At 48.7% G+C, this 67,880-nt stretch overlaps 8 protein-coding genes across 19 annotated transcripts in view; 6 read left to right on the top strand and 2 right to left on the bottom strand.

The window, feature by feature from the left end:
* fyb1b (FYN binding protein 1 b) overlaps positions 1–3,847 on the top strand; it is an 8,696-nt gene extending 4,849 nt beyond the window's left edge. For 2 of the 8 annotated variants that reach the window (XM_067250154.1, XM_067250157.1), the window contains exons 4-18: positions 30–67; positions 161–177; positions 298–474; positions 581–740; positions 936–1,029; positions 1,115–1,131; positions 1,266–1,338; positions 1,445–1,549; positions 2,002–2,045; positions 2,345–2,423; positions 2,556–2,640; positions 2,775–2,937; positions 3,182–3,215; positions 3,337–3,365; positions 3,478–3,847. In XM_067250154.1, coding sequence (XP_067106255.1) covers positions 30–67; positions 161–177; positions 298–474; positions 581–740; positions 936–1,029; positions 1,115–1,131; positions 1,266–1,338; positions 1,445–1,549; positions 2,002–2,045; positions 2,345–2,423; positions 2,556–2,640; positions 2,775–2,937; positions 3,182–3,215; positions 3,337–3,365; positions 3,478–3,500 — 1,138 coding nt within the window. In that variant the 3' untranslated portion in view covers positions 3,501–3,847. Of the gene's footprint in view, positions 1–29; positions 68–160; positions 178–297; positions 475–580; positions 741–935; positions 1,030–1,114; positions 1,132–1,265; positions 1,339–1,444; positions 1,565–2,001; positions 2,046–2,344; positions 2,424–2,555; positions 2,641–2,774; positions 2,938–3,181; positions 3,216–3,336; positions 3,366–3,477 lie in introns of those variants that run through there. The other 6 variants (XM_067250155.1, XM_067250156.1, XM_067250159.1 and 3 more) reach the window with 6 other exon arrangements.
* A 114-nt stretch (positions 3,848–3,961) lies between these two features.
* Positions 3,962–5,145, top strand: atp5mea (ATP synthase membrane subunit ea). The gene is made up of 4 exons (XM_067250897.1): positions 3,962–4,071; positions 4,505–4,559; positions 4,678–4,776; positions 5,060–5,145. The coding sequence occupies exons 1-4, from the start codon at positions 4,036–4,038 to the stop codon at positions 5,083–5,085; spliced, it is 216 nt and encodes a 71-aa protein (XP_067106998.1). The 5' UTR covers positions 3,962–4,035; the 3' UTR covers positions 5,086–5,145.
* A 2,951-nt stretch (positions 5,146–8,096) lies between these two features.
* On the bottom strand, positions 8,097–16,053 carry pde6b (phosphodiesterase 6B, cGMP-specific, rod, beta). Its single transcript, XM_067250137.1, has 22 exons — positions 15,583–16,053; positions 14,473–14,625; positions 14,150–14,239; positions 13,632–13,772; positions 13,426–13,500; positions 13,140–13,204; positions 12,946–13,012; positions 12,683–12,730; positions 12,413–12,562; positions 12,135–12,278; positions 11,984–12,049; positions 11,654–11,800; positions 11,420–11,527; positions 11,209–11,318; positions 10,762–10,849; positions 10,484–10,584; positions 9,975–10,082; positions 9,779–9,842; positions 9,406–9,480; positions 9,140–9,223; positions 8,554–8,707; positions 8,097–8,152 (listed from the first exon to the last, which is right to left on the bottom strand). Exons 1-22 carry the CDS (start codon positions 16,051–16,053, stop codon positions 8,097–8,099), a joined length of 2,565 nt encoding a protein of 854 aa, XP_067106238.1.
* Positions 16,054–19,948: 3,895 nt separating this feature from the next.
* On the top strand, positions 19,949–22,053 carry rbp4l (retinol binding protein 4, like). The gene is made up of 5 exons (XM_067250607.1): positions 19,949–20,066; positions 20,704–20,821; positions 20,979–21,115; positions 21,510–21,622; positions 21,732–22,053. The coding sequence occupies exons 2-5, from the start codon at positions 20,705–20,707 to the stop codon at positions 21,953–21,955; spliced, it is 591 nt and encodes a 196-aa protein (XP_067106708.1). The 5' UTR covers positions 19,949–20,066; position 20,704; the 3' UTR covers positions 21,956–22,053.
* Positions 22,054–26,777: 4,724 nt separating this feature from the next.
* slc26a1 (solute carrier family 26 member 1) lies at positions 26,778–34,472 on the top strand. 3 transcript variants are annotated; one of them, XM_067251020.1, is made up of 6 exons: positions 26,778–26,841; positions 27,683–27,817; positions 30,493–30,554; positions 30,952–31,596; positions 31,733–31,956; positions 32,051–34,472. In XM_067251020.1, exons 4-6 carry the CDS (start codon positions 31,027–31,029, stop codon positions 33,384–33,386), a joined length of 2,130 nt encoding a protein of 709 aa, XP_067107121.1. In that variant the 5' UTR covers positions 26,778–26,841; positions 27,683–27,817; positions 30,493–30,554; positions 30,952–31,026; the 3' UTR covers positions 33,387–34,472. The 3 variants fall into 3 exon arrangements, with proteins under 3 accessions (XP_067107121.1, XP_067107120.1, XP_067107122.1); XM_067251019.1 differs by lacking the exon at positions 30,493–30,554; XM_067251021.1 differs by lacking the exons at positions 26,778–26,841; positions 27,683–27,817; positions 30,493–30,554 and adding an exon at positions 28,836–29,032.
* A 650-nt stretch (positions 34,473–35,122) lies between these two features.
* zgc:86764 (uncharacterized protein LOC797431 homolog) lies at positions 35,123–40,239 on the top strand. 3 transcript variants are annotated; one of them, XM_067250816.1, is made up of 14 exons: positions 35,123–35,263; positions 35,446–35,578; positions 35,729–35,851; positions 36,198–36,431; positions 36,559–36,729; positions 37,011–37,160; positions 37,254–37,404; positions 37,756–37,892; positions 38,489–38,581; positions 38,885–39,031; positions 39,146–39,247; positions 39,365–39,484; positions 39,571–39,672; positions 39,834–40,239. In XM_067250816.1, the coding sequence occupies exons 1-14, from the start codon at positions 35,247–35,249 to the stop codon at positions 39,897–39,899; spliced, it is 1,746 nt and encodes a 581-aa protein (XP_067106917.1). In that variant the 5' UTR covers positions 35,123–35,246; the 3' UTR covers positions 39,900–40,239. The 3 variants fall into 3 exon arrangements, with proteins under 3 accessions (XP_067106917.1, XP_067106916.1, XP_067106915.1); XM_067250815.1 differs by having other exon boundaries at positions 38,486–38,581; positions 39,149–39,247; XM_067250814.1 differs by having other exon boundaries at positions 38,486–38,581.
* Positions 40,240–40,884: 645 nt separating this feature from the next.
* On the bottom strand, positions 40,885–58,109 carry si:dkey-247m21.3 (5-hydroxytryptamine receptor 4). Its single transcript, XM_067250167.1, has 7 exons — positions 57,999–58,109; positions 53,846–53,933; positions 53,435–53,581; positions 52,371–52,571; positions 52,077–52,230; positions 50,107–50,675; positions 40,885–42,072 (listed from the first exon to the last, which is right to left on the bottom strand). The coding sequence occupies exons 2-7, from the start codon at positions 53,872–53,874 to the stop codon at positions 41,979–41,981; spliced, it is 1,194 nt and encodes a 397-aa protein (XP_067106268.1). The 5' UTR covers positions 53,875–53,933; positions 57,999–58,109; the 3' UTR covers positions 40,885–41,978.
* Positions 58,110–59,197: 1,088 nt separating this feature from the next.
* Positions 59,198–67,245, top strand: LOC136956708 (cytochrome P450 26B1-like). The gene is made up of 11 exons (XM_067250661.1): positions 59,198–59,387; positions 60,150–60,227; positions 60,428–60,512; positions 60,648–60,683; positions 60,791–60,924; positions 61,182–61,305; positions 61,656–61,800; positions 62,008–62,118; positions 63,518–63,645; positions 65,382–65,469; positions 66,475–67,245. Exons 1-11 carry the CDS (start codon positions 59,198–59,200, stop codon positions 66,610–66,612), a joined length of 1,257 nt encoding a protein of 418 aa, XP_067106762.1. The 3' UTR covers positions 66,613–67,245.
* The last annotated feature ends 635 nt before the right edge of the window (positions 67,246–67,880 follow it).

Raw genomic sequence — 67,880 nt, 5'->3', positions numbered from 1 at the left:
AAGTGTGTGATAAGTTTTCTCTGCTCCAGAATACAGCCAGATCAAGATGAGAGCTATGATGATATTGGTATGAGCCACAAACACACACGCACATACACATATACTCTGTAAACAGTTATCCATTCATGTTGTGGTAACGTCTATGAACTTTCTCTTCCAGGAGTCTCTAGACCAGAGGTGGGTCCCGTGCTTGAATGGCATCCGAACGGACTCAAATTGACTGAGGTTTTTTAAAGGAGAATAATATGTCAGTAATCCATGTGTCTGTGTGTACGTGGGTGTGTGGGTGTTCTCCAGCAGGGCAGCGATGGGGATATGTACGAGGACCTGGATGAGCGCTGGAGCGCAGCAGAGTTGAAGGAGCAGGAGAAGAAGAAAGAGAAGGACAAGAAGAAACAGGACGTCGATAAGAAGGAACAAAAGGAACAAAAAGAACGAGAGAAGAAGGAACAGGAGGCCAGGAAGAAGTTCAAAGTGAGTTTACTTCCCAATAGGACACAAGTGGCCTCATCGTGCCTCGGTATGGCTTTGATGGGATAGAGCGTAATGACTTGTGTTTGTGTGCGTGTCTGTGCGTCAGTTTACTGGTCCAGTCCAGGTCATCCACAGGGCCAAGGCCAGGGTGGACTGCAAAGGGGGGAGGACAGATTTGGGGATGAAACAAGGAGACATTATCGACATCATCCGTGTCCAGGACAACCCTGAGGGGCGTTGGTTGGGCCGGACGCAGGACGGAGCCTGTGAGACTGCTGTTCATCATCACCCTCATCATCACCCTCATCGTCTCATGTCCTTCACCTTCTGATTGTGCTTTTGTGTCTCTCTCTGTGTGTGTGTGTGTGTGTGTGTGTGTGTGTGTGTGTGTGTGTGTGTGTGTGTGTGTGTGTGTGTGTGTGTGTGTGTGTGTGTGTGTGTGTGTGTGTGTGTGTGTGCAGACGGGTATGTGAAGACAGACTTGGTGGAGGTAGATATTGAAAGTCTGAAGAGACAGGCAGCTGACCCCGAGATATATGATGATGTGGACTTCAGGTAAACACAAACACACACACACACGCTCACTGTCTGATGTGTGTGTTCCAGTAACTGATGTGTGTGTTCTCTTCGCTTTCGACAGTGACAGGGGCCCCGCAGGTGAGAGATCACATCACTGCTGTCACCATCATTACTACAGATGGAATACTCCAATACAGACTTGCTAAAAAGGTCCTGTTGTGGTTGTGTGTGTATGTGTGTGTGTGTGCGTGTGTGTGGGCACTTTTCTTAAGTGGTCCTGCCCCCTCCCCCTGAGGATAATGGGGAGATCTACACTGACTTGGAAGACCCCAACTTCATTGCAAGGTGAGAGAGAGAGAAAGAGAGAGAGAGAAAGAAAGACAGAAAAAGAGAGAAAGAGAGAGAGAAAAAGAGGGATGTGAGTTCTTACTCCCCTGGCTGTGTTGTGAAGCCCCTGCAGCCCTCAGGAGTCCCGGGGTAGCCCTAAGACGAGCGCCCTCGTCCGCATGTTGAAGGGTCTGGAGGACTGGAGGAAGATCCCCAGAACCAATACTCAGTAATACCCACAGTAGTAAGACATTAACCCCTGAACTCTGAATCCTAACCTCTCAACCCAGACCACACCCTTTGAAAGGTGATCATACGGGATGCTGATTGATTACTCCTGTCTGGGTAATCTAATGTCTAACCACCACTGACAATGTGGAATCATCCATCATGAACACAAGTCAGTAGATCTGGCTTTGTCTGAATGCATTTCCCAATCAGGAGATGGGGCAGCATTGCATGAGCAATGTGGCAGCCATGTTGATCATGGAATCAGAATCAGATTCAGAACCGATTTTGTGTGGTTGTAATTTGTGATCTAGATGGCCTGTGATCAAACTAACCCCTCAACGCAATCAAAACATATTATAATATATAATATACGCAGAGCATGTTGTTGGGGTTTTTGCATGCTGTGTGTCACTCTTGCTCCTGTTCAATTGCTGTTGTTGTTGTTTTCAGTCTCCCGCCACCTCCACAGTTCTTACCTGATGGGAAATCTGCCGGTAACTTTTACATTCTAGGACATTCTAGTACATTCTGGAACATTCATGAATATTTTGTAACACTTCGGGTGCATGTTTGCTCTGAGAGACACTATGGCTGTCCAGTTAAACACTAACACAGTGCAAATTCCCTGTTTTCTAAAGATATCTCAATCTATAACTCTTGACCCATGGTGCTAAAGTGTTCTCTGTCATACAGAGATAATGTTGTAGCGTGGGGATGGCAATAGTAGCACATGCTACTGCTTTTTCTTTGGCATTGCAAACATTTCCTGGTTTCCTCTCTCTTCCTGATGTAGCAGACCAATCAGAAGTTGACCAGGAAATCTATGATGACATCGATACACAGGGCTTCCCTCTACCCCCTCCTATCAGCAGGTGAGGGCACACGGTGATGGTGGCACATGGCGATGCTGATATCGGGGTGTTCTGGAAGAGCCCCCCCCCAGACTGTACTATGTGTTTACGCTGCTCTCCCCCCCCCCCCCATCTCCCACCCCTCCCTCTCAGCCACCCTCTGAGGTCCAAGGAGATGGACCCCAAGAAGCTGAAGAAGCTTGAGAAGGAGGAGAAGGAGTTCAGGAAGAAGTTCAAAGTAGGTTACCCTGACTTCTGAGGTTTGATTTGAGGACCTTATGATCTGTTGGAAACAGCTTGTCAGTGGACTTCAGGTGCTGACATGGTCTTTAATAATCCTCTCTTCTGCTCTCCTCACCTCTCCTTTTCTAGTTTGACGGGGAGATCCTGGTGTTGTACCAGGTGACTGTCACAGCCGCTCCATCCACTAAAAAGGGGGGCGGTAAGGAACTCCAGTTGACCGCGGGGGAGAGCCTGGACGTAATTTCCAAAGCTGACGACAACAAACTCATCTGCCGAAACAACGAGGGAAAGTGTATGTGTCTACAGCAGAGAGTGTACTCCCTTACTCCACCTCTCCCTAGCCCCTATGTCCTAGCCCCTATGTCCTAGCCCCTATGTCCTAGCCCCTATGTCCTAGCCCCTATGTCCTAGCCCCTATGTCCTAGCCCCTATGTCCTAGCCCCTATGTCCTAGCCCCTATGTCCTAGCCCTTACTTCCCAGAGCCTGCTCCCTAGCCAACATTTTCTAACAGTGTCCTCTCTGTCCTCTCTCACAGTCGGCTATGTCCAAACCAGCAATATTATCGCAGAGTAAGTATAACCTTAACAATAATTTTAACGCCCACCCCAACACACACACACTTAATAAATCAAATACCATTTGAATCGTGATGCTAGAGTGATATAGCTCCTGTGTTCTTTGCTTTTACAGGGATTCTGATATTTATGATGACATCGATGGTAAGTAGGCTTATTCAGTTGATGATAATCAGTCTCAATTTGACATAATCTAGGTGTTCAGTAATTTACAGTTCAGTGTAATAACCCAATGACATTAATTCTGTATTCCTAGTCAGCGTTTATGACAACGACTGAGATCTAGAACCCTGGAACTGCAACAGCTGGTGATTTCACAGTTTGTCTTCATTTTGTGCAGTCTTTATCTTATTTATTGTGTTATTGGGGTCTATCAGGACAATGATGCAAAATATCCTCATGGCTTAAGTTTGACTTCTGGATCCAATTTAGTATAATGTATTATGTGTGTGTGTCTTTGCAAAAATAGCATAAATAAATAAAGCAAATCAAATGTGGTGAGCATCTCATCTATTCCATATGTGGCGAGAAGTCAAAACTTCTTATCAGGGGATTTAAGACACAATTATCAAATAGTCTAAAATATGATATTCTTATTTTTTCTGTAAATAAAGACAAATGGAATACGTTAACTCTTGTTAGTCTGGTCTATTATGTTCCTAACGTGTGTTTGAAATCAAGACGTCAAGGCGCCAGACGGGGGTTTAAGACACCTTGAATGGGTAAGGTTACAGAACCTGGCAACCCTCATATTCCGTTCGATTTAATCTGGAATCCACATTCCTGCCTGGCATCGTCAGTCGACAGCATCAAAATGGTTCCTCCCGTGGCAGTATCGCCGCTCATAAAGGTAAACTCATCGCAAGTTTGCGGTTTACTTGAATGAATAGCTGTTTGTCTGTATGTCCTACATTATTAAACTAAGCACTGCACCAAAAGGCTTGAAGTCAGGTGTGAAACTGTCTAACCGTAGCTGGTTAGCATGCTAACCTTGGCTAACCTTAGCTGGCTTGCTACCTAAATGACATTGATCGTGATGACGGCTTTATCAATGTCCGCAAGCATTGACAGTTAGCTATGCATGACGCATGAAGGCACGTATAGCAGCTAGGACTGTATAGGTTACATTACAATGTAATGCTTGTCTAAGGTCGCACTTGTCTGAGGGTCAGAGTGCTGGAACCGTGCCGAGTGACATGTCCCACGCGATCCGTAACTCGCCAACAGTATTAATCTGCAAGCAATGTTAGCCAGCTATCTAACATTACACCCGTTTTTTTCAGACCGCAAGATGGTCAGCTCTGTTCGTTGGCATTTTCTATGGCAAGCAGAGGTTTGGTAAGCGTCTTGTGACTGACAGTTTCATTTATAATACATTGTAGTTGATCGGAGATAACACTTCCTGTATTAGCCTTTGTTAGACGGAACTTGATCTTTGGTCCTTGCCCCGTTACAGAGTACCTGAAGCCCATAGCGGCAGAGGAGAGGAAGATTGAGGAGGCCGAGAAGGCGGCAAGAGAGGAGCAGGAGCGCATTGCCAAACAACTGGCTGAGGGTAAACACTCACTTAGTTAGACACCAAGTGGTACACATGTTCACAAACACGTTAACTCAGATACACACATCCATGTATGCACACGCTCAGACTCTATACACAAAATGCAGAGATACATGCATATGAACATGTACCAAATACGTTATACTTCCTACAAATACAATACAATCTGAAGGTCAACTTTACATACTACATGTAAACACTAAGGATGTAGTGGCCCTGTAGCAGAACTGCATCCGTGAATGAATGGTTCCTAATTAGCATCTCTGTCCTCTCTCCACAGCTAACGAGGAAACTATTCTGAAGTGAAATTCCTTTTGCGCTGCACTGTCATGCTCCTCTTACAATAAACACTGTTATTTTCATGTATTCTGATTCAGTCCTTTTTTATGATACTGCGAGTCCAGAACTACTAGGGGCCTGATGATCACACATCAGTTACACTCAGACCTTTAATTTAGATGTTTTTGTTAATACTAAAGCCTGCCCTTCAGTTGGGTGGGGGGGTGTTGCACAGTGTAATCCACCCGTCCCTGTTTAGCACCAATCCCTGGATTCAGGTCACAGGACAAAAGTAGAAAGTGCTGAGTAAACACTACTGCTCCCTAAATTCCTTATCTCCCTGCACCACAGTCCCCAGGACTAGTACGAATGTGTTCCACAAGGACTGGGATAAATAGGACCGCCTAACCCTACAGAACATCATAGCCTTAGTACTGGGAAAAATAGGACACCAAAACCCTATATCCCTAACTCTAGTACTGGAATCTAGTGTAACCATAGTAATACTATAAGAAACCCTAACTCTAACCCCACATCCACTTTCAACTCGGTACAGAATGTAGAACCCCTGTAAGACCTGGCGGTGGGTCAGGTCGCAGTACTTCTGGTCACATGGGGCCAGAGGAAGTAAGTCAGTGGTTAGGAGATAAATGTGACAGACAGTGGAGGTGTTGCGTGTCTCCTCCAGGGCTGAGATGTTGAAACCAGGTATGAAGGTGGTCTGTTCAACCTTGTCACATTAATCCTGATGGATCTTTGTCGTCCAAAGATGGAAACTGCTGAGCGTTCCTATTGAATAAGAGGCTTTGGGCGCAGGTGAGTCACCTCGCCCTGACGGAAGACCTGCGATGAGAAGCTGGATCTGAAGGCATTGTGAAGTTATTCAGTTACATGAGTCACAACCTTTTTTAAAAATACATTTGCTTTATTTTGGTCATTGTAGACAGTGCACACACAGAGGTATACTGTAAGCTTTATGGTAATAGTTCCACATTCCATTCTACTTAGGTCATATTTCCTTAAAAAGCACATTGTCCCTATCTATGAATGTGAGTCCATTGTGTAACATAATGCCTATTTAAAGCTGAAATAGGTAACATTATAAAATAAATTCAAATATAAGAAACAGCACCCCCAATTTTGTCTGAACTTCCACCCTTTCCCCCAGCTCCAGGTTGATCATACTCAGTTTGAACATTATTGACTGGAACGTAGTGGGCAGCTCTAAAAACGGACATTCCACGGGCACTGAGCTTTCTGTTAATAAACAACTCTCAGAGGGCCTCATTAGCTTACACAACATGTTCATAGAAGACAAAGCTTTCTTTTTTATGACATTTTACCTACTGTACCTTTTAAGGTCCCCTGACTACTCCCATCAGAACCCTGATATGGTTAAGAGACACTGTTAGTCCTGTCAGTCTGGATCAGGCAGTGGAGAGAAAACCAATGAACTTCAGGGACTGGTACATATCGTACAGCTGCGTGAGACACCACTGAGATGTTCACAACTAGTGCTGGTCGAACAAACAGCGCTACAAGGAGGAAAATGATCTATTTAATATACTACAAAAATAATGTGACATTCTTTGTATTTACATGAAAGGAGTATTTACAAGTGATTACATCAACAAGGGAAGGTTGTTGCCCCAGTCTAGGAGAATATTTGCCCAGTTGACCCTGACACAATGGCAGCTAGATGACATCATTCTCCCCCCTGGTGATACCAGGTGGAGACTACCAGATTCAGAACTGGTCCATAGTGGTCCAGACTCTGAGCTTGGCTCGGAGGTAGCTGGCGAGGCAAGTGTATTGCCTCGGAGCTTACAGACCTCTCACAGACAGCCCCTGTTGCAGAAATACAACTATGCATTAATCCTATATTAAATATATAGTTGTATATATTTGTTTTTATCTGTTGACCTACAAAGACATCACTTTCCAAGGTACCAAAATGAATATTTGAAACACTGGACACATAGAGAAGTGCATGTTAAAAGGTAGCTGGCTATCAGGACACATCAAGCATGGGCAACAACTCTGATTAGACCAAACCTTTGGAACACAGCGGCTGTTTACCAGTACTAGGACACCATATTATGCACCCACCAAACCAGACAGACAGATAAACAGACAGGCTGGCAGACAGACAGACACTAGACCAGAGCAGTACCTACAGTAATCCACAGTCCCTGCAGCAGACTATACCTGAGTGTTGAGAGCTACAGTTAACACTTTCTCTCATGTAAATAATGTGTGACTGGAAGGAGGGAACGAACAACATCAGTGTAGGTCACTGGTGTTGGAACATCAACATTGAACTGGTGACCATAGCTCCAATCACCATCTGGAACAAGAATGCATTGTAGCTATGCTAGAGATATGTTAGACTTCTTAATCCATGTCACACACATTACAACAGCATAAAATCAAGTTGTGTAACAATGTCTTTTCTAACGTTCTCTTCAGGAAGAGTCACCATACCAAAGTCCTACTGATGTTAGAATCCTATACTAAACATATTCTCTAAAACATACAGACACACACACAGTCATATATAGATATTCACAATGACACACATACAGACACATACAGACACACACAGATGTTAGAAGTTGGGTCCTCTGAGGAAAGTCAGTGGCCTACTTGGAAAGTTCTAGAAGGTAATGGTGGTAGACATGGTATACAGACGTGACTCCACCAGACACACGCCTTCTGCAATCCTTCCAGGAGACGCCGCCAGGACCCCGAGAGGAGGGTGAATGTTTCTAGAATTTGGATTTAGCCAATGAGTGTCCTTTTGGGGCAAGGCAGGATGCTTGCTGTGCTTCCTCTTCCCCTTTCTGGCCCTCCCCCACTCCTCTCTCTCTCTCCTTCTCCCTCCCTCCCTCCCTCCCCTGCTCCCAGGCTGCAGTTTCATGCTGGTGACTGTAGGTGGCGCTGTCCCGGGGTGTGTGCTGGCTGCGGCCGCGGCTGTGAGGTGGTGTGGTTGTGATGATGTCATCCTGGAGTCACCTACCTCCGGAGCGTGCGGTGCTCTAGCACACGGAGCACGTCTTGGCCCCGGAGCCTCCGCTGGGGTTGTTCCCGGCAGCTGCACCAGGACCACACACACAACAAGATGAAGGACGCACATGCAACACATGCCACCCCAGACTACACTAGACTGTAGTATTCGTGCTAGACTGCAGTATTAGTGCAGTGTACCAGTGTTAGTAGTAGACTGTAGTCTTAGTACCAGGTAATGGCAGTAGTGTGTGTCAGACTAGTCTGTAGTCTTAGTACCAGGTAATGGTAGTGTAGTGTATCAGACTAGTCTGTAGTCTTAGTACCAGGTAATGGTAGTGTAGTGTATCAGACTAGTCTGTAGTCTTAGTACCAGGTAATGGTAGTGTAGTGTATCAGACTAGTCTGTAGTCTTAGTACCAGGTAATGGTAGTGTAGTGTATCAGACTAGTCTGTAGTCTTAGTACTAGACTGTGTCAGACCAGGTACCTTTCTTGGCGTTAGCCTCTTCCCGAGCAGCCTTCTCCTCCTCCAGAATCTTCAGGCCGGCCTCGTACTCCTCCTGCCGGGCTTTCCACTCCTTCCTGTTGTTCAGGATGCCGTCCAGCATGGGCTGGATGGTCGGGTGGAAGCGAGAGAACTCCTGATGGAGACAGAGGAGAGAGCGGAGGAGAAAGGGGAGAGAGAGGAGAAAAGGATCGGGTGGGGGAGAGAGGAGGACGAGAAGAGAAACGGTGTTGGTGTTTCGTCGTGAGGTTCTGCCCTCGGACCTCTAGCTTTGGTTTCTTTTCTTAGTTAAACTGATTGGTGAGTGCGTCCACTGTGTCTACTTCATGTGTCTATTTTAGTATACAGCATGTGTACTTAGTGTGTACAGCATGTGTACTTAGTGTGTACATAGTGTGTACTTAGTGTGTACAGCATGTGTACTTAGTGTGTACATAGTGTGTACTGAGTGTGTACATAGTGTGTACAGCATGTGTACTTAGTGTGTACTTAGTGTATACGGCATGTGTACTCAGTTCGTACAGCTTGTATACTTAGTGTGTGCATAGTGAGAGAGAATGTTCAGTACCTTGTAGACGAACGTGCAGACGAAATCGATGAAGCCACACTGCAGCTTAGGGAGGTCTGCTGCTTTGTTCCTGTCCATCATAGGCTGGAGGAGGAACGACACAGGGTTACACACAGGCGCACGCACACATACGCAAATCACACAGAAACACACATAAAGACAGATATCACACAACACGTTACAAACACTTACAGACACACACACACAGACGTTACGCACAAACACACTTAAAACACGCACGCACACACACCGGTGGACACACTCACAATGGGTTGTTGCTCTAGAACAGTGCGCTCCAAGTCACCCTGCTCCCAGAACTCGGCAGCTACTAACAAGGCCACCTGTAAACATGCAGCGCAGACACAGTTCAGACTCCGAAAGGCATGGGCACCCTGCGGTTTAGTGAATCAGACATACTGGACAGATGGAAGGATGGAGGACGAATGGATGTTGGGATGGAGGGACAGGAGGGAGTGGATGTGGGGAAAGGTGTATGGATGGATGTTTAGATGGATGCATACATTCATGGATTTATGGATGAATGGATGGATGGATGTGGGGTTGGGTGAATGGAAGGATGTTTGGATGGATGGTTGTATGGATTGATGGGTTGGTTGATAAATGAAGGAATAGACACACCTGGCTCTGAACTTCCCAGGGTTTGGTAATGGCTGACAAGTCACAGGCTGTCATCATCATTGCCCTGCCGAGACAGCAATGCATACATCATGAATGAATGGATGAATGAAGGCTGGATAGATGAATGGATGAATGTGTGGATGGTTTCGTGCATGGCATGTACTGGATGGAAGAATAGACGTCTCCTTCTACTCACATGACAATCTCTTTCCTGGTGGTCTCCAGAGACATGAAGTCCACCCACTTCTTCTCTTCCTCATACGTCTCGGACAGGTCCACAATCTTCTGGAACATCGTCCTCTTTCTGTCAGCAGGAGGCAGGACAGAGGAGGAGTGAGGTGAGTGGATGAGAGAGGAGGAGAGGAGGAGAGGTGGAGGAGAGGAGAGAGGAGGAGAGGAGGAGGGGTGGAGAGATGAGTAAATGGGGCAGATATGAAGTTCAGGTCCTTTTCAGTGGCAGTCACAGTTGAAGGGAGGATGAGAGAAGCAAAGGAAAGGAGAGGCGGGGGAAAGGGGGAGGAAGGGGAGAGGAGAGGAGGAGGAGGGGGAGAGGAGGAGGAGGGGGAGAGGAGGAGGAGGGGGAGAGGAAAGGAGGAGGAGGGGGAGAGGAGAGGAGGAGGAGGGGGAGAGGAGGAGGAGGGCAGCAGAAGAGGAGAACAGGTGTTAAGAGGAAGGGAGAAGACAAGGACTGAATGTTGGACTGACTTGAAGTAAAGCGCCAAGTCGGTGGCAATGATGGCAATGTCCATGAGGTGTATGACGTGTTCCACCTGCCGTCGGTTCAGATTCTGGTAGATGTTTAATGTCTAGGGACATGAATGTCAGATATGGTCAGTCACATGGCCAGTTACAGAAGTATGAACATACTTTCTAAGCACACATGCACCCGCATGCACACAAACAGCAGACACAAAGACACACATGCACATCTATGTGCCCAAACGCACGCAGACATACTCTCTGTTGACTTTGGCCACACATACCTCGTCTTCTAGCAGGAATTTGCCGAACTCCAGGTGATGCCTTTCCATGATGGAAGATCCATGAAGCTTGGCCAGTGGGTTGCCAGATCTGTAGATAACCAGCAATTAGAGTCAGCCAAACAGAATCATCAACATGTCCATAGGGTGGACACACTCTATAAAATCTGTCCAGGAAGGCAAACCCAGCCTTGACTTCAGTCCCTGGCTTCAGTGCATGTCTCAGTGTATGTGTGTGTGTGTGTGTGTGTTGATGGCTGAGCGGTTAGGGAACCAGGCTAGTAATCTCAAGGTTGCCAGTTCGATTCCCGTCCGTGCCAAATGACGTTGTGTCCTTGGGCAAGGCACTTCACCCTACTTGCCTCGGGGGAATGTCCCTGTACTTACTGTAAGTCGCTCTGGATAAGAGCGTCTGCTAAATGCTAAATGACTAAATGTGTTGATACTCACTTAAGCTGATAGAGGTTGTTTGTTCCTCTGTGGTCGATATCGTGAAGGAAGCCTGCTGTGATCATGGCCATGACCTCTAGATCTGTGTAGTACCTTTTCAACTTGCCTGTCTGAACACACGGACACACGCACAGACCATGTTACCAGGGAGCCAAATCCACCACGAACCGTGTTCAAGAGAGAGAGAGACCAGGTGAGCGAGCTGCAGTACCGTGAGCAGGGTGAACATGGTCTGGCCCACGTTGAAGCCATGGCGCCAGTTGTGGTAGGTGATCTTCCTGTAGCCTTTACTGACAGAGTACATGAAGCGCACCAACACCTGCAAACACGGGTAGAGAGGGGACTGTAGCCGGCTCGCTCGTGCCTGAAGGCTGCGATTTTCTTTTGACGACAGTGTAAAAATGGGTGTGAGGTCAAGTCGAGCAAGGTGTTGTGTTTGTTTTACCGCCTGAGGAATCTGGAACTTCTTCACCACGCCAACCTCATAGTACATCTGGATGCCACACTTAACCAGCTCCATCTCCGTGCATTTGAAGTCAGAGAAGTGGAACTCGTAGATCTCAAACTTCTTAGCATCCACCAGCTCTTTTTTCTAGAGAAGCAGAATGAGTTAGCACCTTGTCACGTGAATTCAGAGTTCCTGCCATGAAAGAAGGACTGAATTACTGATGAGATTGGAGGATTCATTCATTTTGTGTTGAAGTCCTAAATTAAGCCCAAGAGGTGTGACCCAGCGTGTGGTGGACATGGAGCTGTTCTCAAAGATGCCAGATACCAGAATCTGCTGCAGCTCCTCCTCCTCACAATCGCACGGTTCTCTGTCAAACACCTCTCTGGTTTTCTAGGAACAGAGACAACAAGTCACCTTTTCTGTGGAGGAGGATGAGGAGGAGGATGAGGAAGGTGCGTGAGGTTCCAGTTCTCACCAGGATGTTCTGGATCTCATCGTCACGACACTTGACGTGGTACAGCACCATGTCCTGGGCGATGTTCTTTCTCTGTTCCAGACGGAACATCTTGTCGTAGGTGTCAGTGTTGAGAGCTGACCAACCCAAGAACTGGGTCAAGGCCTAAAGAGGATGTTAGTTAGTTAGTTAGTTAGTTAGTTAGTTAGTTAATTAGTCAGTCAGTCAGTCAGTCAGTCAGTTAGTTATTGAGTAAGTTGAGTAAGTTAGTTAATTTGTCAGTTTGTAGCCTAGTTTACCTCCATGAGCTGTTCATCCTGTTCATCAAAGGGCCTCCCATCCTTCCTGTTGTAGAACGTGGCCACGCCCACAATCTCTTCCTTCTTGTTGACGATTGGCAGAGACAGCACATTCTTTATGGTCCAACCACTGGCATCCAAGGGCTCAGACTGCATCATGGGAAAATAGGACCGGACCAGAAAGTACATCAATTACGTTTTATTGCTATTGAACTGCAGTTTGTGCTGTGTCTTATTGTACAGATTGAGTTGTCACATTGCACATTTTACCTGGAATTTAAACATGTCCTCTGATGGTGCATTCATAATGTTGCAAATCTAGAGTGAACACACAACACCGTACATTGATTAGAGAACATTTGCAGAACCTATTTTGTCTATTGGAGGATGTTAATGGTATATGGAAGTGTCAGAGTATGGGTAAGGGTTAGTATGACAATATGAAATCATGAAAGTATGAATTAGGGTTAGTATGAGAATGTGAAATCATGAAAGTATGAATTGTGAGTATGAGAGCATGACAAAGAACTTACAAAGCCACTCTCTGCTACGTATGTAGGAAGACCGCTGGCCAAAGCCCAGTGGTCAGGTGTCGGAGTCCTGAGGAACACACACACACACTCCCAGTCAAGTAAAAAGTAACATGTTATACCTTAATGCTTAATGGTGTCCTGTAAGACCATTTCCTGTCTGAAAGAGAGAGAAAGTGTGACAGCAGGAAACTCACGGTATGACTTTGATATCCTCTTTGCCATGTAGAATATAATCAATGACTTTGTAGAATATGACTTCCTGGGGGGATGACAGAGCACGTGTGAGAACTCCACGAGAGCAGGGGGAGGTGTTCTCGAGCAGATGTGAGACGACTGGGGGTGTGTGAGGGTCTGTGAATGTGTTTGAGGGTGTGTGAAGGTGTAGAAGGGTGTATGAGGGCATGTGAAGGGGCGTGAACATGGATTTAGATGAGTGAAGGTGTATGAAGGTGTATGAAGGTGTGTGAAGGGAGATCTTACTCTGCCGTCGGGGGTAACGGGACCTGAGTAGGGGGCCTGCTCTCCCATCAACACTGGCCAGATGTCAAAGAACTCCTGTGGACACCACCATAACATAACTGTAACACCATCAAAACACAACCACCACACACACACACACACACACACACACACAGCTCACATGCATGCTGTGCTCACACACGGAGATCGAGCTGACGTTAGCCTACCTTTTCCTTGGTCATGTCCAGCAGGCCCACAGAGTAGCGGTCACAGTTGAGGTAGGCTCGGACCGTGTACAGGGCCTTGTGGAACTGCCGCTCAATGTCAGTCAGCTCCTCAAACACCTTGTTGGCTGACCATAGGAGCAGCTAGACACACACACACACACAAATACACACACAAATACATGTATGTGACACACACAAGCAAACATGGGGTCACTGTGGTGGGGAATTTGGCATCTGGTTTGAAAACTTGATCCATAATCCTGGTTTGATCTTCACTCTAAAGCAGCCAGCACAACTCCCTTGATACAGACAGAGGAACCAAGTAACAAGGCAAACAGCAAGACAGACACTCCGCCAGCCACATAGACACACTATTGTGCCGACAGACAGACACACACGCAGACAGACAGACAGACAGACACACACGCAGACAGACAGACAGACACACATCCAAACACATCCAGACAGACAGAGAGGTTGGCAGACAGGCAGGCAGGCATTCAGACAGTTCAACTCACCTGTCCTTTACGTGTCTCACAGCTGTGTAGGTAGCTCAGGAAGTGAATCCTCAAGTTCAAGGAGGCAACTTTGAGATACTTTAAAAAAATCTGAAAAACCAAACAGAGAGTCTGATTTGAGACAGATAGGCAGATGGACAGAAGACAAACATTCAAACAGGCAGGCAGGCAGGCCTGCAGTCAGGCAGACAGAGACAGACAGACAGACAGACAGACTGACAGACAGACCAGGCAGACAGACAGATCATGCAGATAGACAAACAAACCAGACAGACAGACAGACAGGCAGGCAGGCAGGGAGGCAGACAGACAGACAGACTCACATCCTCATCCTCTGGGGTAAACTGTGGCCCCGTTGTCTTGTTCACGGCCATCAACACAGCAACCATGTCCTTGCCATTCACGATGGGGCTGGCCATGATGCTGCGAGTCTGGTACTCTGTCAGGTCGTCCACAAACGGGCTGAAGTGCATGCTCTGGAAGACAGACCGCACATACACACACGCTCAAACGGGAGCGTGTGGGCACAGACACTTAAAGACACACACACACATGCATGTGTGCACACATGACCATGTTACTCATCGGAGGGGATGGCTGACACACAAACACAGCATTTTCAGACAGAGGTACCCAGATAAACATCGTCTCTGTTGACACACACAACAATCATTTTTACCAGGCTGCTTCATTTTAATATTTGAATTGTTTGGAGCCTTTAGGAGGGGTCTTCGTACATGTACATGCATTTGTGATTTTGGTACATGTGTGTAAAAGTGTGTGTGTAATCCACAGTATCGGTGGGACTGTTTATAGAAGTGACATGACCAGTCTGTTCACTGGACAAACGCACTTCAGGTATGATCAGGACAGTGTGTATCAGTAACAAAGCCTGTGGGAACTTAGTTGTAGATCTGTCGTAGATTCCTGCTGACCCCTGTTTAAATGTAACACGGACGTAATCCCACCTGGAGCACAGCCTGATGAGATATGGAAATAACTGGATTATGTCCGTCAAGAGGATTTACACACTCTGTCCACTTACAGCGCACTATCCTGCACATGTACATAACATATCTGTGAATACCTTATTATCTTTCTAAAACTTGGCTGGACTGTACCACATTCTTCTTCATGTGTCTGTATGATCTTCGTTGAATTGTTCAAACACCACCTCAGCAGTTTAATTGTGTGTCACAGTACCAATCTCCCCATCCCCCCAACCTCCCAGCCCCCAGCCCTCAGCCCCCAAGGCCCGCCCACCCCCTAGGCCCCCCAAAGCCCCTTCTAACAGTAGCTATGCACATGACCCAGCTCACATGGTCTGACAGTCAAAATACCCCCTCCCCATGTCCCCGAAAGAGAACCCCCTTCCTTGGCCCCCAGGCCCCAGATGTCGTCCCCCTCCCCCCTCCCGGTCTGCATCTCTTTACCTCTGACACGTCTTTGATGTTGACTGTCTTCTTGGTCTGGGCTACGTGTCCCACCACCCCGATGTCCAGAGGGAATACTATCTCTGAATCCGGCTGCACCAAGCAGTCCTCAAACTTGGAGTCCTTGGTGACGTTGAAGAGGCGCGTAGCCAGCTCCCCGATGCCATTCCTCTGCCGGTACATGAAGAGACTGCAGCGGTCCGCGTGGATCATAGAGGTGACCTTCTTGAGGATATTGAACACCACCCGCTCCATGTTGACGTTCTCCTGCATGTCCTTGATCATATCAAACAGGTAGTTGCTCTCCTCCACCTGGCTGAGCTCACGGTACAAGCTGAAGTCCACTTTTGCCTCAGGGAGACCCGACACCTTTGCCATGGCTGCCGGGCTCAGGCTCTTGTTGAAGTACTCCTGGGCGAAGGCCGGGTTCCCGTCCAGGAAGGCCTCCACGTCTTCCTTCTTTACGCTCATCTTCTCTCAGGGACGCCTCCTCTTCCGCCGCGGGCCAGCGGTGTGGTGGCTCTGGGGCAGCTTTCCGCACAGCTCACGACCTCGCACTCTCAGGGGAGGAAGAGAGAGGACACATTCACCAGCATCTAATCCTGCAGGACGGAGAGAGAGAGAGCGAAAGCGAGAGAGAGAGAGAGAGAGAGAGAGAGAGAGAGAGAGAGAGAGAGAGAGAGAGAGAGGGGGAGAGAGAGAGAGGGGAGGTGAGAGGAGGACGTGGCTGCGGCGGACGGACGGACGGACAAGAGAGAGGGAGGGAGAGAGGGAGGTGCTGGGGGGGGAGTCGTTGGAGCCAATTCTACTGTCATCAGCAAGCTGGCGTCTTAGTCGTGCTGAAGGTGAGCCTGGATCTTCTCATGCACAACCTGGTCAGGTGATCGCAGTCTGGGCGGGCAGATCCGCTCTCAGCTTGCCCACTATCAGACGATTACCTTCTCTTCATCATGGCTCTTCCTCCGGGCATCAAGGAGGAGGCACACTCTGGGAAAAGAGTGTCCTGAAACAGTTACTGATGTGTTTATCTGAGTGTGTGTGTTTTCCTGAGTGTGTGTGTTCCCCTGGTCTCATCGAGGCCGGTAGGCCCACAAGCTCTTTAAGTTCTTATTAAAAAAGGACCCTTCACTGATAAGCCCTATTTAGTTAGGCTACTAGCTGATTATCTCAGCACCCAACCCTCCTCTCACCTTTCTAACACTGTCTGGCCAGTCCTCGTGCAACTGGGCTTCAGTAAACACAGGCTAGTTGGCTTTTACAGACAAACACAGGCTAATTAGCCTTCACATTTTGTGAAAATCACAGGCTAATTAGCTTTCACCCACAAACACAGGCTTGTTGTAGTAGACTTGACATTGAAATACAGGCTAGTTAGCTTTCACATACAAAACAAACCCAGGCTGGTTAGACTTAAAAAACGAAGACAGCAGCAGTCACATTGCTTAAGCCCTGAGACATCTTTCTATATAGTCTTACACAATCCCTCAGTTGCTTTGAAAACAACCAGTTTTGGAGAGCTGTCCAGCTAATAGGAGTGACAGAGTGAGACACACAGTGGGCACGAAGTTGGATGAGGGTCCGAGAAGGACAAGAGGGAGGGAGAGGCTGGTGGAGAAATATCTGTAATCCTTCTACTGAAATGAGAGCGGAGAAAACCTGTCTATATTAAGGACTCATAACCATCTTAAACAAAAGGTCACATGGATAAGCTGCTCACACTTACACATGCAGAGCCCAGGGCAGGGCAGGGCAGAGCAGAGCCCAGGGCAGGGCAGGGCAGAGCCCAGGGCAGGGCAGGGCAGGGCAGGGCAGAGCCCAGGGCAGGGCAGGGCAGAGCCCAGGGCAGGGCAGGGTAGGGCAGGGCAAAGCCCAGGGCAGGGCAGGGCAGGGCAGAGCCCAGGGCAGGGCAGAGCCCAGGGCAGGGCAGAGCCCAGGGCAGGGCAGAGCAGAGCCCAGGGCAGGGCAGAGCAGAGCCCAGGGCAGGGCAGGGCAGGGCAGAGCCCAGGGCAGGGCAGAGCAGAGCCCAGGGCAGGGCAGGTAGGCGGGTAAGGGTCAAGGCTGTAAATTAGCCCACCTAGATTACATGAGGATCAGCAGAAGTACTTTATGGGTTTAGATCTAAAGACCATACGACACATAGCTGGTATCAAATTGCACATTTAACAACGGTAATTGTCACTAACTGTTGCCTCCTTGTGGCCAAATCTCTGTACTGCCCCACTGAGTGAAGGCCACCTTAGATTCTGAAGATGTTTTGTATTTAGAGACCCTAAGCTATTTAGATTTCTCCTATGGAGAGACCTTAGACTATTTAGATGTTTCACAGGGAGAGATAGCCACCGGAGATGATTGAGATGTTTCCCATTGAGAGATGGTCACCTTAGACTAATGAGAGACCATATAACATTAAGATGTGTCTTATTGAGAGATAGCCACCATGGACTATCCTCTACAGGTGGAAAAGGAGTCTGACCGGATTCCTCTGGTCCATCCTGCCACCCAGCAGGTGGTGTGATACTCTGGTACACCGCTAGATGGCAGCAGACTGCTGTTCTTGTCCCAGATCTTCAAGATACATTCAACCCATCAGAGCATGTTTACGTTCAGCTCGATTGACCACTGTGCTCATGTTATGGTCAACCCGTCAGACCAACTTTTCTTGTCCAGAAAAAGAAACCAGCCTGCATGTGTACATTTAGTCATTTAACAGACGCTCTTATCCAGAGCGACGTACAGTAAGTACAGGGACATTCCCCCGAGGCAAGTAGGGTGAAGTGTCTTGCCCAAGGACACAGCGTCAGTTGGCATGACCGGGAATCGAACAGGCAACCTTCGGATTACTAGCCCGATTCCCTCACCGCTCAGCCACCTGACTCCCATGTGTAGGTCTGGTACAGAGCAGAGTGTGTCTGTTGGAGGAGCCTGTGTAAGCCAGATCCTCCCTGTCTGGGATCTCAATGTCTCTTAGAGCCTCAGGGGTCGACAAAGTTCGGATGACAATGCTGTCATATAACTCAGAGATGAGTTCAAGTATTTCACTCTGTCTACATGCACATACAGTTCACATAAGATCAGGATTTCTTTATTTGTATGATTTTATTGACAGAACTTGTAACAAGGAGCAGGATGAATCATTTGTTTTACTTGATTGTACTTGTACTGTAATTAACTTGAAAATCCAGGAATAAGAAGGACATATATGTGTATGTGTGTTAGTTCATACGTACACAGTCTCAAGAATCTGACTCATATCTAAAAACCTGAACTAAGATGCAGTCAACATGGTGTCTGTCTGTCAGCTGCTAACTAACACCGCACCAGTTCAGCCGGTCAACTGAACTTCTAGAAACTTCTGTCCTTCCTGGCAGTGTGTGTTTCCAGGAAGTTCTACAGCTAAAGGTTCCACAGATATATGTAGATTGAAAACAATGGACCCCTAACCCATGAGTGAAACACAACATAAAGAGAGTTAAGCTGCTTTGAGTAAGTGTGTGTGTGTATTAGTACTTTGCGTGTGGGTGCAGTTCAATGTGTGTGTGTGTGTGTGTGTTGGTACATTATGTGTAGGTAGTGTGTGGGATTAGCTCCCTATCTCAGGGCTGTTATGTAACACTGCTAACCTTACGCCAACCCTCAACCCTTGGATCACTGGCCACCTGTCTCTGAGGTAGGCTTGTAGTTGACAGCACACAACACTGACTAGGTCTTTCCCATGAACACACACACACACACACACACACGCACACACTTGGAGAAACCAACACACCCAGTCACAGTATTGATACAGTATTGATCAGTTTGGGTTCAGTCCCATAACCTCTCCCTCAGTTGGTCAGGAAGGGGACTGCATAGCTGCTGATATCTGTATGGCACTGACACCCTTGGATGGAGAGCTCACGTCCCTGTGGTCTACTGGTGGTGTCTTGGGCCTGAGGGGATGAGACCTGGGTTCAAGGTCCACAGGGCCTCGTGCTGCACCAGAACAGGAGGGCTTAGAGATGGTGGAGCACATGGCCGTTCGAGCTGGAGGCCACATGTGCTCCACAACACAGGCTTTACACACAGTGCCTGTGTGTTTGGTCAAGACACACAACGAGAGTGTGTTTACTTGTGGGTGTCTGTGTGTTGGTATGGTGTGTGCTCATGTAGTTGAACGAGTGTGTGTTGGCATGTTTGGGCGTGTGTGTGTGTGTGTCTGTGTTTGTATCAGTGTGTATCTCCACACAGTTACATAAAGCTTTGATTGTTTTTACAGTAAACATGGGCTGAAGTGAAGTGAAGGCAGATTACTGTAAGGATTTTAGCCAACCGGATTACTCCCAAGATTTAAGCACCTTATTTAGTTACAAGAAGTGAACAGCAGAGCTAAACCTGTCTGTGCAGCCGTATATAAGGACCCCACTCACACTCTGGACCCTGTGGAGCAAACCTTCTCTGACATCCTCATCTCTGCTGTTCTTCTCTCTGCACCTGCACACACTCAGGTAAGAGGCTACTATCTGCTTCAAAATCCATGAAGGGTTAGCGAACACAGATGTTGCTGGTGAACGCGACTGTTGTACCGTGCGGGTTTGAGTAGGAGCTTGATGGTCATTCATCTCGATAGTTCTCATACAGCATTCATAATCTTGGATTTTCAAAGAAGTGTGTTTGGACAGCTCCTGTCTACAGAGACCTGAGAGAGAAGGGCTTGCTGTGGTCCCGAAAGTCTCTGTGAGGGAGAACAGAATGTACACTGATAAGGACATGGAACCAGGGTGTTTACTCAATTCCAACTAGGAAGTCTTTGATGTTATCATACATTCTGCATCTTCACTCTGTGTGCTGCAGTAAGGAAGAGCTACATTGCAGATAGCTACAGTGTTCTCACTTCCTGCTTCCCTGCTCCTTCTGCTGCCCTGCTACTTTCTCCTCCTCCTGTCCTCCTGCCCTCCTCCTCCTCCTGTCCCCCTCCTCCTACCCTGCTCCCCTTCTCCTCCTCCTACCCTGCTCCCCTTCTCCTCCTCCTACCCTGCTCCCCTTCTCCTCCTCCTGCCCTCCTCCTCCTCCTGTCCCCCTCCTCCTACCCTGCTCCCCTTCTCCTCCTCCTGCCCTGCTCCTCTGCTCCTCCCTGCGTTGCAGCATGGAGTTCTCCAAGACGGCCCTGCTGATGGTCCTCCTGGCCTACGTGGAGCGCTGCTGGGCTGCCTCCTGCGTGGTGGACAGCTTCACCGTCAAACAGGACTTCGACCCCAAGAGGGTGAGTCTCTTTCTTGACTCACGTCACCTCCACACAGCTCTCCACAGCCTGGTGGGGGTCACAGCTCTGAGATCCAGGAGTCTCTCTCTTTCTGTGTTTGTAGTCAGGTGTCTTAACGTCCTTCTCTTTGTGTCACTCTTCCCCCTTTCTTCTGCAGTATGCTGGGAAGTGGTATGCCCTTCAGAAGAAGGATCCAGAAGGTCTGTTCCTGCAGGACAACATCTCCGCCGAGTACACCATTGACGACGACGGCACCATGACCGCCTCCTCCAAGGGACGTGTCACCCTCTTTGGGTATGTCTAAGGGGGCGCGGCTACATGTGGGAGTCAGGTGGCTGAGCGGTGAGGGAGTCGGGCTAGTAATTACAGATAGTTCCGAGGTTCGATTCCCGGCTCTGCCAAACAACGTTGTGTCCTTGGGCAAGGCACTTTACCCTACTTGCCTCGGGGGGAATGTCCCTGTACTTACTGTAAGCCGCTCTGGATAAGAGCGTCTGCTAAAATGACTAAATCTAATGTTAGCGGGGCAGAGCTACACACAACACTCACTGTGTCCTGTTTTAACCATGGGTCCAAAGCGCGTCTCTGCTGTCACAGTACAGGGAGGCAAGTTGTGTCTGCCATTTGGGTTGGACAGGGAGAATAGGCGGGATGTCTAATGAGTGTTAGTGTGTGTGTGTGTGTTCAGGTTCTGGGTTGTGTGTGCTGACATGGCTGCCCAGTACTCCGTCCCTGACCCCTCCAATCCCGGCAAGATGTTTATGAACTACCAGGGCCTGGCCAGCTACCTGTCCAGCGGAGGTCAGTGAAACACACACATCCTCTCAAACCGATTCCACCACCCACACACACACACATGCACACACACACCTTCCCTGCCAGGCTGACTATCCTGCCTCGCCATCTCTAGGTGACAACTACTGGGTGATCGACACCGACTACGACAACTACGCCATCACCTACGCCTGCCGCACCGTGAAGGACGACGGCAGCTGTGAGGACGGCTACGCCCTGATCTTCTCCAGGAACCCTCGAGGCCTGGCCCCTGCCATCCAGCGCCTGATCAGGCAGAAGCAGGAGGAGATCTGCATGGTGGGGCAGTTCCAGCCTGTGCTGCAGTCTGGAGCCTGCTAGACTAGGAGAGCGTTTGATTAGCAGAGCCTGGGCAGCCCTGAGCCCTGTTATGGGTGGAGCCTGGGCAAGTCGGACAGTGCTGTGGAGATGCTGATAGATGGTGGTGGGAGGGGTTAAGGGGGGGGGCAGGGGAGGCCCGACAATAATCCCCCACCCCCACCACTCACCTTGTTTCAAGTGAACCGTATCAAGTGTCAAGTGTGTGGAAATAAACGTGTTCTTTTTTAAACAAACCTCTGTGATTGTGACTCTGTGGGTTGTTATCAGAGCGTGCTACTACTGACAGATGCACAGAACACAACATAGCAGACCAGAGCAGAGCAGAGGAGAGCAGAGCATAGTAGAGCAGAGTAGACCAGAACATATCAGAAAAGAGCTGAGCGTGTTCCAAGAGTTCTTATCTCCTCTTCTCTGGCCAGACCATCCACCAGGGCTCCGTGGACACAGATAACCTAATAGACTACTTTTTAGCTCAGCCAATAACCAGACGGTGAAGTGTACACATCACAACTCAGGGCTCGTCTGATCTGGTCTGATCCTGCTGAACTTGGGGCTCGTCTGATCTGGTCTGTTCATCCTGCAAATTAAATCAGCTGACACTGTCTGGCCGGGTCTTCAGAGGGCCCATTCATCCACTTAGTTAGTTAGTACTGAGCTGCAAATCATTGAGAAAACAATGTTACACAACTCTTGGCAGACCCACACACACATGGACTGGTCAGTCATGACATCAAGATTGGTGCGTGTATTTTTGTTGTACCATAGCAGGTGTAATCTGTAGAAGGTTATATAACTACAGTCCATTGAAATACTTCAGTGTAACAAAATAATATACATCTGAGGATGATTAAGATGAGTTAAAGGCTGTATTGAGGCTGACAGAAGGTTCTAGAGAGGAGGTGACCAGAGTCTCTGTCCTGATGGAGTTACGGTGTTCAGGTTCAGATGGTTCTAGTACATTCTGAGCCTATTGCTTTTGTTGTTGTCCATTGAGCAGATGGTCATCTTCTGTCGTCTACCAAGGGATGATTTGTTTGAGGTAAGAATATAACAGGATGATGGTGCTCTGTGGAGCTCACTGGATGAGTGGGTGCACCATGTAGGCTGAGGCCTAACTGCCTGCCTTGGGTGTAAATTTGTCCCAGGCCCTTTGCTGCATATCCTATCATCTCCTCTCTCTCTCCCTATATTTACTGTCTCTCTAGTCCATCACTATAAAAAATAACACAGGCAGAAATGCCCTTTCTTTATTTCTTAAAAAAAGAAGGATATCCTCACACAGAGTCAAAGACAGAGAAATAAAGAGAGACATACAAGGTCATTGCTTACCAGATCTTGGAACCTTGATACAGTAGTTAGCTGAGTACAATAAGTGTACTACAATCATGATCAGAAAATCTCATTTAGTCTGGATCCTTGGCACACTAGCATTTCTATGGATTCAGGAAACATTCCAAGGTAAAGTAATGTGTCCAGCAGATCGCAAGAGGACTTTCTGTTCTCTCAGTCCACCGCTGGGCTGCTTCCTGTTTGTCTTAACAACAAATCAGCAACATGATCCTGAGAACAACAAACCCAACACCCATCTTTAATTCTAAGAACCAAGAAAATCTTCTACACAATAACAATCTCAACCCTTTTCTAGGACGTTGTGTCCTATTTCAGGGAAGCTGGTGTCCATGGGTGCAACACCAGCAGGGATCTGTAATGGGACACAGCGCCCCCAAGTGGTGTCAACGCAGTCCCTCAGCTGGACCACTCAGATCTGATCAACACAAAGTGTTCAACTACAGTATGTATTTAATGTCATGGGAGCCATATGGAAAAATAATGTTTTATCAATTATTTTGACAGTTTGAAAGTTTGTATGCTTAACGTAATGTGTTCTAGTTCTTCATAGGTGGTACTGTCACGCCTACAGCCATACCGGTGTCTGTGTTTGCCTACCCTAGTATGCAGTAGTGGTTTTAGGCACGGGCAAACCGGGCAGCCGCCCGGTGAAGAGGGGGGCGGCAATTTGGCATGCTTGGACCGCCACTGCTAGTATGTCCCTGTGGCCTGTGTTTATGAGGTTGAGGTTCACCAATCATCACTTTGACTTGGACTATCACATAGACTTCCTTCATGTAAACTTTAACAGCTCTAATGGTGCTGGCTGAACAAAACACATGCACTGTGAAATGTATAATAAAACAGCTAATAGCTTAAACTCCTTGGAATGCCCATAAGGTGTGATCCATGTCTCCAAAAAAAACTGCCTGCTTACTGATAGCCCATGGCTGCTTACCACTGGCTGCCTGCTTGTGGACAGTCCTCATGGCTGCCTGCTTGTGGACAGTCCCCATGGCTGCCTGCTTGTGGACAGTCCCCATGGCTGCCTGCTTGTGGACAGTCCCCATGGCTGCCTGCTTGTGGACAGTCCCCATGGCTGCCTGCTTGTGGACAGTCCCCATGGCTGCCTGCTTGTGGACAGTCCTCATGGCTGTCTGCCATAGCTTCAGATCTGGTCCTAGCCCTACTAGCTGCTAACAACCCAGCACATTACACTATTCTAAGACCATCACGCAGTAAAAGCTGATTCAATGTTCAACCGGTAGGAACATTAAACTGCTAAGTCAGTTGTCCTTCTCAGCAATCATTCACTCATGTCTGTCTACATCTCTCCTCTACAACTGGACAGAACAGCCAATAACTAACCCAGTGTAACGGCAACTCTGAATGTGTGACCTCGTCAGGTCCGTAATATCTCACTGTGATGAAACGTTTTATCTTTACAACATCAATAGGAACTACTGCTGAGCTATATAAAGCTTCAGTCATCACCTTAAGCTGCTAATGAGAGAGAGAGAGAGAGAGAGAGAGAGAGAGAGAGAGAGAGAGAGAGAGAGAGAGAGAGAGAGAGGAAAAGTGGGTAAGAAAAAGAGAGAGAGTGAGAGAGGAAAAGTGGGTAAGAAAAAGAGAGAAAGTGAGAGACCATGAGAGAGGTCAGGAGATCTTGGTTATCATCCTCCTAAATGACAGATCATTCACCCAGGTCATGTAATGATATACATGTGGCTCAACTATTTTACTGTCCACATACCATCCCCAATGACATATAACCTAAACACCATACTCTGGAACCTAACCATATACTGTTCTGTACGTCACTTTGGATAAAAGTGTCTGCTAGGTGATTGCAATATTATGATGATTAAGATATGGAGGTGTATTTGCACATCTTCATATTGTCCAGTCGGCAGCTACTGTCACAAGCTAATTATGGGAAACGTTTACGTAAGACTGCAATCAACGTTGTTTGATGGTATTTATATTTTTCATATCATTGTTCACACTCTGATAACACACACCTTTGGACTATCAGCGAACCAATTGGTATATTGACTTAATGGGTGATCATGTAGTGTTTGTAGTGTGTGACTGTTGGACAGAGAGGCAGGCCGAGGGAGAATGGAGAGAGGGAAGGAGTGTGGAGGAGCCAAAGGGTGTCTTTTTCTGATCTCACAAAGACACTTGACAAACAGTTAGCTTTTCCACTCTTTGGTTAACCTCATTCAAATATTTATTGTGCACCGGCGAACAAACACTTCACTTTCTACAAGTAACTAAAATGTCAAAGACGTTGAACCCTGAGGCGTTGTTAGACATTAAACTCTACTGGGGCACAGGCCCCTATTCATATCTCTTTTTTTTCTTTCAAGCTTCCTGCGCACAATGCACTACTGGGCTATATAAAGTCACCTTGCTTAACCCCACTATACAACAGTTCAGGGACGCAAGTTTGATATCAGCTTTGGCAGGGACATCAATAGTTAATGCGAGCGTGCCAAAATAAATTGCATTCATTTGAGCGCAAATACTGAATATTGAGCTTCATGTAATATTGTTTTTATGTTTTAATCAAAATAAAATGTTTTAGTCAAAAAATAGGCTTATCATTTAGAAACCATCTTTAGTTTTGTAATGTTGTCTAGCTGACCTCAATTCTGACTTGTGTGCCGAATCCAACACCTGGACTTCTGTGTGCGTGCTGCAGCGACTATTGGCAAGCTCAGAAGAGCTGGCTGACATGAACTTCTGTGTTTTCGCACTAGTTTTACAAGTGTTGATTGGGATACTGTGTTTATTTTTTCCGGGATTATCAATTATCAATTATTATCAATGAATGCACTGACTAATAAAGTAAATTGTTAAAACTAAAACTTTAGATTTTACTGGGGCACAGCAGATTTATACTGGGGCACGTGCCCCAGTAAAAAGGGTCTAACAACGCTCCTGGGTTTAACCCCTGCTCTGCTTTGGCCCCTCCCTCCCTCCATCCATCCTTTTTTCTCTCCTTTCTTGTGTGTCCAAGTGAGCAAGCAGAATGGCAGAAAGCAGGGCAGGCCAGAACAGTGTCCATCACACAGTTAAACGTCTCACAGACAGGTTCAACAAACAAGGTTTTGTTGGATAAACATGCAGTTTTCTCTGAAATTTCCCTTGGTGATTGGAGCCGTTCGTGGAGAAGGCAGAAGCCGTGTCGCTGAGCTGGAAGCCTCTCTGTAACAGCAGTCTTGTCTCCTGCAGTGTGCAGGACATATGCGTATAGCCACTGTTCCATTCATTCAAGATCACAAACACGATTACACATCGACATACATGAACGGCTGCATTCGTCTCCATGGTAACCCCTGAGCAGCGTCGTCCCTCCCCCTCCCCCTCTGTCGCTCATTGGACGAGAAACCAAGGGGAGCCTGGATGAGAACGAGGCTGCTGATCCCAGCATGCCTTGCAGTGAGTGACAGCAGGAAGCAGGAAGTATTATCGGAAAGTGGGCTGCAGCAGCAGAGGCATGGCTGAGCCTGCTTCGTCCTCACGTCGGTGTAGCTGCTCCTGCTGCTGGGGTGAGTACACACTCACACTCACTCACACTCTACCACAACGTGAGGTCTGGGGCTGTAAATCCAGCATGCAGACATTCTGAGGCGAGACGATTGAGGCGGGTTGATTTAAAGGGACAGTACACTAATGCTCTGGGAGCATATGACATCCTGACTCCTTCAAAAAAACAACCAACAAGCAGGTTGTGGTATTTAGCCTACATGAGGAGCTGAAAATAAAAAGAGGCGGGAGGGAGGAGGGGGATGGGAGGGGTCCAAAGAGAGAGAGAGAGAGAGAGAGAGAGAGAGAGAGAGAGAGAGAGAGAGAGAGAGAGAGAGAGAGAGAGAGGGAGAGGGAGGTGGAGTGCCACGTCCCCATCAGTTATACAATACTGCTATTCACCATGGAGTGTGCAGCCACACACACAAACACACACACATGAATGAATACATGAGCAGTTCAGCTTCATAAAGTGTGCATTCACTTCTCTCGGTCAGTCTATGACTGTAGCCTGTCACCTGCACCAGACTACCGTACCCCCGCCCCCCCCCCCCACACACACACACACCTTACAGCCCTTCAGCCAGGATGACTGAGCCAGAGTAATGGCTCAACACGATAGTAGTAAACAGTCTGGCACAAATCAATTCCCCCACACTCACACACATACGCTTGTCATAAGACTTCACAGTAGATCAACAATATGTGCGGTATTTCCTGGAGGCGCTGTGAGGGGCCTTCACCCAGAGCGGGGGGTTGCTCTCGACGGCCTTGATGGGGAGTTTATGCATTTGATCCATTCAGCATATGCTTTTATCCCAAATGACTTACAAATAGTTTCTGTGTGAACGTTTCTGTGTGAAGATGGCGGACGCCACAGAGGGGAAGTAAAACATGTCGCCTCGCAGTCCCTCACCTCCTGCAGGCAGAGCTGGTTTAGAGGACAGAGACCCTGCCTCAAATCTCCAATTCTACCCAGGTTGCAACGTTAACGCCATGGTAACTATTCCGAGTTCCACTGCCACTGTGTGGGTCACACCTCCTCTCGCACTTCACATAGCAGGGGCTGTGTTTGTGTGACATACGTACGCTAACTGGTTTTTCAGGAGTCATTCACATTTGAACATTGTTCGAGAGGCTGTACAGAGTTTGTGTGTGTTTGTTTGTGTATGTGTGAGTGTGTGTATGTCTATTCGATTACACGTATATTCATTTCACACAAACTCACTTGTTCTCTGGGAACACTGCCAGAAGCAATGTTAGTTGCAGACACGGTGATTCAGTGTGTTTCTCTCCTGCTGACCTACACACAGACGTCTGAGAAGAGATATGATCTGTCCCTTCAGGACAGAATCCTGAAAGAGGACAAATGTCAATATAGACAAACTACCCCAACCCCGTAGGTCTCTATGAGCACTATTGATCTATGTTTACATATCCCTTATCCATCTTATGTCCCTCATCCACGGAGATCCCCCCAGGATCTAGCTCTGGGGTGATCTACTTGGATGGAGGACATAAAAGATTTGTAAACATGGATCACATATCAGCTCTCAGTAACAGTTACATTTTTATGATACAGTGTCAGACAGACAGAGCAAGTTCTGGTTTCCTTCACCCTGTTATGTAACATCGGTGTAGCTGTCAGCCAGTCCATGGTGTATGCACACACCTCCTACTCTCGTCCACTAGTATGGGAGGGCCTAGGTGAGCACAGACATTCAAAACAGCCAGATAAGAACCTGCAATCTGTCAAACATTCACTACTTTCACCATGATTTGTCCTGACACTCTCACCCATATAGTTCAGGGGAGGCAAGGCGGGACTTCACAAACAAGTTGTCACTTTTATAGATGACGGCCCTCCTGCCTCTGGCTGGTGAACCAATGGGACGGGGCTATACCAGGCAATGGGCGGTCCTCGTGGTGTTCATGCAACATAGTCTCAGAACACTTCCAGGGTGATCACTCTGGCTCCAGTACCAGGACGAAAGAGAGGACAAGAGGAAGTATACAAACATGGGAAAGGAGAGATAAAAAAAAGGACAAATGTGGAGAGAAAAATAGAGAGAGGGAGAGAAAGAGAGAGTTACCTGTATTTCCCCATGTTGGTTGTGTTAGAGTGATTGAGACTTGTGCTCCAGGATCCTATAACTGACTGCAAAGGTCTGACTTTCTGAGGCTCCCTGTTTGGGTGAACTCAGAGACTGACTGGTGAGTAGCTAATCCCTCCAAACTGAACAGACAGATTTGTTTCACACATGGTGTGTACTGAATGGATTTTGGGCAGTTGTATCCAATTTGTTTGTGATCTGCGGTGAATTATGTCAGACTAGACTGTCAGTTGGGCTACAATGAGGTTGCCTGTAATTTGTTCAAAGCAGTCACTGAATAATATGGACTTGAGTCAATTTGCTCACTTGTCCAGCAATGGTAATCCTCTCTAGTGAAGGGGAGAGGAGGAGAGTACACATGTTGGAGCTGTGTTGCCGCAGCCTGGATTGGAGAGGAGAGATGTGAGTTGTATGAACAGAGGCGTATGTGAGTGAGTGAGTGAGTGAGTGAGTGAAGGAGTGAGTGAGTGAGTGAGTGAGTGAAAGAGTGAGTGAGTGAGTGAGTGAGAGGATTGTTGATGCTGGCACAGGAAACAGAAGCAGAGATCAGAGCTCGTCAGTGGTCTGTAATGGCCTTCTGATAAGATCAGGATAAGACATGACAGAGCTCTCTCAGTGGTAGTGTCTTGATGAAGCCAACCAGGGAGGTGACCTCCTGGTGGAGGAGGCCAGGGGGAGGTGACTTCCTGGTGCAGGAGGCCAGGGGGAGGTGACCTCCTGGTGCAGGAGGCCAGGGGGAGGTGACCTCCTGGTGGAGGAGGCCAGGGGGAGGTGACCTCCTGGTGGAGGAGGCCAGGGGGAGGTGACCTCCTGGTGCAGGAGGCCAGGGGGAGGTGACCTCCTGGTGGAGGAGGCCAGGGGGAGGTGACCTCCTGGTGGAGGAGGCCAGGGGGAGGTGACCTCCTGGTGGAGGAGGCCAGGGGGAGGTGACCTCCTGGTGGAGGAGGCCAGGGGGAGGTGACCTCCTGGTGCAGGAGGCCAGGGGGAGGTGACCTCCTGGTGGAGGAGGCCAGGGGGAGGTGACCTCCTGGTGCAGGAGGCCAGGGGGAGGTGACCTCCTGGTGCAGGAGGCCAGGGGGAGGTGACCTCCTGGTGCAGGAGGCCAGGGGGAGGTCATGGGGAATGTCCAGCCTTTACTGGCAGACACGGAAACACAGGATATTTAGATCCGCTATAGAACACAGGGAAACTGTGTGTGTTATTACTGAGGTGTTTTACTAATAGTGATCTATTATGTTATCCTATTTTATATTTTACATATGGAATAAACCAAATTCTGATTTCTGATTCTGATTCTAACCTATTAACTGTCTGGGTCTAATAGGATTGGTTCTGGTCCACCGTGCAGTTCTGAGATGACCTGTTTCAGACCGGGAATACCGAGATAAGAATCTGAATCAGAATACGTTTTATTTTACATTAAGTATGTACATGTAATTATGCACATACAAGAAATTTGGTTCGGATTTTACCGTGCTGCAGAATAGACATGAGTTATAAAAAACAAGGGTATGAGTATGAGTTTAGTAAGGACGGATGAGCTAATTGGTTGGTTTCCAGACAGATCTGAGGAGTGTGGCTGGCAGATGAGTTAACGTGAACACCGTCACAGACGGTCTCTGGTAAGTGTTCCTGTCTCCAAGGTGCTGGCAAGGCTGTGTAGTACAGGACGATTGAGTGTTGCCGTCATGGCTGCACGGCTTGATCCAGGCAGTCTCTGTCTCAGTCTCTGAGGTTTAATCAGTGTTTCCTCACATCCAGATCTCTTTGAATCCCTGGATATCTAACAAGTTAGTGTTAATTTCGTTAATCAGTCATTTGATAAGAGACTGATGCAATCTATATAGATGTAGCTGGGTATGTCAAAGTGTGTGTGTGTGTGTGTATGTGTGTGTACTTCAAAGTTGAGTGGAAGGTCAGTGTTTAATCGTTGTGTCCGTTGGATCTGACGATCAAAGAGTCTCACGATCAAGTCTTTGTTGTCTCTGTGTGTATTTGGGTTTGTGTGTGTTTCCCCAGGAGCTTGGCTAAGAGGCCCACCCCCACTCCTCCTCAGCCCCCCTCCCGCCCCTCCGCCTTCAGCGCTCAGAGGCCATGGAGGCAGTTAACACCCCGAGGAGCTGTGTCCCGTCCCTGGAGCGCCGTGCTCGACAGCGTAAGCCCCCTCTGGAAGTGCTGAAGACCAAGGTGAAGCAGGGCCTGGCCTGCACAGTACCCAGGGTTCGCTCCACCCTCACGGGCTTCTTCCCCGTGGTGCGCTGGCTGCCCCGCTACAAGCTCCGGGAGTACGCGTGGGGAGACGCCATGTCTGGACTGATCGTGGGCATCATCCTGGTGCCCCAGGCCATCGCCTACTGCCTGCTGGCCGGGGTGGACCCCATCTACGGCCTCTACACCTCCTTCTTTGCCAACATCATCTACTTCTTCATGGGGACCTCCAAGCACGTGTCAGTGGGCATCTTCAGCCTGATGTCCCTGATGGTGGGCCAGGTGGTGGACAGGGAGGTGTTCCTGGCCGGTTATGACCTGAATGAGGACGGGGCGTCGGCGGTCCTGAACGATAGTCTGCTCGTTAACGGAACGGCAGGAGGCCTGAAGGGGGAGAAGGAGTATTACGCAATCAGCATCGCTGCCGCTGTTACCTTCTTGGCTGGCATCTACCAGGTACTCTCACTGTGTTTGAGGAGTTGTGTGTGTGTGGATAAATGGATGAAAGGATGGGATTTGCTGGTGGATGGATGGATAAACAGAACTCTGAATGATATACGACATGCAAACATGCCTGCCCCTCCCTGCTCAGGTGCTGATGGCAGTGTTCAGGCTGGGCTTTGTCTCTGTCTTCCTCTCTGCCCCTATGTTGGACGGCTTCGCCACAGGGGCCTCCTTCACCATCCTGACCGTGCAGGCCAAGTACCTGCTGGGCCTAAAGATTCCCAGATACCAGGGCTACGGCACTGTGGTGGTCACCTGGGTCAACATCTTCTCCAACATCCACCACACCAACCTCTGTGATCTCATCACCAGGTTAATACAGCTCAAAAACGCAATCAAACAAAATACAAAATACAGGAGCTGACACGTTGGGAGCTCTGTGCTAACTCCTTCTTTGGGTCCCCAGTGCCATCTGCATCTTTGTCCTGGTTGCCGGTAAGGAGCTGCAGGAACGCTACAAGGACCGCCTGAAGATCCCGCTGCCCACGGAGTTGCTGGTGGTAGCGGGCGCCACCCTGGCCTCCCACTTCGGCGACCTGCATGGCCGCTATGACTCCAGCGTGTCGGGCCACATCCCCACGGGCTTCATCCCCCCCACGGTGCCAAACTTCGGCCTGATGCCCCGCGTGGCCCTGGACGCCATCCCGCTGGCTGTCATCAGCTTCGCCTTCACCGTCTCGCTCTCCGAGATGTTCGCCAAGAAGAACGGCTACACTGTGCGGCCCAACCAGGAGATGCTGGCCATCGGCTGCTGCAACATCATCCCCTCCTTCTTCCACTGCTTCACCACCAGTGCGGCGCTGGCTAAGACCATGGTGAAGGACTCCACGGGCTGCCAGACTCAGGTGTCGAGCCTGGTCAGTGCCCTGGTGGTCCTCCTGGTCCTCCTCTTCTTCGCGCCGTACTTTCATGCCCTGCAGAAGTGCGTCCTGGCCTGCATCATCATCGTCAGCCTCCGCGGCGCCCTCAGGAAGTTCCGCGACGTTCCCAGCAAGTGGCGGGCGAGCAAGACGGACGCCGTGGTCTGGCTGGTTACCGTGGCGGCCTCCGCTCTGATCACCGTCGAGCTGGGGCTGCTGGTGGGTGTGGTGTTCTCCATGATCTGCGTCATCTTCCAGACCCAGAACCCCAAAGTGTCTCTGCTGGGCCAGGCCGGGACCTCGGAACTGTACGAGGACATTGCGGAGTACAAGGACTTGTCGGCGCCGTCCGGCGTCCGCATATTCCGTTTCCAGGCGCCGCTCTACTACGCCAACAAAGAAACCTTCCTAAAGTCCCTGTACAAGGCCGTGGGCCTGGAGCCCTTTCTGGAGCTGACACGCAGGCGCAAGGCCCAGAAGAAGAGCCTCCTGGCTGCCAAACAGGCTGAGGCCAGCAGGGGGGACAAGACCAACGGAGATGCGATAGTCGGGCTGGTGAACGCAGACTTGCTGTTCCACACCATTGTCTTGGACTGCTCCTCCGTCCCCTTCATCGACTCTGCCGGCATGGGCACTCTGAAGGCAGTGCTGAGGGAGTACCAGGAGGTGGATGTGAGCGTGTTGCTGGCAGTGTGTAACACCAACGTCATCGACACCCTGAGGAGAGGGTCCTACTTTGGGAAGAATGACAAGGACATAGACAGTTTGCTGTTCCACACGGTTCACTCTGCTGTTCTCTACGCCAGCGAGGTCGCCAACACAGCTGACAAAGCAGCAGGCGACACATGGCCAGGCGAGACAGCAGAGGACTCTGTGGTGTAGAGGAGGATGAGGGTGTATTTGACCAGAAGTGTGGTAAAGGAAGGAACTAGTCCTGGCAGACCTGGATTCAACATATAACATAGTCTTCTAAATGAGTTGTTTATCCTGACAGTGAGAGATCTTTCTCGATACAAACCTTTGCCTCAGGGAAAATAAATGTGATTATAAAAAAGGTTTCTCAATTATTCTTAAGACGGTTGTCCTACAAGGATAACCAGAACATTCCATGCTCAAGGTGGAACCTTTTTTCCAAGTGTAGTTTCTTGAACTGATAGTATGTAATCAACAATGTATTGAATGTTAATCATGGTGGTAAGGGAAGATCGTTAAGGTAATGCCGACTCTGTGGTCTGCGGATGTATCACCCTTATTCCTCTCGAAGAGGTTTGTATGACAACATACAAATGTAGGTCATCTTTATATGTTCTACAGGACTCTGATTAGGGACCAGTCATATGGAATTATGCCAAAGTAGCATAGAAGAGATCAAAGGGGTTTGTTCTACTTTGCCCCCTAAGGCTGTAACATGCCGAACTGTTCACAAATGAGCAATTGCCTTAATAGTTAGGCTACTTAAACTATGAGACAAACAACATATTGTGTGACTCATCTGTCTGTAAAACAAATGCCAACAATCTGGAATAAGCATGAATTAAACCTCCCATAGGTGTAGGCTACAGATATGATCACCGTTCTATTATGTTTAACTGGATTATATGGCCATGATTTAAAACATGCTGTTTATGTAATATCTGTAAAAAGGCAGAGACTTGTTTTACTGTAAACCTGAATATTGTACAGCTTTCATGACTTTGATTTGTGTCAAGATTGTGGATCCGTTGCCATTAACTTACATTTGTAATCGTTCTAATGTGTCAAGTAGTGTCACTTTATTGCTTTCTAGATAAATAGGGAATGGGTGTAGTTGCACAATATAACCGAGCAAAAAGTGAAGACTTTTATTTGTTTTGTATCGATATACTTGTATCGTATGCTTTTGATACATTACTGTAATAAAACCATGGTTATTTGAAATTTGCTAAACTCATTTTTGATATTGTAGAAGAGTGCACAATACTAAATAAAGACTAGTATTTGGACAAACTGGCCTGATAAACTCTCATCAACTTTACTCAGCTACATCTTAAATAGAACCGAGGTTGGAATCCATCCAGAGAGTTCCTGTTACGGCTGTTCCTGGACACAACGTAGACCTGCTTGCTAAGAATACAACAAAGGCATCGTCATATTTAAAGTTGCTTCAATAAATCTTAAAACTGTGCTAAATTGTGATAAAGTGATGTCTCGCTTTACATAATGATTTTATATGGTAGCTCGCATTACTCTGTGTGGGACCTTTGATCAAATCGAATGGACTAGTCACGCATGAAGTGATACGATTATAACACATCAACGCTTTTCTACTTGATGAAACAACTCAACTCAATAATAACTCAATAATGTACATGTTAAAGACTAATAATAAGTCGTTAACATGTACATTTGCTCATTTTACAAATGTATACAAATGTATGGAAAATGTACAGTTGAATAGAAAGTGTGTTCATGTTGTCCACCTGGTGGCAGTATAGCTAGCGCACATGGGAGAGCGAACTGGAAGTGGCCCTCATTGCATTTTGTTGGCCACCGTACTATATGACCAAGCAACCAATCATAAAATCCCTGGCTGGCATACGAACCAGTTTAAAATTTCAACTGAGACCTCTTGTGTTTTGACTGGTGATCTCGCTTATCATCGAATTTTTCGTGACTATTGATTGCAAACAAAATATTCAAAATTGTCGGTATATTAGAATAGGCCTACTATTTTTCTTAAAGGGTTGAGTTTGTATCTTCACTATGTCAACACGGAGGAGGTACGTTATTGTTAGTTAACATTCTGCTTTGACTAGGAAATGCATTAGTAACATTAGGCGGTAGCTAGCGCTAACGGTAGCCTAGCTTACTGCTACTGCTAGGGATACAAACGTAAACTGTAAACACTATCCAGCTGTATTTAGTTGTGGTTGACGTGTGTCGTACTCCTTTACAACCTTAGCAAAGTGCTGGCGTTCTCGCTGGTGACGGGCATCAACATGGCCATGGCGCGACTGGTGGATATATGGGACAGCATCGGCATCATGGAAGATAAACGAGTTCAGAGGATGGAGACAGTGAAGAAGCACATCGAGGTGAGAAACATTTGTCTCCGGTTGGACATACCGCAGTCTAGGATTGTCTCCTGGCTGGGAGAGGATCGTCTGTCAGCCATGTTCATGTCTCTGATGCTGTCTAGCCAGTTGTTAGGCTATCACTTACAGTATATGGCTGTCCCCCCCCAGAACCTGCTGAAAAAAATGATAGCTGAGGAAGAGTCTATGGAAGATAATCTGCGCAAAAACATAATTAACTTCAAGAAGGATCTGGAAACTCTGTGTCTGGAGCTAGCCTTGGAGCCCAACAAGGTGAGCAACATTGCAGCTGCACCTCTACCTTACTTACGCATTAGTATACGGCTTTTACGTTGGTGAAATTAACATAGAATAGGATTCCGTTCTATTTCCGGTCTAAACCTTAGCCTGCATTGGGTCGCCATGTATAACGTACTGACATAAGAAAACGTAATTTTAATTTCAATTGTTTCATTTGAATATTTTGTCAGTGGAGACTGCCCGCCACTGTGCTCTCCCAGTGGTGTTAAGTATGTACCCTCCCACTGGACTAAAGCCTGCTGACAGCCTGATTACTTACTGTTGCCTAACTCCACCCTGTGTTCGGTTATCCACCTCTCCACCCCTGTGTATGGTGCAGCCTCCAGAGGGCCTGACGGTGCTGCAGATGGAGAAGCACCTTCGTGACGAGGTGGATGCTCTGGGGCGGGAGAAGGCCGAGCGCCTGTTAGAGAAACAGCAGCTAGAGAAACAGGATAAAGACCTGTGTGTGGAGCTTTGTGCCACCCCGTACTACATCCCCACCGGAAGCATACCCTCAACCACACAGCTGAAGGAGCTGAGACAACATATAGCCACCCTCACCGAGGAAAAGGTAGGGTGTGTGTGCGTGTCTACAGACTGCGTGTGTGTGTGTGTAACCGGTGTGTTGTTTCACAGTAGACTGTGTGTGTCTCTCCCTGTAGAGAGTGTGTGCATGTAACCCGTGTGTGTCCCCGCAGACCAAGCGCGTGGCGGTGTTTTCCGGCCTTCGTGATGACATCAGGAGGCTGATGGAGGAGATGGGTCATGAGCCTGAGACCAGCCTGGAGAGAGAGTCGGTCTGCAGCGACCAGGACATCTTCCTGCTCACGCACGACAACATCAACGCTCTCAAGCTGCTGCTCGCCAAGGTAGGGGGCCATACCACACCATAACCATACCATGACACAACACCCTGGTGTAGGCTGCAACACAGCCTGGCCCCACCTCTTAAAGACTGAGCTGGATGAAGTCTGTGCTTGAGGTTTCGCAAACCTTAATTGTGTGACCTTGTAATTGATTCCATTTATTTGCAAACTTATTTTTCAAATAACTGAATGTGACATATGACAGTGCTACAAAATGTAATAAGCCACTGCTACAATAATAATAATATTGTTGTATTCCTGTGTGTGTGTGTGTGTGTGTCCAGATTCAGGCTAAAAGGGATTCCCTGGTGGAATGTGTGGAACAGCTGAAGGAGAAGACAGCCTGTCTGTGGAACCGTCTTGATTGTTTAGAGGAGGACAGACAGAACTTCCTGGAGAACGTCCGTGGAACCCTATCTGACCAGATGAAACAGGTGGGGGGAACCTCCCGCCCGCCAAAACCCCAACATGCACGCTTCTCTCTCCCTCCCGCACGCTGTAGTGACGGTGGCTGTGTCTCCCTCTAGTGGCGCAGTGAGGAGGAGCGCCTGAGTGAGCAGCAGAAGAGCAGGCTGGAGGAGGTGGTGAGGAAGGTCCGTGAGGAGCTTCTCTCTCTCTGGGAGCTCTGCACCTTCAGCCCCCAGCAGAGAGAGGCTTTCAACACACACTTCTGCAACAGTGAGTTACTGACACACACACACACACGTAGGCCTATGCTTCTCTCACTGTGAGTAACACAGTCACCTGACATGTGGGGAAGCTGGTGGAACACAATAACAGACCTTACACGACATATACCACAACTATGATTATGCTCACTGGCTTTTATCATGCACATACATTATTGTGATTTTTTGAGCATTGTCTGAATATGTCCAACAGGAAGATATCTTGCTCTACCGAGCATGTTTAGTTTAGTTTTTTGGGAAAATAATGGAAATCAACATGAAAAGTAATGGAAAATGGTGCCCTGAATTGAATGGGGACCCTGCCAAGCCTGTGTGACCCCCAGCCTTTCCCTCCCGGTAGCCGTCTTCACAGAAGAGCTCCTAGCTGTGCACGATGCAGAGCTGCTGAACATGAAGTCCCACCACCAGCAGGCTCGCCCCCTGCTGGACACTCTGCACAAGTGGGAAAACACCTGGGCCCTCTTCCAAGAATTTGAGGTAACTGGGCCACTCACACACATTAACACATTATTATTTTTATCATCATCATCATCGCACATCATCACGCATACAGACACACACAATTGCCATTACAAACACAGACCCACCTTTAGATGGAGCTCTTGGCTTGTTTTGTCTGGTCATGTTGGACCTTAGTAAGGAGACTTGAAATACGGCTGCACCAAACATTCCGCTGGCAAACATTTTGGGCAGAAAATTGAATTTTCTGGTTTTGCCCAAAATAAATGCAGCCACGCTCCTCAGGGCTTAGATTTCACTGTCGTTCATAGTAGACATTGTCATGGCACTACCCTGCAAAAGGGGGTCAAGTCAGCAGTGTGGAAATACTTGTGCTTCTGATAAGCACATACAATTTCTGTTGAAAAAAAACACTGCCGACTGCACATTTTAAGACGGCGTATGTTGCTGAAATTGAAATGAACTGAAAAGTCTAATATTAGTATAGTGAGTTTTAAAGTTTTGGTTTTCGGACATGCATCCAGAATTCGGTTTTGGTTTCGACCTAGACTATTCATTTCGGTACATCACTAGCTTGAACCTTCATTCCCCCCCACCGCCCATGTCTGTAGAAGAAGGCCAACGATCCCAGCCGCTTCTCTAACAGAGGAGGAGCCTTGCTGAAGGAGGCCAAGGAGAGGGTCAAGGTCCAGAAGATGCTGCCAAAGGTCAGCAGCACCACCATCTGTCTCTCCACCTCTCCTCTCTCCATCTCTCCTTCTCTTCTGGCCAACTCTCATCTCTGATGACATCACTCTCCCATCATCTCCCCAGCCTGTTGCAGCAGCTAATCAGAGCCAATTGGTTTGATGAAGGATGGGTGGGGGTGGGGGCAGTGTTACCTAATCAGCTTCTACTGTTCTCCTGTTCAGACTGTCTTCCTCTCCTCCCTGCTTGGCTATGTTGACGCACACACACAGATGCACGTGCTGTGAATACACACACATTCTCACTCTATGTCTCTCTCTCAGTTGGAAGAGGAGCTGAGGTCAGGGGTAAAACTCTGGGAGCAGAGCCACGGAACTGACTTCCTGGTCTGGGGTCAGAAGGTCATGACCCTCATCTCTAGCCAATGGGAGGAGCACAAACAGCAAAGAGAGAGGGAAAAGAGTGAAAGGGTTGGTTATAGGATGCACACACCAACACATGCAGCGTACACACTCACACATCTAGGCGTTCTGTCAATGGACCTTTTCGCAATTACAGTGCAAGTTGTGTGTGTGTGTGTCCAGCAGCAGCAGTCGGGTAAGAAGGGGGATACGACTCAGTTCAAGACTCCTACCAAGAGACCCCACAGTGGTATGAGTGGCCCCACCCCCACCAAGATCAGGAAGGTACAGCCCCCTCTCTCTCCCCATGCTTCTAACCAATAAGCTACGCCCTCCCCTGTTCCTAGCCAGTCGGCTGCCCCCTTCTGACTCCTCGCCAATCCGGGTTGTCTTTTCATCCAGACTCCCAGCCAATCCCGGGGTCCTGTCCAGATTCCGAACCAATCGTCAATCCAGAGGACCAGTGTCTCCAGCGCCACCTTTATCAGCGTGTCCAACAGCAAGCCACCTCCCTCTAACAAGGTAACACACACACAATTGCAAGTGACCTTTTCTGCACCGGTTAGGTACTCTTTAGCTGGATGACATCTTGTTCTGTGCGTCTTCAGATGAAAGCCAGGCCCGTGGACGGCACCATCCATCGCCCCCCTCTGCTGGAGTGTAACAGCAGCCAGAACCCTGCGGTGGACACCAGCTACTCTGACTTCTCAGTAAGACCCCTCCTCATCCATTAGTCTGGCTCCTCGCTTCTCTCTCGCCCCCTACTTGTTTCTCTCTCTCTCTACACTCTCTCCTGTCTCTCTCTCTCTCTCCCCCCCCCCTACTTCCACTCTCTCCATCCTCTCCCTGATATTGGTTCTTTGTTCTCCAGTATGATCTGTCTAAGAAGTCCCACAGTGATGCCATTTTCAACTCCACGACCAAAGACCTGTTCTGAGCGTCCGTGTCGCCACGCCGACAGGACCGCATCACCGGGGGGACCCACCAGGGACAGCCAGCGCTTCAGCGACACCCTCCCAAACTATACTCTCATTATTCTGCTGTCATCACATATTTGTGTTTTAGATTAAAGAGCTCGACTCTAACGTTACTGCTGTCATCACTGAGTTGTCGACTGTTATCAATAGATTATTGTGGAACTGTTCAGGGTAGTACAAGGTCCAACATTATTATTTCTTACATTGTCTGTAATACTTGTCAGTCCTTTATTCTTTTCTCTGATTTACTTTCGAAGCTGAGTCTGTGTAAATATTGACAATGTAACACCCTATTCCATTGGCCAGTGATTTCTGTATTTTCTAATAAATCTGTATTTTACTATGTGACTGGACAGTTCATGGTGCACTTGGGTCACGGTGTGTTTGGTTTAATGGCCCACTTTCCTAGATCAAAGGTGTTCTTGTTTCAACAACTCACTGGAAAGTTGGATCGGCGCTCGTCCGACCTACTCCACACATGAACGAGTTCCTGCTCTGCCTCCGCGGTCCCTGATTGGTTCGTCAACCTTGAGGCCGTGCTCATCTCGATGGCGACTGTGAGAAGGACGCTGCCCAGCGGAGAGCACCAGACTGAGTGATGGGTTATAATTGCGTTGAGCGTCAGTGAAAGGAGAGTGGACGGGGAGGGGGGAGACCTGCTTTGTGTGGAGGTCATGGGGTCCCAACAACAACAACGACAGCTGGCTCGTTGAAGCGCTCTCAGACCGCCACTCGGACAGACCCAGCGAAGGCTCCAGGGAGGTCATCGGGCTGTCTAGGGCGCCGTGCGTCGGCACTGAGGGGGTCGCATTTCACACCCCAACAGCTGACGGGGGCAGGAGGTTACGCAACAGGCCAGGTGTGGGAGGAGGCCTGGCACATCAGAAGCACACAGACACGGAGGATACATTTGAAGGTTCAACGTTTGTAAAAGTTACACATTTATTATCGTGACAAATAGTCGTTTCTGCACGGTGTTAGATTTACTGTCTATAAAATGTCACATAGTAACGAGACAATTCTGCTCCTCCTCTTTGAAGCTGGACATGAGCGAAATGATGAAATAAATTATAACGTTGGAATATATGTGTTGCCTGGGGGATCCCACCAGTAGCCTGAGACATCTACCTAGTCAGATGGACGGATGGACAATTGGGAGGATGTGTGATGTACACTATCAGGTCACCAGCAGAGGGCGCAGTAGAGACAAAGCTCCAACCAAATGGAGACCTCAGCTAGCCAGCCAGCCAGATATCTATGCCAGCCAGCCAATGAGATATCTATACCAGCCAGCCCATGAGATATCTATACAGCCAGCCCATGAGATATCTAACCAGACAGCCAGCCAGTGAGATATCTATACCAGCCAGCCAGTGAGATATCTATACCAACCAGCCAGCCAGTGAGATATCTATACCAGCCAGCCAGTGAGATATCTAACCAGCCAGCCAGTGAGATATCTATACCAGCCAGCCAGCCAGTGAGATATCTATACCAGCCAGCCAGTGAGATATCTATACCAACCAGCCAGTGAGATATCTATACCAGCCAGCCAGTGAGATGCCTGCCAGCTAGATATCTAGACCAACCACACAACCAGATATCTAGACCAGCCAGCCAGTTAGATATCTAAACCAGCCAGTTGAATGTCTGGCCCAGTAATCCCAGTGGTCAGTTCATTTCCAGGCTCCTGGACATTCTCTCCAACTCCAGTGTGTTTCTGCTTTGGAATGTCCAGTGGGTTAGTCCTCCATCATAGCTCCATGGAACCAAACTCTGGTCCAGTGGTCCTTAGAAAAAGCCCCTCAGTCTCATCATCACCATGGGAACCCAGTGTGAGGGGATCCTCTGTAGGTCCCTGGGCCTAACAGCCCTAAGTCAAGGCATCCCCCGACAAACACACACATCCGCACATACACACTCGCGCCCCACACAGGTCCTGCTCCTCGGAGTCTGGGTGCGCGGGGTGATGGCCTGGAGGAATGCAGAGAGAGGCGGCAACGTCGTCATTGCACATACTGACAAAGAAGGTGATGACATCATGGAACTCCCTGGGAATCCAGGGACTCAAGTTCATTGGCCAGGATCCTGCTGCCATTATCACTGTAGCTGCGGTTTGGCAGGAATGACAGTCTGGAGAGAGGGAGAGAAAAAGATAGAAAGATAAATAGAGAAAGATGTAGAGAGAGAGGAATGTCCACAGTTAGGTTGTGTTGTGTTCTGATCACAGCTGTTAAATGTCCACCCCTTAACTCCCTTATAAAGACAAAATATACATACAGGTCAAACCAAGGTTAGGATGAGATCAGCTACTTTACTGAGGCTGACAGTAGCTTAAAGACGATTATTGGTTGGAGCTGTTGCTGGAAGTATTCCACTCCTGCTGAGTGATGAGGAGCCAGACTCCTCTACAGCCTAACACTGGAATATCACTTCATCTGCTTATCAGCAAACCAGAACAGACAAAGGTAATATAATGACACTTCCAGTGACATCACATCCTTCAGACACAGGATTGGCTCTCTGGTGGAAGTCCTCAGATAGCCCTGGAGCAGCTCTGGTTATAAATGACTGTTTTGTTTTCGATTATAAATCATGTGAGAGTTGTTTGTTTTAAATCCCGAGTGTGAGTGTGTGTGTGTGTGTGTGTGTGTGTGTGTGTGTGTGTGTGTGTGTGTCTGTTGGTTGGCTTAGTAGGGTCCAGGTACAGTTAGGCTCCTGAGATGAAAAAGGATAAGAAAGACTTTGGACTCCGGTTGTTGTGGGTCCAACACACACACCCACACATGCACGTAGAAGCACATATACACACATACATTTGCATGCTCAAATACAACTAACCTTCATCCTAAACCAGTGGTTTCAGATGAACCCTTGGGGCAGATCCTGTATCAGATAGTAGATGTTTAGTTTCATAACATGTGGCGCTATGTCTCCTTAGTCTTCCTGTCCCTTTGTCTACTTCCTGTCACCTCCGGGCCATGGGTAGCACTGCCTGCTCTGGGTTCAGGCAGTCACAGCAGGGACAAGTCACCATGGATACTCCCACGGAGAGATTATTGGAAGGTTTTAGGTTCCCATGGTCACCCCTGACCCCTGTAGAATGCTCCCCAACATTGCTTCCTCTTTCAGAAGAGAGAGAAAAAGATAGAGACACAAAGAGCGAAAGGAGAAAGAAAGGGATATATATATATATATAGAGAGAGAGAGAGACAGAAGAAACAACAGAGTGACTACCCTGGCTCCCATAACTGCCATCATCATCATTCTCATCATCACTAATTCACAAGAGACAGACTGAGTTCACCATCTGTTATATTCTACTACAGTGTTTCCCAACCGGGGTGCCGCGGTTGGGAAACTGATGAAAGCTGCTGTCTGACGAGAGCAGGGTTCCGTGTAAAAGTCCTTCAAGGATTTTTCCTTGTAGCTGGATGAGTCGACTGACATTAGTGGGCACACTCAGCTCCTGGCAAATGTTCGATTCGTAGATGGCGACAGCATTAGAGAAACCTTTTTATTTTGTAAATCAATGCCTGACAAAACAACGGGAGAAGAAATATATTGTGTGACAACAGAGTATCTTGAGCAGGGGGGGTTGGCTACAGCATTTAGAAACTTTTCTAAGGGTGCCATGACTGAAAAAAGGTTGGGAAACACTGTTCTAACAAACCTTCCACCTCTGGCTGTGTGTGTGTGTGCGCTCATTCAGTGACCGTACGTGTGTGTGTGTAAGTCTTCTTCGTGTCTCCAGATCACTGTCACTTAATACGACATGAAACAAGTGAAGCAGCAGCATCAGACAAGGCTTAGGCCATGACCCTGCGAAGATGTTTGTGTGTTTTTCATTTCAGGGTAATAGTTGCCGTGGAACACAGCAGAAGCTGGCCTTAGCTGTTCCTCAAGGGAACCCGGAGCACACAGAGCAGCAGATAGGAGAGATAAACCAGAGATGTTCCCACAGGAAGGATTAGTGGGGGACATTTATCCCAACGAAACCGACAACAGACTGAAATATCTTGAGAATAGATCTGAGCATTAAGTTGATGTTTTGGTTTTAGGAAGTGTATGTTGTGCATGTGCTGTGTGGTAGACTGTCTGTATATGTTACGGTATATGTGGTGGATGCCTTTGACCTTTGAATGCAAGTGAGTTGTGATCTCTTCATTGTCCTCTGTGAGAACTCCTGCTCGGCTGGTGACCAGACAGATGATCACCCAGGCCTGACACTCACACACACACACACACGTGCATATACACAGACCTTACTTCTAAAGCCTGAGAAACACACATCCTGCACGTCTGTAACAACACACTACAGTGATGGCTAGTCCTCTGGATATTTAATGAGCTAATTGGATGTTTGGTTTACTTCTTGATTTTCTGGGACACTTCCAAACATGGTCAAGCCCTGATGTTCTCTGCCAGAGATTGGTCAGGCCTGGACAGCCAGCCAAAGAGGAGCCAAACCAGAACCAATCACAACACGTCCTCAGGACATTAGCATGTCAACACATTTTGACCTGGTTGATACAATTCTTGTTTGACATCAAATAGAGCGGGAGACTGTTCTGAGGCAGTCTTCTGCCTGCCAAGTCCGGCAGAATGCGAGAGGTTTATTTCGCCCCTGGGAACAAATGCATCTCATATCTGCAGCTCTCTCAAAGACCAGCTTGACTAGAGGTAGAAAGAGCCGCACAGAAATAGATACACAGACACCAAAATACACAAATACAGAGAGAGACATACATGGAGATATAGACAAACAGAGAGAGAGAGAGCAGAGAGAGAACGAGGGGTTATCAGGGAGAGAGGGAGCAAGAGAAGGAAGGACAGCAACAGGGAAGAGCGGAGGGAGAGAGGACTAGATCCAGGGAGGGTAGACAGACAGTGCAGACAGAAGAGAGCTAGACAGAAGGAGTAGACAAGAGCCAGAGCACAGCCACTCTGAGATGTTGATCAAACCCCCCCAGTCGAGGTCTTCAGACCCTCATATGTCTCAGCGGGATGACGACTGGCAGCCTGCGACGCAGAGGTTTGGGGTTCAAATCCCGCCGGGGGCCGAACATAAATATGACTTAAACAAAGGGCTGTTATGATACACAGATAAAACAACCTTATTAAATACTGTCTGTTTGAATCGGCCAGGTTTGTCTGAAAGGAGGCCCAGGGCATGGAAACACAGCAGAGTCTACAGCTACAACACTATGGACACACGCACCACACATTACGAAGCAGTGTGTGTGTGTGTGTGTGTGTGCAGTAGAAGATCTGGTGTCAACACCAGTGCCATTGTCAGTTATCCTAACTCCCCTGTGCTCGGACTGACATAATATGCACTTACTGTGTTAGTGCGGCTATAAATACCCTCTGAATTCATATACCGTACACAGTGTTTTCATATACTCACTATTAAGAATATACTGCGTATAAATATACTGTGGACTACCAGACTCAGTCTGGCCGACACGCCACCTTCTTTTCTTCTCAAACTTTTGTTTTGATAAAAGAACTGAACCGCAGTTCATAAAAGCCAGCCTACTACTTGATCTCTGTCTTCATTGATGTTGGAGCAACCATTCCTGAGTTCTGATTGTTTCCAAGATCTGGGAGCAGATATGAGGGGCCAGACCAGTGTTCTGGTTCTGGTTGAGGGTTCGGACCCGGGGTGGGCCCTAGGACGATGTTCTGCTGTGGGGAAGGTTTTGCTACGGATGGCTGAAGAGAGAGATAGCTGTGGCACTCTGGAACAGTCACACATTGTCTTGTCACTGACTGTCCTGAGACAGACTGTGCTGTCTGATACGCTCCTGTTACAAAGAGTCCTGTTATAGACTGCCCTATGTCAGAGAGCCCCCTTGTGGGCTTGTTGGTTTGTTGTTGTAAACAACTATGTAAATAAACAGCAGACAAACAACCACAGCAGGAGAGGAAGGTGCAGCAGGGTTTCTGGTGACATTTAAAAGCAGCCGTTATTGGGGAGACATTCACTGTAATCGGATTAGTGCTGCTGGCTGAGGCACACACACACACTCACGTACACATACACACACACTCAAACACACACACTCACGTACACATACACACACACACACACACACACACACATGTACTCACGTACACATACACACACACACACTCAAACACACACACTCACGTACACATACACATGTACTCACGTACACATACACATACACACACTCAAACACACGCATGCATGCTTTCTGTACTGCAACATAAGGCAGAGAGACAGGCAGACAAGGAGTGCAGACAGACAAACAGACAGACCGGGAGACAAAGAGGCAGACAGACAGACAGACAGACAGACAGACAGACAGACATACAGACAGACAGGAAGGCAGGCAGTCTGGTAGTGTTAGAAAAGTTAAAGATGTAACTGTTATCCTGTATAAGAATGATTCTGTGTTCAGTATTCCTTGTGTGCAAAGAGAGGCCTACCCCCAAATCTGAACTCTAGGTAACACTAGGCTTACGTAAACAAGGGGACCTGGGTTTGACCACTATCTTACTGGAGAGGCCATAAAAGAGTTGGTCAAGCTTACAGGGGTCAGAGAGTGCACACACGCACACACTCAAACACGCACGCACACACGCGCGCCAGGTCTATGCAAGGGAGCCAATGAAAGAAGAGCCATGGGACATTTGCATGCATTTGTTTTAGCCAATCAATGTAAAGAGCGGGTCTGTTTAAATAGCTTGCTAGCACAACATGCTAGCGGACAAACTTTGTAGCACAATGGCGTGTGATGTTTTTGTCTCCTTGTGGGTCGGCCGCAAGCAATAAAGCTTTCTTAAACTTGTTCACCGACTGACTGTGCCATGCTTGATAGATTAATATTTCTGACAGGTAGACAGACAGGCATATAGACAGACAGACACACACACACACACACACACACACAGACCCAACTCTGCAGGAGTCACTCCTCTCAGACCTTCTCTACTGACGGCCTCCCTATCCTCCACCTTAAACACACCCACACACATGCGTGCACCCACACACCCATGCACCCCCGCACACACGCAGCGCTTACAAAGGGCACACGCAAGCACTTGCCCACACACACACACACACACACACACACACAGGTCTGAAGGGTGAGAGCAGAGCGTTAAAGCTCCCTCAGTAGCACATGATGGTGAGGATGATGGGCCTCTGTGCCAGCGGCTCAGCACGGCTTGAACCCCTGCCCTGTGGACCCACTGGACCCTCAACTGACCGTCTGGACTGCATTGTTCCCCAAACAAAGTAACAACAACGACATAAGCAACAACAGAATTCACAATGTTGCCGAAATAAATGAGACGCCCACTCTAACACGTTTCCCCAAACTTTCAATCCACACTTTTGTTCCCACACTGAAAGCTGCTTTGGGAGCAAAATAAAGGCTAAGCAAAGGCAGAGGGAAATGTTTTCCTCTAGCACACAATGACTCAGCACAGACAATGGGATTAGAGGTGGTTGTGAGGTCATTAATTCAAACTAACATCCCTCACCAGAGCTTCTGGATACAGCTTTACATCCTGGAACCAAGCAATAAGACAGGCTAGTCAAGCCCTGGACACCCTGGACCTACTGAATCAACAGCAGACAGCCGTAGAGCAATGAAGAGCCCATTCGAAAATGTTTATAAATAGTTACAACTGTGTCTCTGCATAAGGACTGAGCTCAGAGGCGATGCTTGCGTGCCTCTAGATGGGATGAGATCAGCTCCGAGCCAGGGATGTTAGCGTGCAGAGCTAATTCTCCACAATCTGGTCATTATTATTATTCAACCAGAAGACAAAGATTAGCCTCGAAGCTACTGTGTAGCCACCAGCCTCAGCATCCGCCTCAGCCTGGTGTGTGTGTCTGGTCTTGTTTAACTACCCTTGCGGGATCCAGAAGTCCCCACAACGATAGTCATCTATGAAAAATTGGGGTTTTGGACCCCACAACTTCAAGTGCTTCAAGTGGGATTTAAGGTTTAGATTTGAATTTGTGTTCGGGTTAGAATTACAAAAGGGTTATGGTTATGGTTAGAGGTTAGGGATTGCATGATTTTGAATGGAAGTGAATTGTCAGTCCTCACTAGGATAGTAAAACAAGCCTGTGTGTGTGTGTGTGTGCTGCGACTGTCATAAGTAAGAACACTCCACAGAGATTCCGGTGTGATTTTGAGCAGCTACTATTTTAGTGACAGTAATGTGATTGTGAAGATCTGCTCTATGTCTCAGACGAGGTTTAACGACAGACGTTACAGCCGCTAATAATACTGTTTGTTTTTCAGCTTCCTGCATCACACGCTCGACCGTATAACCACTCTGAAGAACACAGACATACAGCCCTACAAGAAAGGTTCTTTTCCAGTGAGCAGCGTTAAAGAGAACCACATGGCCAGGCTGGAGACTCAAAACATGTATGGAACAAAGTCATAATCCTTAAATGTGAAAAACCCCAAACAACATGAAACAAAGTGAGTCAGCCAGCAGTCACACCCAGGGGAAAACTGTGGACTAGAACACACTGGTAGAACCCAAGAGACACTAGAACCCAGGACACGAGAACCCTGGACACTAGAACCCTGGACACTAGAACCCTGGACACTAGAACCCTGGACATTACAAACTGGGAACTAGGCCTTGACTATAATCCTTGATTCTAGAACTTGGAAGCTAGAGCCATAACTCAAATCCTGCCAGAACAACATCTATGTCCTCATCTATGGCATTTTTAGAATTGAGAACCTCATCTTGAGACTAGAACCTTGTTTAGAAATCAAAGCACTATAAGGAAGTGTGTCCGTAACCCTGTGCAGCTCCACTCTTCTCCAGCTCTCCAGACAGATAAACATCTCTGACACGAGCAGGCCCCTGCATCCATCTCTTACAGGAACCAGACAGACAGAAACACACAGAGGTGTTCATGAATCAACACTGATAGATGCTCCACATTCTACCAATGTACACACACATACGCAGTAAAACGTACACAATTCATTTGCATACACATGCACACACACAGATGCATGAGCACATGCGAATACGCACAAGCACACACGCACACGCACGCAGAGGCGTCTGTGTCTGCAGGTGCACTCAGCAGCCTCACAGCCAAACAGGGGATGGAAAGTATAGTGTTGTACAGTGTAAACCTTCCTAAGGACTCGCGTCCATCATGATGACCTCCCTGGCAGCACCATGGCCGGCTCTCCAGACCCCTCCTCCTCCACCCCACCATCCCTACCCTTCACTACACCCCCCCCCCTCCTCCCCCCGCCCCCCACCGTGCAATAACTTACCCACCCCTCCCTCCACACCATCCTCCTGACAGCACCCCCCCCCCCTACAACCCACCCCCCTCACTTCCCAGGCTCATGCAGTGCAGGTGGAGGGCTGACATGCACACGTCCTGTACAGTATATCTGGGCTTCAGACTTGGATCAGGACCATTGCAATAAGGACCAAATCCCTGGGGCGGCACACACATGCTCGGTGGTGTGGGGTGGGTGGGGGGATGTTAGGGGTGCACTGGACTAGGGTTCTCTTATAAAACTGGATCAGGATCCGATGTTTAACTGGATCAGGTTCTCTTAAGGGACATGGTCATGCTGAGGTTCTCTATGGACGAGCGACAATAACCTGGTTTCCTGGTTTTCCTAACACCCAGACAGGGCCAGCCTCATTAAGACACACCAGGGATTCTGGAGGTGGGCTGTATTTAGACAGGAAGAGCTCAATGGAACCCATGTGTTGATCCCTTCCGAGTAATGGCTGTCTGCAAAGTAAGCTAATCAAAATGTACATCCGACACTTCTGGAAATGTATCGAGCTCAGCCCTGGATAGAGTTAGGGCCAGGTCTGAGCTCAACCCTGGGTGGAGTTAGGGCCAGGTCTGAGCTCAGCCCTGGATAGAGTTAGGGCCAGGTCTGAGCTCAACCCTGGGTGGAGTTAGGGCCAGGTCTGAGCTCAGCCCTGGGTGGAGTTAGGGCCAGGTCTGAGCTCAACCCTGGGTGGAGTTAGGGCCAGGTCTGAGCTCAGCCCTGGGTGGAGTTAGGGCCAGGTCTGAGCTCAACCCTGGGTGGAGTTAGGGCCAGGTCTGAGCTCAGCCCTGGGTGGAGTTAGGGCCAGGTCTGAGCTCACTCCCGGGTGGAGGTCGAGTCTTACCTAAGAGAGGTGCCGTTGACGGAGTGGTGGCAGGGCCGGGTGGGCCTGTAGCTGCCCTGGCGGGCGTAGCGGTCGTCCCCGCAGCACAGGATGAGCAGGAAGGCACGTCTGAAGGCGCGGTTCAGGAAGGCGTACAGGAAGGGGTTGAGCCCAGAGTTGATGTAGCCCAACCACAGCCAGGCCGTCCATACCTGCCACGGCACACTGTACTGGACAAACGGGTCCACCACGTTGGTGACGAAGAACGGCGCCCAGCACAGGCAGAAACATCCCATAATAACAGCCAGTGTCTTGGCCGCTTTGGTCTCCACGCGCATACGGCTCGACGACGGTTGGTCGCCGGCGCCCGCGGGGCTGGGGTGGTGCTTGGGGGCGGAGCCGGCACGCTGGAGGGTGCCTATCTGGCGGGCGTGGCCCATGGCGGTGACGTAGATGCGCTGGTAGGCCAGGACCATGAGGCCGAGAGGCACGTAGAAGGCCACCGCGGAGCAGACCAGCGCATACGGACGGTTCACCATGAACACACAGCTGGTGCTGTTGCTGCCCGCAGCGTGATGTCGCTCCTGGATCTGGGGAGGGACGGGCGTGGAGACGTACGGGTTACACATGTACACGTCCACACACGCGTTCACACAGAGAGGCTGTTGGGATGGGATCCAGGAATAGGAGGATTCAAACCCACTTGGCGTGGCAGGCACAAAACCCTGCCACAACAACTACACCTAATGGAAACAACAACTGCAAGTTGTAGTAGATAACAGCTGCAGGGGCAGACTGCTTGGGGCTGGGTTGGGGTGGAGGGCTGGAGGACTGAGGTTGGAGGGGGGGGGGGGGGGGGTGGTTAAAGGCTTGGAAACTGATGTTGGGAATGTTGGTGTGGGTGTGGAGGGTTCAGGGTGCGATGCAAGGCTGGAGCCTGGGACCTGGGGTTGGGGGTGGGGGTGGATGTGTGCTGCTGGAGGGTGGGATGGGAAGATTGGGGCTGGCTTGTACTCCTATCATGGAGCCATTGTCAACATTCATCAGTTCAGGCAACACTGGAGGGAGTGAACTAGAGCTGTGTATGTGAGATTATGCGTATATGTGTGTGCGTATTGGTGTGGTGTGTATGGGTGTATGGTGTGTGTAAGCAAGCTATCTTGCCCTGGAGAATCAGAGGTATTTGTGAGCTCAGGAGGGTGGGCTCTGCTCCAGGCCAGCCTCGCCGACCTCCTCCGTGTCCTCCCTTCACAACAGCACATCTCTCTCGGGGAGACCAGCGCGCAGAACCCCTGCCCATTGCCTCCTTCAAGAGCAGTGTTATTCAAAAAGATACGCAATCGAGATTTCTGTTTTTTATCCGGGGTTGGCCAGCTGACATTCCTGTCAGAATGTTTGAGCACTGACGAAACAGCACACTCTCCAGAACTTGGAGTGGTTCCATGTTGCATCTGGCCCTGTGCTCAGGAAGGACTGAGGCCTTCAGAATGGTGGGGTCGACAGACCAGGGTTCCAAACTTGGCAACCCTGTTTGTGGAGAGCTACCCATTTTCAAACCTGGCAACCATGTTCCTGGAGAGCTACCCATCTGTAAACCTAGCAACGATGTTCCTGGAGAGCTACTCATCTGTAAACCTATCAACCATGTTCCTGGAGAGATTTCCTTATGCAAACCTGGCAACCTGGTTCCTGGAGAGCTACCTTTCTACAAACACGTCTCTCCAAGAACCAGGTGGGACAGACTGTTTTTATTGCTTACTTGAACATTGAACTTCAATAAATGTCACAGCCGTTAGTCCAATATCTGACTAACCCTGCTCTGACAGTCTCATGACCAGGCTGACTTGATCTAAAACCCTCTCTTGCAGAACACAGCTTCACTCACGTTAAAATGTCTCCTCAAACTTCGTCAAAATATGTTAATCTGAGATTAACTCCATAATATTGAACACAAGTTTACTTCATTTTATTTAAGGGTTAGAGAGACTCACAATCTCCTCAATGCCAATGGTGTTCCAGCTTTGCATTATGGGTAGAAAGGAGATGAAGATGGGGATGAACCAGCAGCCTCCCAGCATCAGCGCCACCCTGACGGGAGTCATCTTGTGGCGGTACACCAGCGGCTGGCAGCAAATGGCATAGTACCTAGAAATAGATATAGATAAATAGCCAGCCAGATCAATATATAATACGTAGGTAGATAGACAGACATGTTGACAGACAGAGAGAGAGATAGACATTCGATTCTGTTTTCTCTTATTCTATTCTCTATTATCCACCCGTACCGGTCCAGGGCGATGCAGCAAAGGTGCAGGATGGACGCCGTGGTGAGCAGTACGTCCAGAGACGTCCTGACCAGACAGAAGATCTCCCCGTAGATCCACACACCCGTGGTCAACTCCACTGCCGCCAAAGGCATCACCAGCAGAGCCACCAGCAGGTCGGCAAACGCCAGAGACACTATAAAGTAGTTGGTTTTCTTCTTCCTGTAGACGTCATGGGTCAGGGGTGAATGGTTTCACCCTGGAAGGACCTTACTGGAATGTTGCACTCTAAATGTAAACTTGGTTAGTCTCTCAGCATCCCAGCCCCTCAAGCTCAAAGCAGCAGCAGAAATCAACCCTTACATATAAGAATGTAGAACAGTGGCAATCCTCACTCCATCCTGGTCCTCGTGCCCCCCTGCCCTGCACGTTTTAGATGTTCACATGAATGGGTCATTAACAGGCTCAGCAGAAGCCTGATAACGACCCATTCATTTGAATCAGGTGTGTGTGAGCAGGGAAACATCTAGAACATGCAGGGCAGGTGGGGCACGAGGACCAGGATTGAGAACCACAGATGTAGATGGAAGTACTGCCGCCATGGTGGGACCTTAGTACAAGTAGCATGGCCTTGGCCTTCCTCTATCACCACACCATCCACCTGACAGGAAGTGACCCATTTATCCAGCTGTCAATCACTCCTGCCCCACTTCAACTGAAATCAGTCAAGTTCTTTTATCTGGAACGAGCTTTCATGTTTTATCACAGATGAAGTGTGACAGAAGGCCTAGATGTTGAGGTCCCGGTAGCAATGCACACCCTAGTGACCACCAACCTGGCAGACCGACAGGCAAACTCACCAACAGACAGGCCACCTGGCATGCACAAATGGACAGACACATTGGACAAATCTATGGTGCTACATTTCTACAGACATGTTCATGTGACAGTGGATATCAATCTAATCACATTTCATATAATCTGTTATGATAACTCAGTTCCTATCTTATCTGTTGCTCAGTTTCCAGTCAGTAAGGAAGTAAACAGGAACCCAATGCGTGCTAACAGGATGTGAGGTTGCATACCGCAGGTGCCTGTCCTTGCAGAGTGCCACCATCACTAGCAGGTTTCCCAAGACAGTCATGATAATGATGACGGTGAGGAAGACGGTAAGGATAGCCGTCTCCACGGTGACCACTGTGTGTTCCGGAGCTGGAACATCATCTACTGAACTGCAGGAATGAGAGCAGATATGACTCTGTCTAAAGTCAGAAATCCTTTATATGTTTACTGCACTAGCAATGTGTAACTTATATACTGTATGTCTATATATGCACTGTCACTAATGAAATTCAGAATTTCCATAACTGCACTGTCAGTGTTTGGTTTCTATATCCACAACTGTATGCTGTATGATTATAAGCATTGATTGATTTATTGATAACATGTATACAGCATTGACACAGTTTGAATCTCCGTGGTGATGGTGATCTTACTGTAGCGCTGGGTGAGATGTTGTGTCCATCACTGTTCACCTGCATGGAGGTCAACAGGGCAGAGGCCTCCTCAGCCCTCACTGTGGCCCTGCAAACACACACACACACACACACACACGCCTGCAGTCAGAAACCAACCAGACAGGTAGTTTACATTCCTCTAAATGTGGTGGGATACAGGTAGGTTTACAGGTCTTAGACCGGTAGGTAGACAGGTGTTAGACAAGTGTGAGACGGCTGGGTAGACAGGGAGTTAGACGAGGGTGAGACTGGTAGGTAGATAATCACATCAAGCCGGATTTATCTGCGACGATATGTGGGGAGTTATAAAGCTGTTGTTTCAACACACACATCTATGCCAAACAGTCACCTGACTGTCTCCTCTACAGAATGCCCAACATTCTTTCCAGAGACACAGCTTCTCTAAAGCAGATGGACGATAAGAAGGAGAGTAGAGTGGATGAAAGGAAAGGAGAGAAGAAATATAGAATGAATCTCACTCAGTCACTCTTCTTCTTCTTACAGGCCTCTCTCATGTGACATCAATCTCATGTAATATACATGGAACATTAAATGGTGTCAGAACACATTCTTTCTGACAGAAGGCTGTGTGACAGGGCTGACCTGACAGGTTAGGTGCTTCTGTGTATAATAGAACACAGCAGAGGGAGAACAAACTCAGGCCAGACCCTCTGGATTATCACCCACAATCCTGCCTCCCTTCCCAAGCACCCAGCCTCCACAACACACACATACACCCACGTGTACATGTCCAAAAACACACAATCACAAACACACATACTTGTACAACTCAACAGACACACTTGGACACACAAATACCTTCTGAACAAATAGTGCCCACACATCCAGTGGTATGAGACAATATTTGCCTAATCTGAACTTCAACAGCAGAGAGAAGCAGAGAAACGTTTCAGACAGGTTGCTATTTCCTTTGATGTTTGGCCAGTGAGGTCGATGTTTTCACAGCTCTGAGTTTACACTTCTCATCTGTCTGACAAGTAGAGGAGGCACACAGAGCCTACTCACTGACGAGATAGACAGCACAGAGGAGAGTGTAGTAGAGTAGCGAGGAAAGGAGAGGAAAGGAGGGGAGAGGAGAAGAGTGGAGAAGAGAGGCGGGCAGGGGAGGGGAGGGGAGGGGAGGGGAGGGGAGGGGAGGGGAGGGGAGGGGAGGGGAGGGGAGGGGAGGGGAGGGGAGGGGAGGGGAGGGGAGGGGAGGGGAGAAGAGAGGAGGGGAGGGGAGGGGAGGGGAGAGGAGAAGAGAAGAGAGGAGGGGAGAGGAGAAGAGAGGAGGGGAGAGGAGAGGAGAAGAGAGGAGGGGAGAGGAGAGGAGAAGAGAGGAGGGGAGGGGAGGGGAGGGGAGGGGAGGGGAGGGGAGGGGAGGGGAGGGGAGGGGAGGGGAGGGGAGGGGAGGGGAGAAGAGAAGAGGGGAGAGGAGAGGAGAGGAGAGGAGAGGAGAGGAGAGGAGAGGAGAGGAGAGGAGAGGAGGGGAGAGGAGAAGAGAGGAGAAGAGAGGAGGGCAGGGGAGAGGAGAGGAGAGGAGAGGAGGGGAGGGGAGAGAAGGGGAGAGAAGGGGAGAGGAGAAGACAGTTTGGAATATTTCGTCTTAGTGAGGCCAGAACCCACCTTGGTCATAGCAGCTGCAGTTCAATTCATTAGGGTGAGTAAATACCATACTAGAGGACAGAGTACGGGAGGGGATGGAAGGAGGAAGACGGGGAGAGGAGGGGAAGATAGAGGTGGAGTGTAGGGTAGGGTATAGGGGCGGGTGGGGAGTGAACCCTATACAGGAGTAACTGCCCTCAGAACAACATGGCTGCTGTTTTCATTCCTGATATTTGAGGCAAGCCAGTAGAACCAGAGACAAACCCTGCCAGCTGTCTCTGTTCATCAGAGTCCAGCTCGGAGCAGCCAGCAGGTCCTCATCCTCACACTCCAACAAGCCTGCACCCGACTGCAACACAGGCTCTGCCCAAGCATTCTGGGTAGGACAGACACGTCTCTTCGCATCACAGACCCGACCAGATGATCACCGCTGAACAGACGATTATGGGGGTGGGATTTCTTCTGTCTGGAAACTGTGTGTCAGAGCTGCTCCTTTCTCTGCCTAGCTTTCGGGAAGCAAGGCATGCTGGGTATTGCTGTGGCCCTCGCCACTGGCTACAACCTGTGATTGAGTTCATTTGAATCGTCAGAAGACTCCGAAAAGCACCAGACCATGTCAAGATGTCATGATGTCATGAAAGCGGACAAGGAATAATTAATACATAGAGAGGAGGGGGCATCTGATCTACAAATTTGAAGGTTTGTAGTTCCAGGCATTCACAGAACCACACACAAGCCACACAGAGGTAAACAACACCACCGAAAAACTCACAGCACACAGAAAAACACATAGGACATTGTGTCTGAACAGCAGCCGTAGATTAAGCTTTATTAAGAAATGTGTATGTATACACACACACTCACAAAGTGTGACCTTTTGCACACGAGAACAGTCAGTTATGATAGTTTGGGGTAATTTACAGTTGAGATTGTTAAAATGTTGTGTCCAGAAGTCCAGAACCAGAGTGCTGTCCAGGCCCGGCCCGACAGACATCAGACTCTAACACAAACTGACAATGCCAGGAGGGAGCAATAGGAGAAATTGCATACTTGTAAAGTTTGCTTAAGCACCAATTGGACACGGGCTTCCTGTCAAGATGGTGTCCAGCAGCTTTCACTCTGAAGCAGGCTGAAATAGAACTGGTCGGCCGGCCGGAGACACCTGATTAAACCCCACTACGACCCACGGCCAAAACCACCTGGAAAACTGCTCTCAAATACTGGAGGAGCTCTCGAAATGAATTAAACACTAACAGTGAGATGGCCGGAGGTAAGCCCCCCCCCGCTTCTCCTTCAGTGTGTGTGTGTGTGTGTGTGTGTGTGTGTGTGTGGATGGGGCCTAGGGAGCAACTTTCACTAACTTCATGGTCACGACAGACTATTCCATGTGCTCAGGGAGAGTTTCCCAAGCTCCACGCATGACTGGCCCAGGATGGCCCTCACGGCTCCGGAGCACATTAGGAGATGTGACCAGCTCTGTGGTTAGAAGCCAGGCTCTGGGCCAGGCTCTGGGCCAGGCTCTGGGCCAGGCTCTGGGCCAGGCTCTGGGCCAGGCTCGGACTGGTGGGCAAGCACAGCAAGGAAGGGTAGAAAATAAGACAGCCTTCGATTAGGAAGGAATTGTGCGAACACACACTCGCATACGCACAAACACACTCTGACACACACACTCTGACACACACAAACACTGTCATAAATGCTCCAGCTAGTCATCATGGGAATGGTCTGCTCTTTATTATCTTTCTCCACTTCCATCTGCCCCAGGCCACAGAATAACAGCCCCTGCCCACAGAATAATTGCCCCTGCTGTCAGAATAACTGCCCCAGGCCACAGACTAACTGCCCCGGCCCACAGAAAAACCACCTCAGCACACAGAATAACTGCCCCAGCCGACAAAATCATTGCCCCAGTCCACAGAATCACTGCCCCAGCACACAGAATAACTGCCCCAAACCGCAAAATGAGCAGCAGTGTGTCTGTCTGGGAGTGCTTCCTCAGATTATGTGTGTGTGTCTCTTTTGTGTTGTGTCACCACCTATCATCTGTATCCTAAACACACTCTGAACTGGCCGACAGCAGGGCAGCTTGTGTTTAGATTATAAACACCCCCCCCCTCCTCCAGACACAAACATGCACCTAATTCACACACACACTCGCACTTTGCACACACATATAGAAATACCAAGTAGAAATAATCTCATGAAACCCCTTGCACAATGAGTGTGTTGTGCTTGCTGCTGTGTTTGTGTAAGAGAGAAAGAGAAAGAGAGAGCCAACATGTGTGTACTTTCCATGATAAACCTAATATTTACTCACTGATGAAGTTAACAAAGAAGGAAGGAATTTACAGAAACATATGATGTCAGAAACTTCAGCATCCGTCTATTAAAATATTTCATATAACAGCTACATACATGAGCGTAAAAAACAACGTTTACTACAAGTTCAAGACACTTTTTATAAACGAAATTTCTAATTTTATTGTCACACGAAGGTATCTGACACTGTATAATAAACTTTCCTTACCTGAGAGCTCTCCGCCTCCGTGCTCCGGTTCGAGCGGCGCCTCGGGTTGCTATGGACTCTCATATTCCGTCTGAATCTTGTCACTGATATCTAAAGGCCAGTCAGGTGCACTCAGTGCCATGGGGTTTACCACGGTGCCATAGTTCGCGGGGCAAGGAGTGTGACAGAAGAACGGCAGGCAGCCTGGCCGAGTGTTAAATTGTAGTGGGGAGTTTCCGTGGCGCGCGGTTGGAGGGATGGATGAACTGGCCGCCCCCAGCACCACTGTAAAGAGCAGGAACATGTGGGCAACACCGCCCCCGTGTTGCCGCAACGCGGAAGCGCAATGCCTTTCTTGTACTCAAAGTGGCGTTATCATTGTAATACATCAAGCACTTTGGTTTGGAGGTAGGCTATAGTCAACTAGCTTGGCCTCACAATCATAGTAGTTTTCTTACGTCTCTGGGATATTCTCCAGAAATAAGAGATGATCAGATAGCCTAATTCAAAGTAAACATATAACGTCAAGGTTCAAGCAGATCAGGGGTTGAGGCGGACTGGGTGGGGGGGCTGCAGGCTGGGGGTAAAGTTGTTGTTAACTTTCCCGCATAGAGCGGATGTTGGACAGTATTAAATAGTAATATTTTTAGACTCAAATAGTGTGTTCTAATAATAGATTAAAGAGCGGCCTCGGGGAGACAGGAAAACAGAAGCAGACTAACACTGTCCTTTTGTTTGAATGGCTCAAGCAGTGATCACAGGAATTTGGGTACATTCTTCCAACAGCACTCAGGCAGTGGTAGCTGAAGCCCCCCTATTCCACCCTTGCTGGCAGTCTGCCTGGTGCTATGCTGGACCCAGGAGGAGAGGGCTCCGGTGCCGACGGCCAGGGGCTGCACTTTTTACAAGTCCAGGAAGCATAGTAGGCTACGGTTGCCATCGAGACAACGCAATGACACAGCAGTAATGAGATATATCGGTGCCCTAATGCCCGCGTCTAGCAGCCTGTATGATCTTTTAGACAAGGAAGTAGGCTTGAATTAACGCGTAGACACTCTTTCTGTTTGCATCGTTTAATCCGTTTAACCGAGTGGCATGCTGATCCGCAGGTAGGCTACAGTTTCAATACTGCACTTTGCAGTAAAGCAGTACTTTGAACCGTGTAACTGAGCAACAGAAAGATCCGGAAACTGCCATTAACGAGTGATAAACGGCAGATCATGGCGAAATTACCTGGAACTGCGGGTGTCTCTGTGCTTGGTGATAAATCAATGGAGTTTTACCGCGACCCGGTGAGTTTTTGTGAACAGCGCATTGAGAAGTACGGGACACGGATCTTCCAGTCAAGACTTCTGAACAAACCCACAACATTTGTCTGCTCGGTGGAGGGGATGCGAGAATTACTATGTGGTAGGTACACGTTGGTGTGTGTGCGTGTGTGTGTGTGTGTGTGTGTGTGTGTGCGTGTGTGTGTGTGTGTGTGTGTGTGTGTGTGTGTGTGCGTGCGTGTGTGTGTGTAATTAAATTACATTGAATTGCAAACGTTTTGTAAAGCCTCATTCATTATGCAGTTATTTAGGCCTAATTTAGATTTGGGGTTCAATTTCCATGAGTGAGTGTATAACCCCTACCCAGATGTCACGGGACGTGATTAATATGACTGGTAATACACTCATAATCTCAGGATTAGACACGGTCTCTCCACCGACCGTGTCATGAGATTCCCCCGTGATGTATCGAAATCAGCCGCAGGAGTAGTGATGTGTGTGTGTGTGTGTGTGTGTGAGGGGGGGGGGGGGGGGGGGGGGGTATTATAGAGCATTTACCAACCCCTAAAACATGTTACAAAACATGTGGTTATACGTTGTGTTAATTATATATAAATGTTAATGCATGGTTTATAGCAGTTGTCTTTACATGATGCTTTCCAGATTCTTCTCCATCACCTAGCAGAACTACAACCCTTTTAACTTGGCGTGCAGAATGTTATTTACCAGAGAGGAGGAGCTATAGAGGGGTTATGATTAGTGACAGGTGTTCTTGCAGGAACTGGCTTTGATTTCACAAGCAGCAAACCCTCTAAATTAGAGAACTGGATCGCCATCATAGTGCTGCATTCATGTTCCTGAGCGTGTGGCCACATGTGTTTATGTGCTTACTTGTGTTTTCCAGAAAAGTCCTCTGTGTTCCTGAAGGACCCCACTGATGTCATGCACAACATGTATGGAGACAACATTGTGACCTCCAATGGTTAGCTGAACCTCAGACCCTCAGACCCGCAGACCAGGGCACCCCAACCCCCCCCCCCCCTTACACACACACACACCCTGCCACTTCAGGCCTACATACCTTGAACATGTCACCAGATGTGTGTTAGGCTCTATGCTGGTTTCATTAATCTTGTGTGTGTGTTTGTATATGCATGTGTGTTCTGTGTGTTTTGCACACAGGTGAGGAAGCGTGCCTATTGCGTCTGTCTTTGACCAGTCTGTTCACAGGGGCGTGTCTCGAGTCCTGGAATGATTACATCACCAGGTGACCACCAATCAGCAGGCTCCTCAGACATAAAAAGAGTTCAGGTTCAACAGAGTGTGTGGGACATCTTGAATCAGGATCAGATGGTTCATTCTAAATATGACCTCTGTGGTCTCTGTGTTCTCTCTTGTCCAGAGTTTGTGAGAGATGCTTGAACGACCTCTCTACAAGGTGAGGAACTAGACACTGTATCCTCTCAGCTGGTTGACATGCTGACCTGTGTGTGTATTTAATGTGTGTGTGTGTGTGTGTGTGTGTGTGTGTGTGTGTGTGTGTAGCAGGGAGCCTGAGTCAGTGTATCCCCTGTTTAAGCGTGTTGGGACAGAGCTTGTTCTTGGTCTGTTTCTCAACGTCCAGCCAGAGGAGCAGCTCTTCCAGGAGATCACAAACCTCTGCACCCTGCACTGGCATGGTAGGATCCACTCATACACTACCTACGCTACACACACACACACATACTGTACAGACTTACACACACATATGGTACACACACACACACACAGTTTCTTGCACACACACTATTGTATACAACCACACACACAGTACACACATACTGTCTCTCTCTCACAGACACACACAGTACACACACACAGTACACACATACTGTCTCACACACAGTACACACACTCTCTCTCACACACACAGACTCACCCGCTCGCCCCACCACAGGTCTGATCTCAGCTCCCGTCAGTGTGAAGGTTCCTCTGTGGTCATCAGGCTTCTGCACAGCCCTGGAGGCCAGAGACCAGCTGCTGGACATCATCAGGGACAAGCTGCACACAGACACACAGGGGTGAGATGGCTGCACACACACACACACACACAGGGGTGAGATGATGGCACACACACACACACACACACACACACACACACACACACACACACACAGGGGTGAGATGATGGCACACACACACACACAGGGGTGAGATGGCTGCACACACACACACACACACACACACACACACAGGGGTGAGATGATGGCACACACACACACACACACACACACACACACACAAGGGTAGGACAAGCTGCACACCCAGGGGTGTGAGAGGCTGCACACAGAGGTGAGAGAGATAGGTCAGTGCCTGAAAACGTTTCGAAGAGGATTTCCCAGCCCCCCCTCCTCCTTGCCCCTCCCTCCAGGTTCGTGGGCTCCCTGGGCTCTCTCCCTCTCCCTGAGCCCAGCTGTGCCTCTCAGCATCTGCTTCTCTTCATCTCAGCTCTCATCCCCAAAGCCCTGGCCTCCCTGCTCACCTCCTTCACCATGGCCCTCAGCGGACCTCAGATGGTACACACACACACACACACACACATGCACACACACACACGCACACAAAGTATCCTCCCTCCTCACCTGTGTATGTATGTGTGTGTATGTCTTTCTGTGTTTGTATATGTGTATGTGTGTGTGAAAAGTGCGACAGAGAGTGTTTGCGTACTGTGTTTGTGTGCGTGTGTGCGTGTATATAAATGTGTATGTGTGTGTGGGTCCCAGGAGGAGACACGTCGCAGGGCCCGGTCTGACCCCGTCTATCTCCACCATATCCTGCTGGAGGTCCAGAGACTGTGGCCGCCATTCATTGGTGGACGCAGGATAGCCAATCAGGTCCGTTCTTCTTCACCGCCACAGCAACCGGGGGTGTCATGTACCTGTTCATACGCTAGGGGGCAGAGGAGTCCTATATACGTTAGCCTGTCCCATCTCCAAGCCTTGCCCAACCAGCCCTCATCATCACCATAGCAACCTCTTTATAGAGAGCCTCCTTGGTGTTTGTACTGAGATGCTACTTTGAGCCAATCAGGTTTCTTTGTTGTTGGTCACTCAGTAAGGCTGACCCGCTTGCTCGACCCTGACCTCCATCTGAGATTCGTGTGACCTCATCTCTGTTTTATGCAACCGCCAATTGGAGGAATTGATTCTGTGATTGACTGTGTGATTGAGTGGCCGGCCCTGCGGCCCGGCTGCTGCTGGTTGGCTGAGAGGAGCTGTGTGGCAGCGTAGTGGAAAAAGCAGCATTGCGTTGGTGGATGTGGAGGGTGGAACCCTGCGGTGGTGTGACCTGGGGAGGGGTCTGGCAGTAGAGAGGCAGCCAGGTGTAGCGAGAGCACTGCTCTGCATCCTGAACAGGTTCTAGAAAGCACACACAGCACACACACTTGAGACATACTGTATACACACACACACAATCCTGCACCATTTTTGTTGTATGCAGTTGTTTTGTCTGCAGGTGTCTTTTCGTTTGTTATGTTGTTATGTTTTGTGTGGACGAGTGAGGCCCAAGAATATGGAGTTGGATTTGTTTCATAATTCACAAACAAATGTAATGTGATTCACAAATGTATTTTGTGATTCACAAATGTATTTTGTGATTCACAAATGTATTTTGTGATTCACAATTAAATGTCACGAGTTATCTTTGCCCCGTTACATTTATTTGTAACCTGACGAACACAAGTTCCAAATCCCTGCATTTGTGTGTGTGGATTTTTGGAACTTTCCTGACGCGCTTAGATTCACAAATGCATTTTTTCTAAAATATATTTTCTCCCGTGTCTAGCGTGTCTATGTGTCTAGCCTAGGAAACACTTAAAATGACTAAACATGGATCCTGCCATTCTCAAGAATATTCAATCACGTATGATAATTGGTTTAATAAGATTAACAAGCTATATTTCACTTACATTTGGTGGGCAGCTACCAGACGACATTGCTCATGATTTTAAGGAGACAACGTCCGTTATTATGGTGAGTTGTTGTAGTCCATTTATTTGTGAATCACGACAATGCATTTGTGAATCACGTTACATTTGTTTGTGAATTATGAAACTAATCCAACTCCATACAAGAAAAGTAGCTGATGATCTGCATTAGCTAATGAGGATCTTCATAAAATCCACACACACTGCACACTCACATAAGCTGACACACACACTCAGTGTACAGGACGTAGAGTTAATTGACAATGTCATGAGGCTTATCTGGAAACTGTCCCCTCCCCCTCTAGGACACGTCCCTGGGGGGGTTCCTGGTTCCCCATGGTTACGCAGCCATGTACATCAGCCATGCAGTGCATCGTGACCCAGAAGTCTTCACACACCCTCATGACTTCCTGCCTGAGAGGTGGAGTGGCAGGTACAGTGTGTGTGTGTGGGTACAGTGTGTGTGGATATGGTGTGTTTGTGTGTGTGGGTATGGTGTGTATGTGGGGGTATAGTGTGTGTGTACGGGGTATGGCGTGTGTGTGTCAGAATCAACTTCATTGGTCACAAGCTCATGGAGCAGGTTGCTATGGCAGAGGATCCTTAGCGATGAAGGATAGGGTGTGAGATGAGTCATAGAGAGGGAGCAGCAACGTGAGAGTCAGGTGACTGCAGCTCTGCTGCTCTGTGTGTGTGTGTGTGTGCGGATAGTAGTGACTATAAGAGAGACCATTCATCCTCCTCCTGAATGAGGGTTTAGGACTGGTGAACCCTCATGACAGGATACTCACTCACTCACACACACTCACACACACACTCACTCTCACACACACACTCACACACTCACACACACTCACACACACACTCACTCTCACACACACACTCACACACTCACACACACTCTTACACACACTCATATACACACGCACCATTTTGCCTCTTTGTCCCTTACTGCAGACCCCAGGCAGATTAAATCTCCCTTTTATGAAAATACCTAAAAATGTGTGTGTGAGGGGGGGGGGGCACCTTTAAATGCTCTGTCACATTAAGGAGTAAAGAAACTGTCAAAAAGGAAATGCATTAGTGAAACACATTTCCATAGATTCAGTAGAATTAATGCATTTTCCATCAATGGACCTTGTATCCACTAAGAAGGACTATTTGTAAAAGCTCTGGAGATGTTTTGGGAGTTGGAGGAGCTCTGTCTGTCTGTCTGTCTGTCTGTCTGTCTGTCTGTCTGTCTGTCTGTCTGTCTGTCTGTCTGTCTGTCTGTCTGTCTGTCTGTCTGTCTGTCTCTACACAGAGTGTTGCACCAGTGTGTTGCTGTAGCCATTTTCCTATCTCTGCTATCATACCTGTCCCTCCTTCCTGTTTGCAGTATGTTCCCCTCCCCCTCTCCTGCTGGCTCTCTTATCTCTCTCTCATTCATCCATTCATCATGTGCTCTGGGAACTACAGATCTATGAATGAAGAACCCCCCCTCTCTCTCTGTCTTTCTCTCTCTCTCTTTCTCTCTCTCTCTCTCTCCTTCCTGGGGGGAATTCAGCAAGTAGCTGTTGCCATGGTAACTCGTCAGCTCTCCTTACCAATGGGGATTCCCTGACTGCGGGACTGCTTCTGTGTGTGTCTGTCCTAATATTGGGTGCATTTCCAGAGGTGTGTGTGTGGGGGGAGGGGGGGGTGGCGGGGGGTTCTGGTCCCCTGTTTAGTCCTTAGGGACGAGACGATTCAGGAGTGAGTCAGAACGCTCCCCTGCTCCCCTCCCGGTGTGTGGGAGGGGGGGGTTGCAGTTTGAAGTACTGTGTAAAGTGTAAACATAGAAGCAGAGAATCATTTTGCCCGTCAGTCTGTCAACCTCGTTCTGTCTGCCTGATTATGTCAACATGGTTCTGTCTGTCTGCTCCCTGAGCCCCTCTGCTGTGACTCCAGTAGGCCTGGCCACACACACACACACACACACAGGAAGCCAGTATGATGGGGATGACATGAATCCATTCTGTCTTTGTTTCCTGCTGATGATTGCTGAACCTGGCCTGTTACACAACTGGGTCTGGTGTCACCAGGTGCTGTCTCACAGGGGTGCTCATACATCCGGTCACACACACACACACACACACACACACACACACACACACACATCTGACAGCATCTGTGATTCTGATTCTCCAGGAACTCGGGTCAGGAGCACCTCCTCTGTAGCCTAGGCAATGGACCCAGGAACTGCATCGGAACCCAGCTCAACTACGTCTTCCTCAAGGTGACTCCTCCCAATCCTCATCTCTCTCCCCCTGCCTCCCCACCCCTCTTTCCTCCCAGCCCTCCCTCACTTCCTGTGGGGTGACCCAGATGTAACAGAGGAGTCCTCACAGGCCCTGAGGGTGCGCAGAGCAGCAGGCTGGTCAGGTGGTGAAGCCAGGAGCAGCAGGCGGTGCTGGGGGAGGAAGTGGAGCAGAGCCCTGGAGGCTGGCTACCGGGGGGGTGGAGAGGGGGGGGGTTGTTACCATGGTGAGTTTTGCCACGGGCTCTAGAACAGACCAGCTGTGCGTTGCGGCAATTCTCAGACTGAGACTGCCTGTCCACAAACTCCACTCCCACACACAGACATACGCACATACTGTATACACACACACACACACACACAGTCCAGCTGGTAGCAGGTGAGAACAGGACAGGTGTGCTTCCTGTGTTTCCTGTGGGGGTGATGAGAGGCAAGGAGATCTGGAGAGTGGACTGAGGTCATTTGACTGGGAGTTCAGGTAACACAGATACCCCCCCCCCCCCCCTCCACTCAGACACACACACATAGACACCAGCCCCACACACACACAAGCATGTTGCAGACTGACAATGCTAATGCAGAGAGTGAAGGATGACTCAATTTTGCTGCTGACTGTCAGACTCAGACACCCCCCCACACACACACCCCCCCACATGCAACCAAACACGCGGGGTGGAGGGAAGGTGGGAAGAGGGATGGAAGGATAGAGGTGTGGATGGTGTCACCAGAAGAGTGTATGTAGGTCAGAGATGAGTCATACTCTCCTTCCCTCTACCTCCCTCCTTCTCCGCCCCGCCCAGAGGACAGGCTGCTGCCATTCATGTAACCCTACCACCTGACTCCTCACTGGATCCTCCAGCCAATCAGAACACAGACCCAAATCTGGAGTTGGAGCCAAAATTTGGACTGAGACTTCGACCTTTGTCGAATTGATTTCATTTTTGAGAGTCCATGTACTGAAGTGTGTATGTGTGTGTGTTGCAGGCAGCTTGTGTGTACCTGTTGCAGCACTATGAGTGGATCCTGGACCCCCCTTCTCAGGATCTCCAGTATAAATGGCTGCCGGTGTCCCGCCCCTCCAACCCCCCCACTGTCACCTTCACCCCCCCACAGGACCAATGATGGCACAGCACTGAGAAGGATGGACCAATCAGAACTGTGTGAACTCAAAGATGAAAGACTCAAGGACCAATCAAGTGTTCTTCAGCATCCCTGCTGACCAAAGCAGAGACACACCTTCAAATCACTAGCTGCCACTTTGACTGTGATTGGATGGTTCGTGAAGACATTACTGAAGATCACAGATCACACAATCCTCTTGTAGAAAAAGGAAGAGAACGATTATGATCATGATAGGTGCTGCTAAGGAATGTGCTCATTCACACACATGCACACACACACACACCCTATCCCCTAGCAACTACTGCTGCTTAGCAACAGCTCGGCCTAGTGACAGTAGAACACCTAGCCCTTAGTAGCCAGTAGCAGTCTGTTAGCATGCAGCTCTCATACTCTCACTCTCTCTCAATATCTCTCTTTCTATTTCTCTCTCTCTCACGCACACACGCACTCACAGTAAAACCTGACCTGTTGTTTGTAAGAGATGTGGCTGGAATAACCAATTTTGTATATCGTCTTTTGTCTATTATTTATTCAATTTATGAGAAGAGAGTGGTTGGTGCTGTGCTTTTGTGTGAGGGTGTGACCTTGACCTAGTCAAGGTCACCATGCTGTGAATTATCTGGAACCCAGATTCCGTCCACTGTTGCAATGTTGGGTTATCTGGATTTAGCACATTCATGTGTTTTCCATATATAAAAACCTCTCTATGAAACAAGAGGAGAGTGTATGTATGTGTGTGTGTGTGTGTGTGCTATGCTATGCTGCCTATCTTGGATAAGGAATTTGGTTTAGGGCAGTGAAGGACATGATTGTACTGCAGGCTGCACAACAGACTTGCATTCACACACACATGCACTCACACAACAGTCTGTTGACATCCCACTCTCTCACACACATGCTGTGGTAGATAATGTGTAATTGTGGTGAGAGTGTGGCATGTGTGTGAGTCCATCCTGAAAGCGTCCTACATACTCTGGCCTGCTGACCTGGCTTAGGAGAGGGGGGGGCTAGACCTGTAGCTTGGGGGGGTGGTCATGCGGATCAGCCCCCCCCACCCCCTCCCCAAGCACGCAGGCTGCATCTCTGACCTTTGTTCAGACTCTGGCATGTTTATCCCTGAGTTGGGAGACAGGCTGTCTAAACAGTCATTCACTAGAGTCGACCCAACAAAGAGATGGCTGTTCCTCTTGGACTGGGTGCAACAGCTCGGCTCAGTATATGGTGGGACGGGGGCTCTCTTACATTCTAGAACTATGCGATTACATTGA

The sequence above is a fragment of the Osmerus mordax genome, chromosome 14 (assembly GCF_038355195.1).
Source record: "Osmerus mordax isolate fOsmMor3 chromosome 14, fOsmMor3.pri, whole genome shotgun sequence".
Lineage (NCBI taxonomy): Eukaryota > Metazoa > Chordata > Actinopteri > Osmeriformes > Osmeridae > Osmerus > Osmerus mordax.
This window is presented reverse-complemented; position numbering and strand designations above follow the sequence as displayed.

Coding starts and splice junctions, on each gene's coding strand:
- atp5mea (XM_067250897.1), top strand. CDS start 4,036: ATGGTTCCTCCCGTGGCAGTATCGCCGCTCATAAAG. Junction 4,072..4,504: donor CAGTATCGCCGCTCATAAAG/GTAAACTCATCG, acceptor CGTTTTTTTCAG/ACCGCAAGATGGTCAGCTCT. Junction 4,560..4,677: donor CTATGGCAAGCAGAGGTTTG/GTAAGCGTCTTG, acceptor GCCCCGTTACAG/AGTACCTGAAGCCCATAGCG.
- pde6b (XM_067250137.1), bottom strand. CDS start 16,053: ATGAGCGTAAAGAAGGAAGACGTGGAGGCCTTCCTGGACGGGAACCCG. Junction 9,843..9,974: donor ACCAGGAAAGAGATTGTCAT/GTGAGTAGAAGG, acceptor CTGTCTCGGCAG/GGCAATGATGATGACAGCCT. Junction 9,224..9,405: donor TTCTAGAGCAACAACCCATT/GTGAGTGTGTCC, acceptor TTCCTCCTCCAG/CCTATGATGGACAGGAACAA.
- rbp4l (XM_067250607.1), top strand. CDS start 20,705: ATGGAGTTCTCCAAGACGGCCCTGCTGATGGTCCTCCTGGCCTACGTG. Junction 20,822..20,978: donor AGGACTTCGACCCCAAGAGG/GTGAGTCTCTTT, acceptor TTTCTTCTGCAG/TATGCTGGGAAGTGGTATGC. Junction 21,623..21,731: donor CAGCTACCTGTCCAGCGGAG/GTCAGTGAAACA, acceptor CGCCATCTCTAG/GTGACAACTACTGGGTGATC.
- slc26a1 (XM_067251019.1), top strand. CDS start 31,027: ATGGAGGCAGTTAACACCCCGAGGAGCTGTGTCCCGTCCCTGGAGCGC. Junction 31,597..31,732: donor TCTTGGCTGGCATCTACCAG/GTACTCTCACTG, acceptor CTCCCTGCTCAG/GTGCTGATGGCAGTGTTCAG. Junction 31,957..32,050: donor CTCTGTGATCTCATCACCAG/GTTAATACAGCT, acceptor TTGGGTCCCCAG/TGCCATCTGCATCTTTGTCC.
- zgc:86764 (XM_067250814.1), top strand. Junction 39,032..39,145: donor AGAGGGAAAAGAGTGAAAGG/GTTGGTTATAGG, acceptor GTGTGTGTCCAG/CAGCAGCAGTCGGGTAAGAA. Junction 39,248..39,364: donor CCCCCACCAAGATCAGGAAG/GTACAGCCCCCT, acceptor CTTTTCATCCAG/ACTCCCAGCCAATCCCGGGG.
- si:dkey-247m21.3 (XM_067250167.1), bottom strand. CDS start 53,874: ATGGACACAACATCTCACCCAGCGCTACA. Junction 53,582..53,845: donor ACATCTCACCCAGCGCTACA/GTAAGATCACCA, acceptor TCATTCCTGCAG/TTCAGTAGATGATGTTCCAG. Junction 50,676..52,076: donor CCATTGGCATTGAGGAGATT/GTGAGTCTCTCT, acceptor GTCCCTCCCCAG/ATCCAGGAGCGACATCACGC.
- LOC136956708 (XM_067250661.1), top strand. CDS start 59,198: ATGGCGAAATTACCTGGAACTGCGGGTGTCTCTGTGCTTGGTGATAAA. Junction 59,388..60,149: donor GATGCGAGAATTACTATGTG/GTAGGTACACGT, acceptor TGTGTTTTCCAG/AAAAGTCCTCTGTGTTCCTG. Junction 61,801..62,007: donor CCCTCAGCGGACCTCAGATG/GTACACACACAC, acceptor TGTGGGTCCCAG/GAGGAGACACGTCGCAGGGC.